This window comes from Coregonus lavaretus (genome assembly GCF_964263955.1).
Source record: "Coregonus lavaretus genome assembly, chromosome: 21".
NCBI lineage: Eukaryota > Metazoa > Chordata > Actinopteri > Salmoniformes > Salmonidae > Coregonus > Coregonus lavaretus.
Genome location: NC_140008.1, coordinates 25,333,143 through 25,405,231, shown reverse-complemented (window position 1 = coordinate 25,405,231; position 72,089 = coordinate 25,333,143). Strand labels below are relative to the sequence as shown.

At 42.9% G+C, this 72,089-nt stretch overlaps 2 protein-coding genes across 2 annotated transcripts in view; one reads left to right on the top strand and one right to left on the bottom strand.

The window, feature by feature from the left end:
• LOC311148448 (zinc finger matrin-type protein 3-like) overlaps window positions 1-11,557 on the top strand; it is a gene marked incomplete at both ends in the record, with an annotated part of 20,770 nt that extends 9,213 nt beyond the window's left edge. The window contains 5 exons of the mRNA XM_084185418.1: window positions 1,790-2,193; window positions 3,029-3,169; window positions 3,465-3,634; window positions 3,962-4,062; window positions 11,349-11,557. Of these exons, the coding sequence (XP_084041544.1) occupies window positions 1,790-2,193; window positions 3,029-3,169; window positions 3,465-3,634; window positions 3,962-4,062; window positions 11,349-11,557 (1,025 nt within the window). The remainder of the gene's footprint in view (window positions 1-1,789; window positions 2,194-3,028; window positions 3,170-3,464; window positions 3,635-3,961; window positions 4,063-11,348) is intronic.
• A 20,309-nt stretch (window positions 11,558-31,866) lies between these two features.
• LOC311148537 (calcium-activated potassium channel subunit beta-2-like) lies at window positions 31,867-45,079 on the bottom strand (the record flags this gene model as incomplete). Its single annotated transcript, XM_084185518.1, has 4 exons — window positions 44,981-45,079; window positions 43,991-44,161; window positions 37,821-38,016; window positions 31,867-32,151 (listed from the first exon to the last, which is right to left on the bottom strand). The coding sequence occupies exons 1-4, from the start codon at window positions 45,031-45,033 to the stop codon at window positions 31,867-31,869; spliced, it is 705 nt and encodes a 234-aa protein (XP_084041644.1). The 5' UTR covers window positions 45,034-45,079.
• Window positions 45,080-72,089: the final 27,010 nt, after the last annotated feature.

The following is a 72,089-nucleotide window of genomic DNA, read 5'->3' as shown; positions in this document are numbered from 1 at the left end:
TCGGAGAGGTTGAGTAGGAGAAAGTTCAGGAGAAAAAACAAACAAAATATAATTATTGTAAAATTGACTGTGTCCATAAAATGTATATAGTAAGTATAAGCTGAAAGTAGAGGCCTAAGCATTGTTGTTCACTAGTTTACTCCAATTAGGGAAAGGGTGGTGGGGTTGGAAAGTAATAAAGGGGAATATATAAAAAAAAAATATATATATATATGTATATGTAGGTATGTATGTATGTATTTTTGTATGTGTGTGTATGTGTGTATGTGTGTATGTATGTATGTATGTTTATTTACATTTTACATTTTAGTCATTTAGCAGACGCCCTTATCCAGAGCGACTTACAGTTAGTGAGTACATACATATATATATATAAAAAAAACATGGGGGATTGGAAGTGATGCAGACAATTACTTTGATGGAAGTTACAATCTATCTGCAATATTAAGCTGATCTACCCCCCCCCCCCAAAAAAAATAAAAATAAACAGTTCTTATGAGTTCCCTTCAACCTTTCTCCATTCAAAGACTAGTCATCCACATGATTCCAGTGCATGAGGCATACACTCTTCCCTCCATAGTTGATGAAGGCAGAGGAACACAGTATAAAAGGCATGAAATAACTATACGTATGTGACAAACGCCTTTCACTGTGAAGGGCTATTCAACTTTTGAAGGTTCTTGGTTCTTTTTTTCTTCTGCACAGATACCAAATGCCAAATGATAGAATTAGAACCCTCTCCTTTAAAACCCTTGAAGACCTTTCCTTAAGCTACTTTTCTCCAACTCACAGACCCAAGGCCATCCCTCTTGATACATGGCCAATGACTACTATACTCATTAATATCCTAGGACTTGCATTTTACTTGAGATCCCAGTGTTAAGTCTCAGGAGGAGTGTTTTGTACCCAAGATTAGAAAAATATGACTTTTACTTTGACCTTGGTCTATGACAATGTAGGTTCCTGACTATTTTTGGGATTAGGCTATATTCTCCAATGAACATGTGATTCAGGTTTGTCTCCTTGTTATTCTGCAAGGGGAAAGAAAAGCAGTTATACAGTATACTGCACTACAAGGCTAAACAGATTAGCATTTTTTTTTCCTACTTCATTGCAAAACACAGAAAACATGTATATAAAGTAAGCTATTTTCTTGGATTATTTTATTCACACTCATATTGGAGAATTTTCAGGTGTTTAGGCTACATTATGTCATTTATCAGAATAACATTGATGTACACATTGTGAGCCTAGTATTGCCAGAAAATCCTTTTGTTTGTTGTTATCGGAAAGTTCAATTTCAAGCATGCCATTTACTTGGTGTCACTGCATGGCTGCTGTAATCAAAAACATCCCACACTGTTATTGGGTCTCCAATCTGAGTTTATATAGCAGAAACATCAGACATGAGCACAGCCACTGACCCATCCCCCACATCATCCCTTATGTAAAAAGAATGTGGCCACACATGATTGCCTGAAATGTATCCAGTCAAGCAGGCAATGGTCTGTTTGAATCAGTGCCAGATCAAGAGAGGATTGAGGAATTTATTGTTGCGAGGAGCAGCGCCCATGCTTTACTGCAGGGGAAGCGTAATTTTCACAATGACCGCTGTACTGTGAAACCCACCATCGTTCTATTTGTTAGTGTCTGTTTCACCAGGGAGAAATGAACACAGTTGATGACTGTAATTCTTACTTCCTCCCAATGTTATACAGCCATTACATGGCTATCATAAGTGTAGACTTCATTCTAATACATACTTTGCAATCATTGCATTGGCCCTCAGGACCAGAGTCTGTGCTGAAGCCTTCAATGAGCCTATTTGGCCAGCAACAACCGCTGTTCCAGCCAATGCCTTCTACACATACCCTTGGACCCCCTCCACAGACCCTCAGACCGTCTACACCAGTGGTAGTGGCCCCGGACCCCCTCCTTTTCCCCCTCTACAGCCCTCTGTCTGCCAAACCTCCCACTCACCTCCAGCTGATGCAGGGCCCCCCCTGCCCTGTCCCCTGCCCTGTCCCACCTCCCACTGCCCAGGTGGCCCTCAGCACCATGCCCCAGGAGGAAGAGGCTCAGATCGGGGCCACAGACCAGAACACTACCTTGGATGAGCTGTGTAAGCCTCTGTACTGCAAACTGTGCAACGTCACCCTCAACTCTGCTCAGCAGGCACAGGCCCACTACCAGGTGAGCTGGTTTACTGTACATGTATGTAGCTTGTACCCTAATCTCGTCCACTAGCAGGCTCTCTCTCTGTCTATATGTGGTAGTAATTGAGCCTGGGGACAATTTTACTTTTAGGCCTACCCCAACACATATATTTTGATTGCAGCAAATGTTTCTCATGCATGTCAACTACACTGAGTGTACAAAGCATTAGGAACACCTGCTCTTTCCATGACATTGACTGACCAGGTGAATCCAGGTGAAAGCTATGATCCCTTATTGGTGTCACTTGTTAATCCACTTCAATCAGTGTAGATGAGACAATTGAGACATGGATTGTGTATGTATGCCATTCAGAGGGTGAATGGACAAGACAAAAGATTTAAGTGCCTTTTAACGGGGTATGGTAGTAGGTTTCAGGCGCACCGGTTTGAGTGTGTTAAGAACTGCAACACTGCTGGGTTTTTCTCGCTCAACAGTTTCCCGTGTGTATCAAGAATGGTCCACCACCCAAAGGACATCCAGCCAACTTGACACAACTGTGGGAAGCATTGGAGTCAACATGGGCCAGCATCCCTGTGGAACGCTTTCGACACCTTGTCGAGTCCATGCCCCAACAAATTGAGGGCAAAGGGGGGTGCAACTTAATATTAGGAAGTTGTTCCTAATGTTTTGTTTATTAGGCATGTCAGTCATCACTGTTATCCCTTCATAAATGTAAGTGGAAAACGGAATGCTTAACACTTGCGCTCACTGATGATGCAATGATTTGCAATAGGACACTATGACAATAACAGTGCGATGAGTGGACTGAACTGTGGCTGTGGGATTGAATCATGCATTGTCTCTTCTCCAGGGTAAAAACCACAGTAAGAAGCTGAGAAATTTCTATGCAGTGAGCCAGCAGCTGCCTGCCATCAGGATTCCGGAGGTAATAGAGACAGTTTCCCAGCAACCCCTCACAACTCCAACGACTGACAGTGCAACTCCCAAACAGGTAACGCTTGGCGTTGGCACACAAGGAATGTGTTATTGTTCAGCAAAGTATAATACTGTATGAGCAAGTACAAGGCCTGTGAATTTTCGGCACATTCACTGTTTGGATCTCTGTTTTTGATCTAGAGAACTGCAATCAAATAGGATCTCCTCATTAGAAACATCCATGATGGTTTGTAGAAAACTGTCAGCACTGAAGTTAACTCTTTTGATATGTAGTGTTGGAACTGGCAGGAGTGTCATATAGGCTGGTGAAAGAGCCCTTAGTATAAACTCACTCTTTGTTTTTTGTTCAGCCGGTGTCATTTAAGGGTGCCAGCAGTGTGATCTTAGCCACAGAGAGCGACTACTGCAAGCTGTGTGACGCCTCGTTCAGCTCCCCTGCCGTGGCACAGGCGCACTACCAGGGCAAGAACCATACCAAGAGACTGCGGCTGGCTGAGGCTCAGCAGAGCAGTAGCATCCTGTGAGTCTGGGTGTTACTACTGCCTCCCCACACACAACCAGGAAGACAAACAACATATGCAATGGCTATTAAACCAACCACACTCAAACACAGAAATCCTTCCTCTTCAGCCATGCCCTGTTATATGAAATTCAATCCAGATATGTTTCAATGCTTCCATTTAAAGAAAAATGCCATAGCTTTTGAAAGATGCATTCCATTATTTTGTCCATCATAGTGACTATTATTGTTAGATTGTTAGCTATTTATGGATTGTTAGATTTATAAACTGCCATATGGGTGACTTTAAAGACTTGCTCTCAGTAATGTGATCCATCCAATTTTCAGAGAGTCGACTGAGTGTGTCCAGAGGCGTCCAAGGAAAGATGGGAGCGAGTACAAGTTGATCAAGAACCGCAGGACCTCACAGGTGCCTCCTGCCATGCCAGGTACAACACACTGAACTAAAGACATAGCGGTAATAAAGTAAGACCAAACAGCAAATAACTTTAAACAATATGTAAGGAAAAATGTGTTGTTATTCCACAATTTTGCTGTAAAGATCAGATGTAAGTAAAGTAAGTAAGCCTTGTCTGAGCCAGAACGGCCCATAAATATCAGATGAATTCAGGGATATTCATAGTCTTGAGGAGATACAGTATATGTTTGAGGATAGATGTGGTTGCCCATTTCCTTTTCATTGATACCAATGAAGCCTTTGACGGCTGGTGAATGAGACTGAAATGCATGTAAATATGTATGAAATTTAAATATCACATGTCCAGGCAGCCAGCAGGTGGAGGCAATTGTTTTTGCTCCATGGTCGAAGCAGCAGTGAAAACCCCTCTCTCATCACCACCTTTGCCAGGGAAATGTCGTAGGAAGGTTGAGGGGGTGGCCGAGGCTGAGGCTGGTCATTCACTGTGAACTCACTAAGCACAATACAGCAACCCACGCCCGCTCTGCTGCCCCACAGACACAGCCTGCTCAGGTGGCAGGTGTCCATCAGACAGAGCCCTCACAGTCCACTGTCCATCCTTGTACCACTCTCCGAGGTGTCTCAGGAGATGCGTATTAATACACATTTGTACATGTGTGAAATAGGACAAATACAGTAGCTTGTGAAGGTTAGGGGTGGGCGATATGAGCTAAAATTCATATCACGATATTTTCCACTGTCCAGACGATATCGATATGATATCACGATATATGACGTAAAAAAATATGAATCACATTTTAATATCCCTTCTTGGTTAAATTATATTAGTTAAGGAAAAATATGTATTTGAACCTTATATAACCAGAAAGAGTGAGGCATTGGACCGTATGGACCTGAAAAGTTTTTATTTGTATTGTGCAAACATGCATTCCGTAAACATGAGGTAGGTAGGCCTATATATATATATATATATATAAATTAGATATTAAGTAAAATTAAATAAAAAATAACAGGAGATAAAGAAAATAAGGTAATTACAAATTCAAATACGTGTGTTTGTTTTGGCTACGGTCCGTAGATATGTAAAAAACTAACCGTTTGAAACTAAACCTTTCAAGCCTCAACCATCAATTATCAACAATATCAACAAATCTTCACTAGAACTTTCTTCACAAGTTCCGTGCCAGGAATACCAGCATGTTGACTGTTTCTGGCTTTAGTGCTGCCCTGTGACATGTCACCACATTGCCCCCAGTGCTGAATGCCCTCTCAGAGGGGGCACTTGTGGCAGGGATGCATAAGTATTTCTTTGCCAGACAACTCACACGTGGAAAATTAGATCCGTGAAATCGCCACCACTCCAAAGGATCAGACTCGCTGTCTGCTGCCGTTGCCAGAATGTAGCTATTCAGCTCTTGCTCAATGATCTGCCTCTCTGAACATGAGGCAGGTGCACTGCTGGTCTGCTTAAAGAAGCTCCCAAGGCTCTTCTTGGGCTTCTTGCCTGATTGATGAGCAGTGGAAGCTTCTTTCTCCCTGTCAGTGTGATCCTCTGCAAGAGACGATTTTCCCAGGGCTGTGTTCTCCACCAGGAGGGCTTCGGTCTCTGAGGCAGCTCTCACCTTAAAAAATGAAAATAATTAAACTTTATTTGTATAGCACCTTTCATACATAAAATGCAGCCCAAAGTGCTTTACATTTGAAGCAATAAAACAAGAACAAATGAATAAATACCTTAATGTCCTCCAGTTTCTCAGCGGACATGTACCTGGTCTTGAACCTTGGATCTAGAAAGGTAGCCATGGAGAGCAGCTCATCTGTTGCAGGGTCAGTGTACTTGTTATTCAAGTAATCAAGAACCTTGATCTTGATCTCTTTGGTCAGTTCTGTATCGTCCTTGCTCAGATTTAGAACCTCTGCATTTAACAGATTGATGACAGGCTTCAAATAGGACACGCTCACATACGCTTCTCCTGACAGGGCATCTGTAAAGTCCTGGAGTGGCTTCAGTGCTGCTGTGACTGATTCCAAGACCTGGATGTCTTGCCAGGTAGGTACAAGGTGCCGTGTCTTTTTGTCCCCTGCCAGGACCTGTGTAATGGCCTTTTCCTGCTCCAGGACTCTTTCCATCATTTTCAGACGAGATCCCCACCTTGTCGGAGATTCTGTGATGAGCTTGTGCAGGGGCAGGCTTAGTTCATTCTGTGCTGTCATCAGGGCCTTCTGCTTTTTCCAGCTGTATGAGAACGTGCTAACCACCTTTTTGCAAACCCCTGTGGCCCGGGAAATCGCACACCCCTGTGGCCCGGGAGCGTTTTGGACACTCCTCTCTGGAAATTGGGAATAAGAAATCAAAATAATAGGGTGAAAAATAATCGAATCACAATACAATAATAATTAATAATAATGCATTTTTATATAGAAATCACAATACAATATAACTTTTAATCTTTGTTTGAGGATTTACGGCATTTACATTCAACTGTTACACATTTTACAAATCTGATGTGCTTAGATTTAGCCTACGGTACATGGCTGATGTGAGCTGTATTTTTTCTTAATAATAAGCATCATACAGGGTAGGCCTAGGCTACAGTCCTGAAACTTACCAATAGCATTGTGCAGCCTGTGTCCGAAACATCCAAGGTTTGCCCACTTGTTCAGCTGCAATGCCTTGATCATGTTCGATCCGCTGTCGGTCGTCATACAAACTTGACGCGACTCTTTTAATCCCCAGGACGACAGTATGTCCCTCAGCCCACCTGCAATTATTTCCCCGGTGTGGTCGTCTGGGAAATAAGACGTCTGTAGGCACTTACTTTTCAGTTTCCAGTCACCGTCTATGTAATGGATTGTGAGGCTTATATAAGGTTCTGTGGTACGACTTGACCATAGATCGGCAGTAGTGGAGAAGAATGGAATGTTATTTATCTCACTGTAAACTCTGTCCCAGCATTCTGTGTAAAGCTGTGGCAGGCATTTTTGGCTAAAATATTTGCGGCTCGGGATCTCATATCTTGGGTCCAGAGTTTGAATCAACTTTCTGAACCCCTCTTTCTCCACAGTTTGAATCGGTACCATGTCCTTCGCTATGTGATTTGTAATCGCAGCTGTGATGTCTATCCATTTTTTGCTCGTCTTCTCATAGCAAGTACCGGCAGCAAATGATGATATAATTGATTGTTGAGTGCGAGTCTGGCTTGTCTTCGGGCGAGCTCCTGGGCTTACTGTCTCACGCATTCTGGTGCATTGTTCATACTCACGGACATGTATGTTTTTTAAGTGATTGAACAGGTTGGTCGTGTTTCCACCTTTTGCTAAGACAACACGACGACACAACTTGCATAGGGTAGTGTTTTGGTCGGGGTCGGAGATTTTAAAGCCAAACCAGTTCCAAACAACAGAGGTGCCCCCTTTCTTCTTAACCAATTTATCCTCCTGCTCTTGAGCAACATCAATTTCTGTGTTTTCGCTCATCCTGGATTGTAAAGTTTTCCCCCAATAGTTAACCTGCCTCCTAACTGCAGCTGCCTGCACACTTCTTTGTTGCTAGCACTACATGCGTGCAACAAGTGCATGCGACGTGCGCTCATAAAAATAGGTCAACATATTAACATACATTCTTTTATTCGTAAGAACCAAGAAAGGTTGGATAAAAAAAAAAAAAAAAAGATGTAGCTACTTAGTACTATCACTCAGTTGAAATTTGGAACAAAAAAATATTGATGCAAAATTCGAATTTATGAATTCTGAATAAATCGCGGTATCCATGATATTGCTAAATCCATATCATGGCGCGGCACAATACCGGTTTTTACTATCAAACCGGTATATCGCCCACTCCTAGTGAAGGTATTCACCCCCATTGGCATTTTTCCTATTTTGCTCCCTTACAACCTGGAATTAAAAATGGATTTTTGGGGGGTTTGTATCATTTGATTTACACAACATGCCTACCACTTTGAAGATGCAAAATATTTTTTGTGTGTGAAACAAACAAGAAATAAGACAAAAAAACTGAACTTGAGCGTGCATAACTATTCACCCCCCTCAAAGTCAATACTTTGTAGAGCCACCTTTTGCAGCAATTACAGCTGCAAGTCTCTTGGGGTATGTCTCTTGGCACATCTAGCCACTGGGATTTTTGCCCATTCTTCAAGGCAAAACTGCTCCAGCTTCTTCAAGATGGATGGGTTCCGTTGGTGTACAGCAATCTTTAAGTCATACCACAGATTCTCAATTGGATTGAGGTCTGGGCTTTGACTAGGCCATTCCAAGACATTTAAATGTTTCCCCTTAAACCACTCGAGTGTTGCTTTAGCAGTATGCTTAGGGTCATTGTCCTGCTGGAAGGTGAACCTCCGTCCCAGTCTCAAATCTCTGGAAGACTGAAACAGGTTTCCCTCAAGAATTTCCCTGTATTAAGCGCCATCCATCATTCCTTCAATTCTGACCAGTTTCCCAGTCCCTGCCGATGAAAAACATCCCCACAGCATGATGCTGCCACCACCATGCTTCACTGTGCCCAACCCAACCCTGATCTGTGCTTCTCCACAACTTTGTCCCTGACCTGTTTGGAGAGCTCCTTGGTCTTCATGGTGCCGCTTGCTTGGTGGTGCCCCTTGCTTAGTGGTGTTGCAGACTCTGGGGCCTTTCAGAACAGGTGTATATATACTGAGATCATGTGACAGATCATGTGACACTTATATTCCACACAGGTGGACTTTATTTAACTAATTATGTGACTTCTGAAGGTAATTGGTTGCACCAGATCTTATTTAGGGGCTTCATAGCAAAGGGGGTGAATACATATGCACGCCCCACCTTACCGTTATTTTTTTTAAATAATTTTTTGAAAAATGTATTTTTTTTCATTCCACTTCACCAATTTTGACTATTTTGTGTATGTCCATTACATGAAATCCAAACACATATCCATTTAAATTACAGGTTGTAATGCAACAAAATAGGAAAAACGCCAAGGGGGATGAATACTTTTGCAAGGCACTGTTTAAGCTCCATCCAAATGATTATTATTATTATCCCCCGCCCACCACCCCACTCCACATAGCCTACACCATGGCCTAATCCCCCTGGATTAATCATAGGACACCCCCTCCGTTCTCTTCCCCTCCCTCAGGGCTCAGAGACTTTGCTGATTTAATTCCAGAAATAGAGTTGTGTGACACTCTCTCTCAGAGAAATGTTTACTCTACAAGGACCCGTGATGTTTGCCTCCAGCCATACACGCAGATACAGCAGAGCATCTATTCTCTGACCAACATACAGTACATCTCCCTTTTTCTAATGAGTGACACATTTGTGTTTCTTCTTGTAACATTCATATGGCCATAGCAGTGGAAAGCTCCTCCTGTTTATGCACAGCCAGTCTTCCATTCCCAGCAGTGCCTGGCATCTACAGTGAGGGAAAAAACTATTTGATCCCCTGCTGATTTTGTACGTTTGCCCACTGACAAAGAAATGATCAGTCTATAATTTTAATGGTAGGTTTATTTGAACAGTGAGAGACAGAATAACAACAAAAAAATCCTGAAGAACGCATGTCAAAAATGTTATAAATTGATTTGCATTTTAATGAGGGAGATAAGTATTTGACCCCCTCTCAATCAGACAGATTTCTAGCTCCCAGGTGTCTTTTATACAGGTAACGAGCTGAGATTAGGAACACACTCTTAAAGGGAGTGCTCCTAATCTCAGTTTGTTAACTGTATAAAAGACACCTGTCCACAGAAGCAATCAATCAATCAGATTCCAAACTCTCCACCATGGCCAAGACCAAAGAGCTCTCCAAGGATGTCAGGGACAAGATTGTAGACCTACACAAGGCTGGAATGGGCTACAAGACCATCGCCAAGCAGCTTGGTGAGAAGGTGACAACAGTTGGTGCGATTATTCGCAAATGGAAGAAACACAAAAGAACTGTCAATCTCCCTCGGCCTGGGGCTCCATGCAAGATCTCACCTCATGGAGTTGCAATGATCATGAGAATGGTGAGGAATCAGCCCAGAACTACATGGGAGGATCTTGTCAATGATCTCAAGGCAGCTGGGACCATAGTCACCAAGAAAACACACTACGCCATGAAGGACTGAAATCCTGCAGTGCCCGCAAGGTCCCCCAGCTCAAGAAAGCACATATACTGGGCCGTCTGAAGTTTGCCAATGAACATCTGAATGATTCAGAGGAGAACTGGGTGAAAGTGTTGTGGTCAGATGAGACCAAAATCGAGCTCTTTGGCATCAACTCAACTCGCCGTGTTTGGAGGAGGAGGAATGCTGCCTATGACCCCAAGAACACCATCCCCACCGCAAACATGGAGGTGGAAACATTATGCTTTGGGGGTGTTTTTCTGCTAAGGGGACAGGACAACTTCACCACATCAAAGGGACGATGGATGGAGCCATGTACCGTCAAATCTTGGGTGAGAATCTCCTTCCCTCAGCCAGGGCATTGAAAATGGGTCGTGGATGGGTATTCCAGCATGACAATGACCCAAAACACACGGCCAAGGCAACAAAGGAGTGGCTCAAGAAGAGGCACATTAAGGTCCTGGAGTGGCCTAGCCAGTCTCCAGACCTTAATCCCATAGAAAATCTGTGGAGGGAGCTGAAGGTTTGAGTTGCCAAACGTCAGCCTCGAAACCTTAATGACTTGGAGAAGATCTGCAAAGAGGAGGGGGACAAATCCCTCCTGAGATGTGTGCAAACCTGGTGGCCAACTACAATAATAATAATAATAATAATATGCCATTTAGCAGACGCTTTTATCCAAAGCGACTTACAGTCATGCGTGCATACATTTTTTGTGTGTATGGGTGGTCCCGGGGATCGAACCCACTACCTTGGCGTTACAAGCGCCGTGCTCTACCAAGAAACGTCTGACCTCTGTGATTGCCAACAAGGGTTTTGCCACCAAGTACTAAGTCATGTTTTGCAGAGGGGTCAAATACTTATTTCCCTCATTAAAATGCAAATCAATTTATAACATTTTTGACATGCGTTTTTCTGGATTTTGTTGTTGTTATTCTGTCTCTCACTGTTCAAATAAACCTACCATTAAAAGTATAGACTGATCATGTCTTTGTCAGTGGGCAAACGTACAAAATCAGCAGGGGATCAAATACTTTTTTCCCTCACTGTATCTGCCACTCCCATCTTTTCACACTGTGTTCACTGGTGAGCAGCAGCTCAACACTCACTCCCTCACTCACTCTCCATCATTTTAATGAGGTTATCCTCTCCTCTTATGGTGTGTACGTCTTGATGTGTGTTCCAGCCCCCTACTACAACCCCCGGCCCAGGCAGAGGATCCCCAGGGACCTGGCCATGTGTGTGACGCCCAGCGGCCAGTTCTACTGCTCCATGTGCAATTCTGGGGCCAGCGAGGAAGCCAACTTCCGCCTTCACCTGGAGAGTAAGCAGCACAAGAGCAAGGTGTCGGAGCAGCGCTACCGCAGCGAGATGGAGAATCTGGGCTACACTTAGGAGGGCAGCGCCGCAGCACAGGGGAGGAGAGTGGAATGGGGTGGGGGTTGTTCACACTGAATTTTGCCAATAGTATAGAAAAAGAAACACCAGGCTGTGGGGTATTTGGGAAGTTTATCTGATAATCGGTTTCCTTCCCCCGGTTTAAACCTTGTTATTACTTGAGTTTGAGTAGCTGAACATTGCTATGTTTAGTAGAGGAAAGCAAAGTTATATTACATGCTTCTACCAGACCAGGTGAATGTACTGTGAATGCGATGACAATTATTTGCACAAACAAGCGATAGGTATTTTTTCAAGTGTAAAAATTTGACAGACTGTTCTCTTTCCTCATTTGTGTTTACATGGGTTTCGTACGACTCCAAGCATCTTGGACATGCCAGTAAACTCAACCTCTTGTCCTGGGATGCTATAAAAGCCAGCTGCTGTAAGCCCTTGACTTCCCTATGGGAGGTCTGCTTTTCGAAGAGCAGAGTACCTCAGGAGAATATAGAGCTGGACAGAGCAGGACTAGCTTTAATTGGGGGATTTAGGGTAATTTCCACATGGCCTCTACTCTGTTTCATTTAGTGAAAAGGGAGTTTAGGCAGTTCAAAACCCAATTTGTTCAGAGGAGGAACACTTGAGTTCATATTCCTATATATCTGCCCCTTAATCCAATGCATGTGTACAAGTAAATCTAGGCATTCATTGTCTGGTTCTTTTTTTTTCAGTCATAGAAAAATGATCGCTTGTTAACATTGTATTCACTCTGGCTCTCAGATAATGTGCTTTTTTGTGTCATAAATGCTCTTGTAACCTATTTTAATATGGCATTTTTTGTTGCTCTAGACCATAGTTTCTTTGTTTTAATTTAACATTGCCTTTTAATTTATAAGATTGACTGTATTTCGTTTTCTATTTATGTTTTTATAGACAAATACAGTGGGGAAAAAAAGTATTTAGTCAGCCACCAATTGTGCAAGTTCTCCCACTTAAAAATATGAGAGAGGCCTGTAATTTTCATCATAGGTACACGTCAACTATGACAGACAAATTGAGATTTTTTTTCTCCAGAAAATCACATTGTAGGATTTTTTATGAATTTATTTGCAAATTATGGTGGAAAATAAGTATTTGGTTACCTACAAACAAGCAAGATTTCTGGCTCTCACAGACCTTTAACTTCTTCTTTAAGAGGCTCCTCTGTCCTCCACTGTATTAATGGCACCTGTTTGAACTTGTTATCAGTATAAAAGACACCTGTCCACAACCTCAAACAGTCACACTCCAAACTCCACTATGGCAAAGAGCTGTCAAAGGACACCAGAAACAAAATGGTAGACCTGCACCAGGCTAGGAAGACTGAATCTGCAATAGGTAAGCAGCTTGGTTTGAAGAAATCAACTGTGGGTGCAATTATTTGGAAATGGAAGACATACAAGACCACTGATAATCTCCCTCGATCTGGGGCTCCACGCAAGATCTCACCCCGTGGGGTCAAAATGATCACAAGAACGGTGAGCAAAAATCCCAGAACCACACGGGGGGACCTAGTGAATGACCTGCAGAGAGCTGGGACCAAAGTAACAAAGCCTACCATCAGTAACACACTACGCCGCCAGGGACTCAAATCCTGCAGTGCCAGACGTTTCCCCCTGCTTAAGCCAGTACATGTCCAGGCCCGTCTGAAGTTTGCTAGAGTGCATTTGGATGATCCAGAAGAGGATTGGGAGAATGTCATATGGTCAGATGAAACCAAAATATAACTTTTTGGTAAAAACTCAACTCGTTGTGTTTGGAGGACAAAGAATGCTGAGTTGCATCCAAAGAACACCATACCTACTGTGAAGCATGGGGGTGGAAACGTCATGCTTTTGGGGCTGTTTTTCTGCAAAGGGACCAGGACGACTGATCTGTGTAAAGGAAAGAATGAATGGGGCCATGTATCGTGAGATTTTGAGTGAAAACCTCCTTCCATCAGCAAGGGCATTGAAGATGAAACGTGGCTGGGTCTTTCAGCATGACAATGATCCCAAACACACCGCCCGGGCAACGAAGGAGTGGCTTCGTAAGAAGCATTTCAAGGTCCTGGAGTGGCCTAGCCAGTCTCCAGATCTCAACCCCATAGAAAATCTTTGGAGGGAGTTGAAAGTCTGTGTTGCCCAGCGACAGCCCCAAAACATCACTGCTCTAGAGGAGATATGCATGGAGGAATGGGCCAAAATACCAGCAACAGTGTGTGAAAACCTTGTGAAGACTTACAGAAAACGTTTGACCTGTGTCATTGCCAACAAAGGGTATATAACAAAGTATTGAGAAACTTTTGTTATTGACCAAATACTTATTTTCCACCATAATTTGCAAATAAATTCATAAAAAATCCTACAATGTGATTTTCTGGATTTTCTTTTCTCATTTTGTCTGTCATAGTTGACGTGTACCTATGATGAAAATTACAGGCCTCTCTCATCTTTTTAAGTGGGAGAACTTGCACAATTGGTGGCTGACTAAATACATTTTTCCCCCACTGTAGTTGGAGAAAAATCTTATCTAATGTAGGGGGGAGCTTCATGTGCAACATCTCTTTATTTGTATACACTTGATTATGTTTTAATATTTCACTGTATAAATTATGTTTGTGCAATGTACATATGTGCATGATATTATGAGAATATAAATAAAAAAAGTAGCAGGCTGCTCCAGCCGTAGACAACATTGCACGATTACATAAATTGCTTTAATTATTGTTATTTGTTAAAGTTCTATTGATGTGTCTCAATCTGATTTGTATCAAATGTTTACAGAGAGTGGTCTAAAGGGAAGTTGATCACATTTCATGTTGGATCCATCCACATGTTGCCCGTTCCTTAAACCTCATTTGTCTTGTATTGCGATGGCCTACTGGAGCTCTCCCAGTAATCTCATCTCCACTTTTTTCAAGCTGTTTTAATACATATTCATGGGAGTTAAAACCACTCATTAAATGGGCTATATTGATTATGTTACACATTAAGTGATCTATATCGTTCAGCTTAACCACCCAGAGCAAATAAGCTTTTTCTATCTGGAACTAGCACAACAGGGGAATTAACCACTTTCATCATGCTATGTAACATACCTCTTAAAATGGGAGTGTGTATCTCACAGAGAAAACTTCAAGGAAGTTCCTCAGAGTATACAGCATGGGTGTGAGTGCAATTCATGAGTCCAATGTGAGTAGTCATCTCATTCGATGCCCTATTTCTGTTTTAGTAAGTGGAGCTGTGTTTGACTGCTGCTACACATCCATCAATGCTAGTTTTATGGCTGTGGCTCTGTCCTCTGAGGCATTAGGCAGGAACCATTCCTTGCTGGGCGTAGTGTAGTGCTGAAGCAGCACTTCTGTTTGCCGCTCTATCAGGGAGTGTGACCCGGCATGGGAACAGGCCACACCCCAGGGAGATCCACACAGGCGCAACAAACCAAATGGACCTCTCTGTGTACTCAGACCATTGTTGATTTCCCACTCTCCTCTCCTCCACCAATATATTATTGTCAGCTATGCATGGTTGGCTCTGAGTTTGGCTCCCTTTATCTGTTGTTCAGAAATATAATTTCTCTAAAATAGATGGATTTATAAATGTCAAAAGAAGTTAACTGTATCTAGGGATAAGGGATGAAAATAAGGGATAGCAGCAGTGCCTTTCTAATGCCACACAATCATCTAATCTCATGGCTGCCTTCGGCACAAACATGATTCTCAAGAACAATCAACTTTATTTCTGGTGCAATAATGCAAATGTGGGATCCCAAGGTCCCAATTAAATTGGGTTGACTTCCCTTTAGAGAACGTAATTGTGTAATGTCTTCAATGTACTTATATTTGAAGAATAATAGAATGACAACAGTTGTTTTAGAAACAATTGGAACACTTATTTTGGTCATGGTACAATATTGACTAACTATTTAATAAAAAAATGTCATACTTGTTATTTGTCCGGATGTATTGAGTTGAGAAACTGGGTTGGGGATTGGGTGTTGCATGGGGGGAGTGCCAGTGCATGTGTGAGAGAATGTGTGTATGGACACATTGTATGACAGGGTCAGCTGACAAACTTGTGTTCCCCCGTTAATATGGTGGTCTACAGAGTATACCCCCAGGCATAAATATTGCTCTAATACTCACTTTTATTGTAATTAAGAATATAATATCTTTCTGAACACTTCTACATTAATGTTGATGCTACCATGATTACGGATAATCATGAATGAATTGTGACTAATGATGAGTGAGAAAGGTACAGATGCACAAAGATTATGTCCCGTAAACCTGCTAACCTCTCACCATTACCAATTACAGGGGAGGTTAGCATTTGTTGGGGTGGTATGATATTTATGCCTCTGTAACTTTCTCATTCATCATTATTTATGATTCAGTCATGATTATCCGTAATCATGGTAGCATCCACATTAATGTAGAAGTGTTCAGAAATAAAAAGGTGCTGTTTTATAGCTAATCTCATGCTATTTTACACATTTTACCAAGAGGCTGAGAGACAGTGTTGCTTTTTTAGCACTCAGGGATTCTTGAAAGACGGGACAAAACATTTAAAGGAAAAACCAAATGTTTTAAAAATAAATAAACATAAAAATAAATAACTGGATTTATGTCAACTCCGTCAGACACCATAAAAGCCATTTAATTTGTACAATGATTGTCCAACAAATGTTTAAAGGCCTTGATTGTTTAATTCTAACATTAGATTATTCAAATATTTAATACAACTCTCCAAACTTTTTTTTGTTTTGTTTTATAGCATTAATGCTCCAGGGCCAATTTTGTTAGCATTTTGGCATGTTTTTCTAGATTTAGAACATAAAACAACATTTATAAACCAAACATTAGCTTATCCCTAAGGGCTAGCACAGCAAATATTTCAATCATTTAAGCATATGTCGCAGAACAGTGAATAAAATATAATTTCAGAATATTATCTATTTTAAGTGGGTTAGCCATCAGTGACGGAGTTGACAAGCCACTGAGGGAGTTGACAACAGATTCTCAAAACAGGCATATTTTTGTAAAATTCTATCTTAATCTATCAGGCAGATGGAGTTGACAGTTTTGGTTGTGACCATTGTGATTCCAATATTGTTTGTTTAAATTTATAGATCATGAGTGGTCTTGTTGCACTACATGTAATGAGGACATGAATAAGGGGTCCTTATGGTATAGCTGACCCTGCTCATTCCTGATTAATTTAGGAGTTGACCAAATCTCCAGACAAATATTTTAGGAATCACAGTTTTGAGATAAATATTATTGAAAGAAACTATACTGAACAAAAATATGAACACAACATATAAAGTGTTGGTCCCATGTTTCATGAGTTGCAATAAAAAGGTCCCAGAAATGTTCCATACACACAAAAAAAAGCTTGTTTCTCTCACATTTTGTGCACAAATTTGTTTACATCCCTGTTAGTGAGCATATCTCCTTTGCCAATATAATTCATCCACCTGACAGGTGTGGCATATCAAGAAGCTGATTAAACAGAATGATCATTACACAGGTGCACCTTGTGCTGGGGACAATAAAAGGCCACTCTAAAAATGTGTAGTTTTGTCACACAACACAATGCCACTGATGTCTTAAGTTTTGAGGGAGTGTGCAATTGGCATGTTGACTGCAGGAATGTCCACCAGAGCTGTTGCCAAAATAATGTAATGTTCATTTCTCTACCATAAGCCGCCTCCAACGTCGTTTTAGAGAATTTGGCAGTAAGTCCAACCGGCCTCACAACCACAGACCACGTGTAACCATGCCAGCCCAGGACCTCCACCTCCAGGTTCTTCAACTGCGGGATCATCTGAGACCAGCCACCCGGACAGCTGATGATACTGTGGGTTTGCACAACCAAAGAATTTAAGCACAAACTGTCAGAAACCGTCTCGGGGAAGCTCAGCTGCGTGCTCGTAGTCCTCACCAGGGTCTTGACCTGACTGCAGTTCGGCGTCATAACCGCCACAAATGCTCACCTTCGATGGCATGCTGGAGAAGTGTGAATCCCAGATTCAACTGTACCAGGCAGATGGCAGACAGCGTGCATGGCGTCGTGTGGGCGAGCGGTTTGCTGATGTCAATGTTGTGAACAGAGTGCCCCATGGTGACGGTGGGGTTATGGTATGGGCATGTACAGTTTAAGTCGGAAGTTTACATACACTTAGGTTGGAGTCATTAAAACTCGTTTTTCAACCACTCTACAAAGTTCTTGTTAACAAACTATAGTTTTGGCAAGTCGGTTAGGACATCTACTTTGTGCATGACACAAGTCATTTTTCCAACAATTGTTTACAGACAGATTATTTCACTTCTAATTCAATGTATCACAATTCCAGTGGGTCTGAAGTTTACATACACTAAGTTGACTATGCCTTTAAACAGCTTGGAAAATTCCAGAAAATGATGTCATGGCTTTAGAAGCTTCTGATAGGCTAATTGACATCATTTGAGTCAATTGGAGGTGTACCTATGGCTGTATTTCAAGGCCTACCTTCAAACTCAGTGCCTCTTTGTTTGACATCATGGGAAAATCAAAAGAAATCAACCAAGATCTCAGAAAAAAAGTTGTAGACCTCCACAAGTCTGGTTCTTCCTTGGGAGTAATTTCCAAATGCCTGAAGGTACCACGTTCATCTGTACAAACAAAAGTACGCAAGTATAAATACCATGGGACCACGCAGCCATCATACAGCTCAGGAAGGAGACGCTTTCTGTCTCCTAGAGATGAACGTACTTTGGTGCGAAAAGTGCAAATCAATCCCAGAACAACAGCAAAGGACGTTGTGAAGATGCTGGAGGAAACAGGTACAAACGTATCTATATCCACAAGAAAATGAGCCCTATATCGACATACCCTGAAAGGCCGCTCAGCCACTGCTCGAAAACCGCCATAAAAAAGCCAGACTACGGTTTGCAACTGCACATGGGGACAAAGATCGTACTTTTTGGAGAAATGTCCTCTGGTTTGATGAAACAAAAATAGAACTGTTTGGCCTTAATGACCATGGTTATGTTTGGAGGAAAAAGGGTTCTGCTTGCAAGCTGAAGAATACCATCCCAACCGTGAAGCACGGGGGTGGCAGCATCATGCTGTGGGGGTGCTTTGCTGCAGGAGGGACTGGTGCACTTCACAAAATAGATGGCATCATGAGGAAGGAAAATGTTGTGGATATATTGAAGCAACATCTCAAGACATCAGTCAGGAAGTTAAAGCTTGGTCGCAAATGGGTCTTCCAAATGGACAATGACTCCAAGCATACTTCCAAAGTTGTGGCAAAATGGCTTAAGGACAACAAAGTCAAGGTATTGGAGTGGCCACCACAAAGCCCTGACCTCAATCCTATAGAAAATTTGTGGGCAGAACTGAAAAAGTGTGTGCGAGCAAGGAGGCCTACAAACCTGACTCAGTTACACCAGCTCTGTCAGGAGGAATGGGCCAAAATTCACCCAACTTATTGTGGGAAGCTTGTGGAAGGTTACCTGAAACGCAGCCATTGCTAGCTAGCCAACACTACCAGCTACCAGCTAGCAGTACTGTAGCAACTAAATACAATATCCTTTTAGCCAGCTACATTCGTTCGCAGCGACGCCGTTTTTCAAACAAAGTCAACACAGCAGCCATTGCTAGCTAGCCAACACTACCAGCACTGTAGCAGCTAAATACAATATCTTTGTGCTAGCTAGCCAACGTTTAATTATTGCTGCGTTATGAAAGGAACTAGACACGGACACGAATTATCTGTTTAGTGTGTTAACACACTATTGGTAGTTTGTTGTAACCAGGTATTGGTGCTAAACCGTGTGTTATTGGATGCTAGCATGCTAGTTAGCTATGGCGTCATAGTTAGCTAGCTGAATAAAGTAAGTTGAGTCTATTCCTTGAAACATTGAACCGCTGTAGTTTACAACAATTCTAATTTCTAAAGTGGAAGTTGGGAGAGTTTTATTCGGGTGTTTCAGTGAAACAATTATAGTTTCTGAGGTGGAAGTTGGGAGAGTTATATTTGGGAGTTGTGGTGAGGGAGGCCCCGCTCTCTCCTTTCCCAGATGTTTATCTCATTTCATTCCGATCTCCTCTGCATTATTGTAGCCATTTGCTACAGCCTGTCAACTATGCCTCTGCCTATCCCTGTTCTCTCCTCTCCGCACAGGCTACACAAACGCCTCACACCGCGTGGCTGCTGCCTCTCTAACCTGGTGGGACCTGCACGCACCACACACCTGGAGTTCCAGGTCTCAGGCAGCCTCTGGAACTGCCGTTCTGCTGCCAACAAGGCTGACTTCATCCCAGCCTATGCTACCCTCCAGTCCCTCGACTTCCTGGCGCTGACGGAAACATGGATTACCACTGAAAACACTGCTACTCCTACTGCTCTCTCCTCGTCTGACCATGTGTTCTCGCATACCCCGAGAGCATCTGGTCAGAGGGGTGGTGGCACAGGAATCCTCATCTCTCCCAAGTGGACATTCTCAATTTTCCCCCTAACCCATCTGTCTATCTCCTCATTTGAATTCCATGCTGTCACAGTCACTAGCCCATTTAAGCTTAATATCCTTGTCATCTATCGCCCTCCAGGTTCCCTTGGAGAGTTCATCAATGAGCTTGACGCCTTGATAAGTTCCTTTCCTGAGGATGGCTCACCCCTCACAGTTTTGGGGGATTTCAACCTCCCTACGTCTACATTTGACTCATTTCTCTCTGCCTCCTTCTTTCCACTCCTCTCCTCTTTTGACCTCACCCTCTCACCGTCCCCCCCTACTCACAAGGCAGGCAATACGCTTGACCTCATCTTTACTAGATGCTGCTCTTCTACTAATCTCACTGCAACTCCCCTCCATGTCTCCGACCACTACTTTGTATCCTTTTCTCTCTCGCTCTCCTCCAACACTACTCACTCTGCCCCTACACAGATGGTAATGCGCCGCCGCAACCTTCGCTCTCTCTCTCCCACTACTCTCTCCTCTTCCATCCTATCATCTCTTCCCTCTGCTCAATCCTTCTCCCTCCAATCTCCTGATTCTGCCTCCTCAACCCTCCTCTCCTCCCTTTCTGCATCCTTTGACTCTCTGTGTCCCCTATCCTCCCGGCCGGCTCGGTCCTCCCCTCCAGCTCCGTGGCTTGATGACTCATTGCGAGCTCACAGAACAGAGCTCCGGGCAGCTGAGCGGAAATGGAAGAAAACTAGACTCCCTGCGGACCTGGCATCTTTTCACTCCCTCCTCTCTACATGTTCTTCATCTGTTTCTGCTGCTAAGGCCACTTTCTACCACTCTAAATTCCAAGCATCTGCCTCTAACCCTAGGAAGCTCTTTGCCACATTCTCCTCCCTGCTGAATCCCCCCCCCCCCCCTCCTCCCTCTCTGTGGATGACTTCGTCAACCACTTTGAAAAGAAGGTTGACGACATCCGATCCTCGTTTGTTAAGTCTAATGACACTGCTGGTCCTGCTCACACTGCCCTACCCTATGCTTTGACTTCTTTCTCCCCTCTCTCTCCAGATAAAATCTCGCGACTTGTGACAGCCGGCCGCCCAACAACCTGCCCGCTTGACCCCATCCCCTCCTCTCTTCTCCAGACCATCTCCGGTGACCTTCTCCCCTACCTCACCTCGCTGATCAACTCATCCTTGACCGCTGGCTATGTCCCTTCCGTCTTCAAGAGAGCGAGAGTTGCACCCCTTCTCAAAAAACCAACACTCGATCCCTCTGATGTCAACAACTACAGACCAGTATCCCTTCTTTCTTTTCTTTCCAAAACTATTGAGCGTGCCGTCTTTAGCCAACTCTCTTGCTATCTCTCTCAGAATTACCTTCTTGATCCAAACCAGTCAGGTTTCAGGACTGGTCATTCAACTGAGACTGCTCTTCTCTGTGTCACGGAGGCTCTCCGCACTGCTAAAGCTAACTCTCTCTCCTCTGCTCTTGTCCTTCTAGACCTGTCTGCTGCCTTTGATACTGTGAACCATCAGATCCTCCTCTCCACCCTCTCCGAGCTGGGCATCTCCGGCGCGGCTCACTCTTGGATTGCGTCCTACCTGACCGGTCGCTCCTACCAAGTGGCGTGGCGAGAAGCTGTCTCCGCACCACGTGCTCTCACCACTGGTGTCCCCCAGGGCTCAGTTCTAGGCCCTCTCCTATTCTCGCTATACACCAAGTCACTTGGCTCTGTCATATCCTCACATGGCCTCTCCTATCATTGCTACGCTGACGATACACAACTAATCTTCTCCTTTCCCCCTTCTGATAACCAGGTGGTGAATCGCATCTCTGCATGTCTGGCAGACATATCAGTATGGATGACGGATCACCACCTCAAGCTGAACCTTGGCAAGACGGAGCTGCTCTTCCTCCCTGGGAAGGACTGCCCGTTCCATGATCTCGCCATCACGGTTGACAACTCCGTTGTGTCCTCCTCCCAGAGTGCGAAGAGCCTTGGCGTGACCCTGGACAACACCCTGTCGTTCTCCGCTAACATCAAGGCGGTGACCCGATCCTGCAGGTTCATGCTCTACAACATTCGGAGAGTACGACCCTGCCTTACACAGGAAGCGGCACAGGTCCTAATCCAGGCACTTGTCATCTCCCGTCTGGATTACTGCAACTCGCTGTTGGCTGGGCTCCCTGCCTGTGCCATTAAACCCCTACAACTCATCCAGAATGCCGCAGCCCGTCTGGTGTTCAACCTTCCCAAGTTCTCTCACGTCACCCCGCTCCTCCGCACACTCCACTGGCTTCCAGTTGAAGCTCGCATCTGTTACAAGACCATGGTGCTTGCCTATGGAGCTGTGAGGGGAACGGCACCTCCGTACCTTCAGGCTCTGATCAGTCCCTACACCCAAACGAGGGCATTGCGTTCATCCACCTCTGGCCTGCTGGCTCCCCTTCCTCTGCGGAAGCATAGTTCCCGCTCAGCCCAGTCAAAACTGTTCGCTGCTTTGGCACCCTAATGGTGGAACAAGCTCCCTCACGACGCCAGGACAGCGGAGTCACTCACCACTTTCCGGAGACATTTGAAACCCCACCTCTTTAAGGAATACATGGGATAGGATAAAGTAATCCTTCTACCCCCCCCCCCAAAAAAATAAATAAATAAATAAATAAATAAATTGTAAAGTGGTTATCCCACTGGCTATAGGGTGAATGCACCAATTTGTAAGTCGCTCTGGATAAGAGCGTCTGCTAAATGACGTAAATGTAATGTAAATGTTTGACCCAAGTTAAACTATTTAAAGGCAATGCTACCAAATATTAAACTTCTGACCCACTGGGAATGTGATGAAAGAAATAAAAGCTGAAAGAAATAATTCTCTCTACTATTATTCTGACATTTCACATTCTTAAAATAAAGTGGTGATCCTAACTGACCTAAGACGGAATTTTTACTAGGATTAAATGTCAGGAATTGTGAAAAACGGAGTTTAAATGTATTTGGCTAAGGTGTATGTAAACTTCAGACTTCAACTGTATAAGCTACGGACAACAGACACAAATGCATTTTATCGATGGCAATTTGAATGCACAGAGATACCGTGAAGAGATCCTGAGGCCCATTGTCGTGCCATCCATCCACTGCCTTCACCTCATGTTTCAGCATGATAATGCACAGCCCCATGTCCAAGGATCTGTACACAATTCCTGGAAGTTGAAAATGTCCCAGTTCTTCCATGACCTGCGTACTCACCAGACATGTCACCCATTGAGTATGTTTGGGATGCTCTGGATCGACTTGTACGACAGCGTGTTCTAGTTCCCACCAATGTCCAGCAACTTCGCACAGCCATTGAAGAGGAGTAGGACAACATTCCACATGCCACAATCAACAGCCTGATCAACTCTATGCGAAGGAGATGTGTCGGGCTGCATGAGGCAAATGGAGGTCACACCAGATACTGACTGGTTTTCTGATCCACGCTGCTACCTTTGATATCTGTGACCAACAGATGCATATCTGTATTCCTAGTCATGTGAAATCCATAGATTATGGCCTAATGAATTTATTTCAATTGACTGATTTCCTTATATGAACCGTAACTCAGTAAAATCTTTGAAATTGTTGCATGTTGCATTTATATTTTTGTTCAGTGTAGAAGAACGCTGGCTTTAACAGATCAAAATTGCATTTGAGCATGTGTTTGACAATTGAGCAGGCTTGACGCCAGCGAAAATAGTACCCCCAGTGTTTGTCTACATAGTCATCCATCCACCATCTAAAGAACCCTCAAACTAAAAGGCCTGCAGTCCCAGGAAATCAGGTTTCACCATCTGCTGGTGTATTTGTATTGGCTAATAGCATACTCATAATGGGAAACCACTGATGAATGACTCCTTAAAGGCAACAGTAACTGACAGGATCTAAATAACTAGATGGATAACCTCAGTTTCAGATACCTGGAGTTTCCAGGCAACATCCTAGTAATGTAAGATTCTCTCTTGTTCTCTCTTGTTGAAAAATGGCGGATTAGTTTTTTAACATTGCTTTTGAAGTCTCCAGAGAGTTGAAATGTTTCCAAAAGGGAGACTAAATGACGTAGCATGAGAGTACTGGGCCTGCTGCCAGGTGGACAGATTGAAGCCCTGATAGATGTTAGGGTATTTTCCTACTGAAACCAAGAGTGACCTCAGGAACCTGACAGAGACAAAAAATGGTCCGCAGATGTTTAATATCTAATGTCTGGGGAAAATATTTATGATTTTACCCAAACTTAAAAAGGTGCCATTTGGGGGAGAGCAACCCTTTTGTGATATTGTCAGTGCAACATAAAAAGGAAATACATAAATGTAATGTATTTTTCAGACATTAGGACTACTGTCCTAAATGCATGGGCAGGATTCACAACCAAACCATCTACAGGATTATTTTAGATTCAAGGAATCTAGCTTTGGGAACTGTGATGGCTCAGAAGTATAGCTGACTCCTGTCTGGACAGCAGAGGGTGCAAGATGGTCACATTTAGTCTACACTGGTCACTGGACAACACAAGAGTAATCCCAATCAGAGACCTGCAAACAGCTAATGGTGATAGGTGTGACCTCTGGACTAGTTGTCCCCCATGATGAAATCGGGCGGTGACTGTGGCTCTGTCTTCGTCTGTACGTTCGTTCGTACGTTAGTTAGTCACACGCGATATCTCAGACAGCACTGGCCCAAAACTTGGGTGAATTATGTGTCTTGCCATAGAGATCCGGCATTTACAAAATTACACTGATTGGCCCAAGGGGGGCGCTGCATCTTTCGTGGGAAACTACATACATGTTTACTGTTGCCTTTTTTGATCATGGTTAGAGATACACCTAGCTGTCATCCGAGACAGCACTCACTTACCAAGCTGTCACCAAGCTCTCGCTCTTGCAAGACTGATTGGATAGGTCGTGTGGAGGGCTCTGTCCTTTTTCTTTCGCTTATTTCTTTCTTATTTCTATTTTCACGTGGAGAGCTAAAACAATGTTATTGTCCCCCACAATGAAATCGGAGGGGGGCTATGGATCTGTCTCCGTCCGTTCGTCCGTTAGTCATGCCATAGAGATCCTGCATTTAGCTGTGGACTTGGCAGGTAGCCTAGCGGTTAAGAGTGTAGGGCCGGAAACCGAAAGGTCGCTGGTTTGAATCCCAGAGCAAACTAGGTGAAAAATCTGCTGATGTGCCCTTGAGCAAGGCACTTGAATTGCTCCTGTAAGTATCTCTGGATATAAGCGTGTCTGCTAAAATGTAGAATGACTCTCTGTTGGTCACCAAGGTGAAGGGAAAGGGGCAAAGTGGGTCCTGTAAAACAATACCCCCTCATTAAGAGCCAGAACCAACAGGCTCCATCCAAGTGCTCTGTTTCCAAGCAAGCTTGGAGAGTGCCATATATTTGAGAGATGAGGAGACTTGTTTTCATGATAATTCTGTTCTCTAGGGTGAAGTACCTTAAGAAATATGAAATACTATCCACCCTCTGTCAAATTCCCCCCTGGCCTCTTAGGGCATAGCACTCTGGATTTTAAACAGGTTCCTCTAGATAAGGAAAAAAACTAAAGTAAACTCAATGGTCCCATGGTAATACAGAGGAAGTGGACATTTTTAAGCAAGTCTCGCACCGGCTTATGTTCTTCTTCCGCTGCTGGGGAGGAAGGAGAGGATGCGCTGAGTTTCCTCAAGCCTCCCAGAGCTATGTTGTTTACATGAAATACCCTCCCTTGGCCCCATGTCCCTTCGGTGTCCTCGTTCCACCACTGTTTTCAGATACAGTATGATGGTGAAGTATTCATTACTCACTCATTCTATTTGAATACTAAAATTGTGCCAAAAGGCCAATTTGGGGCTTCTTCTTGGAGACTTTTACATTACTCCATATTCATAGTGACATATAAGAAATGTTAAATATAGTGCCAAATCTATCAAAAGCATCCTCTGACACTCACTCTCTTCTGAGCTACTACTGTATGTAATTGACAGAGCCATGTCACAAACATTTTAATATAAATATATTTATTTTGTACAGTAGATATCTTCCTGTCATTTACTTTTTGATCAATAGTGTCAAACGTGGTCTATGTGACTGCATTGGTTTGAATAGTGTCTCATTTCACACTATAATCCCCACAGCAGTCTGGATGTCAGCAGCACTGGCTGCCTTGTGACTAATAGTGCCCCGTTTCTAACGGAATGGGGAAAAATGAAATGACATGGCCATAGTACCATTCTCTCTCTCGCACAGGAAGTGAAAACGTATCACCGTCTGCATCAGCTAGGGCATTTATCCCCTGTCAATGGCAAACACCCACACTTTCTCTCAAACCATCAAGCACTCCGACTGCACTTCCCTTTTTTAATCATTCCTATTAAAATCACTACACTGGAAATTGTCCCTCTGACCAGTGTAGCTAGGTAGGTTTAAATGAAAGGAAGATTTTCAAGGGTTTATTTGTGAGGGATTGCTGTCACCAGAGCTGGGTCCAGCCCCCTGTGGAAAGCACATACAGGCCCAGTGACTGATTACTCCCCAACTACAGATTCATCACAGCCAGTCAGCTGACTGCACTTTAAATAAGGTGCCCTTTGAAGACACTATTCAGGTACCATTCCTAGCAAATCCATCTCTCAGGGATGGTCAAATCAACTGGTCTGTCTGGAAATACTGCTGAGCTGATAAGAGAGTAAATTAAGAGTTTATTTTCAAAATGCTACAGTACACTGCTTGACTTGGGCAGAAGCTTACCAGAGCTGAGTACCAGCACCTCAAATTTCCTTCTGCTTGAGTTCCTGTTTCTCTTATAGAATATTAGCACAAAAGTATTGTTGAGCTTCAAAATGAATACCGAAACCCATTTCAGTCCAAGTCAAGCACTGCTATAGTACAGTGCCTTGCAAATGTATTCATCCCCCTTGGCATTTTTCCTATTTTGTTGCCTTACAACCTGTAATTTAAATGGATTTTTATTTGGATTTCATGTAATGGACATACACTAAATACTCCAATTTGGTGAAGTGAAATGAAAAAAATAACTTGTTTCAAATAATTCGACAAAATAAATAACAGAAAAGTGGTGCGTGCATATGTATTCACCCCCTTTGCTATGAAGCCCCTAAATGAGATTTGGCGCAACCATTTACCTCCAGAAGTCACATAATTAGTTAAATAAAGTCCACCTGTGTGCAATCTAAGTGTCACATGATCTGTCACATGATCTCAGTATACCTGTTTTGAAATGCCCCAGAGTCTGCAACACCACTAAGCAAGGGGCACCACCAAGAAAGCGGCACCATGAAGACCAAGGAGCTCTCCAAACAGGTCAGGGACAAAGTTGTGGAGGAGTACAGATCAGGGTTGGGTTATAAAAAATATCTGAAACTTTGAACATCCCACAGAGCACCATTAAAATCCATTATTAAAAAATGGAAAGAATATGGCACCACAACAAACCTGCCGCCCACCAAAACTCACGGACCAGGCAAGGAGGGCATTAATCAGAGGCAACAAAGAGACCAAAGATAACCCTGAAGGAGCTGCAAAGCTCCACAGCGGAGATTGGAGTATCTGTCCACAGGACCACTTTAAGCCGTACACTCCACAGAGCTGGGCTTTACGGAAGAGTGGCCAGAAAAAAGTTGCTTAAAGAAAGAAATAAGCAAACACATTTGGTGTTCGCCAAAAGCCATGTGGGAGACTCTCCAAACATATGGAAGAAGGTACTCTGGTCAGATGAGAATAAAATGGAGCATTTTGGCCATCAAGGAAAACACTATTTCTGGCGCAAACCCAACACCTATCATCACCCCGAGAACCAATTTGTAAGTCTCTCTGGATAAGAGTGTCTGCTAAATGATGAAATGTAATGAAAATAACACCATCCCCACAGTGAAGCATGGTGGTGGCAGCATCATGCTGTGGGGATGTTTTGAATCGGCAGGGACAGAGAAACTGGTCAGAATTGAAGGAATGATGGATGGCGCTAAATACAGGGAAATTCTTGAGGGAAACCTGTTTCAGTCTTCCAGAGATTTGAGACTGGGACGGAGGTTCACCTTCCAGCAGGACAACGACCCTAAGCATACTGCTAAAGCAACACTTGAGTGGTTTAAGGCGAAACATTTAAATGTCTTGGAATGGCCTAGTCAAAGCCCAGACCTCAATCCAATTGAGAATCTGTGGTATGACTTAAAGATTGCTGTACACCAGCGGAACCCATCCAACTTGAAGGAGCTAGAGCAGTTTTGCCTTGATGAATGGACAGAAATCCCAGTGTCTAGATGTGCCAAGCTTATAGAGACATACCCCAAGAGACTTGCAGCTGTAATTGCTGCAAAAGGTGGCTCTACAAAGTATTGAAAAAATATTTTGCATCTTCAAAGTGGTGGGCATGTTGTGTAAATCAAATGATACAAACCCCTGAAAAATAATTTTCAATTTCAGGTTGTAAAATGTAAAAATGCCAAGGGGGGTGAATACTTTCGCAAGCCACTGTATATGCAAAACATTTTCACATTTGTGTTTTTTTCATCATAAATGATTGCTTATGGATACTTTCATGAGTGTGTAAAATATTACTGTTATCAGATTTTAGAGGTGTATGAAAATGTGTTCTTTAGCAAAACGCTATATATCCATTGTTTAGCTGGAATGGAATGCTCGTATCATGTATATTTGACTGTGATACAGTATGTGGTTGTCTAACCTAGCTATCTTAAGATGAATGCACTTACTGTAAGTAACGCTGGATAATAGCATCTGCTAAATGTGCAAATTTTACATCCAGATCTCTTATTACTGTGTTGAATTATGATTATAATTTTTTATATATTGATGTCACAAATGTGTACAGTTCTTTATAGAAAATGTAATTATTTGTTACATTTCACTGTGTAAATCCTAGCAGTACAACTTATTTCTCTGAGTGAGGCGGATATATAGCATTTTGCAAAAAAAACAGGATTATTTGTCTCTCTGAAATGAGACCATCAAGTTATATATTTTAAATAACTACGTCTGTCATTGATCAACCCTATACCATGATTAGATAGTTTAAAAAAACACCCCGATCACTTTTATAATTTCTTTAAACAGTAAAAGCTAATGGAAATGGATATATATCATTTTGGAATGAAACTCTTCAAATCCCAAGGACCGACCTGTGCTTTAAAACAGCATCACCTCACTTATATGATTAAGTAGACTGTAGGATTAATGGAAGACAGACATGAGTTGTTCACCCAGACACTCTATCAATCATAAAATAAGGCAGTATATCAGTACATTTTGGTTGGTTTATCAGTTAATGAACATTGCTCTTATACTAAGGCTCAGTTTATTGTGCATTTCTTGAACCTTTTAATTACTTTTACCAACCCAACAATCACTAAATACAAACCAGGGAAGTACTTTAATTGCTGAGTTTGTCTTTAAATATATGAATGCAAGACAAAATTTCATGTACAATTGGTTTGTATCAATTGATAAGAAAGCAAGTCAAACAGACAATAATGTAACAATTATAGGCAAGGATAAACTTCTGATGACAACATGAGATGACAGTGACAGCAAAATAATATTAACAAACAGTAATAATAGTGATCATGGAACCAATAATGAAATACTGTCAATATTTACCCAGTTTGGTCTGAATGTGTGCAATCATCATTCTGTGAATATTTATGGTAAAATGCGCCACGACTCATTTCCATTATGGATTTGTTCTTCTTGTCAATTAAATTTGTGCTCCAGGGTCTGATTGCATAAAACATCTTAAGTGTTTCCCTTAAGGCTTTCCCTTAAGTATTAATTTCCACTTACTTATGGGAATTGTTTAAGAGCCCCTCAATCGTTTCCCTTAGGTAAGGGGTTTTACGGTAGTCTCTGGTTACCATGGAGATGACCTGATTCACTGTCTGAATGTGATCTCTTGTCAAATAAATCACATTTATTTTGGGAGTTCACATAATAGAACTTCTACATTCAAGACAGGAGAAACAAATTGATTCAGAAAATAATAAAACACGTTTCTTGTAGTTACTTTTTTCTCAACTTGTTTCCATTACTTTCTAGCACATTAAGTTAACTCACATAGTAGGTAGCTAGCAAGCTAGCCAGGTAGCTTTGTAGCCATGGATTGTGCACCTTCCATTGTTTAGCTAAGTAGCTAGCTAGCTAGCTATACACCTAGCTTGCTGGTTGATGTTTTCCTTTTGCAACCAGGGCAACTGACTTAAAGGTAAGGAAACTTTAAGGGAAAAGATAACTGGAAAATTAACTTAAGGTGTTTTATATAAAACATCTTAAGTGTTTACCTTAAGGATTAATTTTCCCTTACCTAAGGGAATTGTTTAAGGACGTTGCATAGCGCCCCTCAAATATTTCCTTAGGTAAGGGCATACTTAAGGGGTTTTATGGTAGTTTGAAGGCATGTATGGCAGAAAGAGTATCTTGTTACCATGGAGACAGCCTGATTCACTGACTAAACTTCTCCTCAAAGAGATCGCTTTCATTTTGTAAGATAGCTAAATATAACCTCTACAATCAAGACAGGATAACCAAATTGCTTCAGAAGATAATAAACCACATTTCTACAGTAGCTTACAGAGTAGCTATAGCAACAAGCCAGCTAGCTTTGTAGCCATGGATTGTGCACCTTCCATTGTTTAGCTAAGTAGCTAGCTGGTTGATGTTTTCCTTTTGTCACCAGTGCAGATGAAAGCAACATTCACCTCCACAAATGCTGTTTACATTGATATCCATACTGAATGAAGCAGTTAAAGGACCTCCTTGGCACCCTTAACTTTTTCACTTAATTTAAGGGGGAAATTTACCTTAAAATGTTTTGTGCAACTGACTTAAAGTTAAGGAAACTTTAAAGGAAAAGATGAGGGGGAAATTAACTTAAGGTGTTTTATGCAACCAGGCCCAGGCCCTGAAAACGCAGTTGGCCTCAGTATATCTACCCATTTCAGAGAAAGTCTACCACAGTGTTAGGGCCAGAAATTAAGGCATTTTGTATTGAACAGTTGTCCTGGGAAGTTGCATTGTATGTTGATCTAAGCATCCTAGTGACTAAGACCTATTGTGATGTGTAATTACTGCTACACCATACTGCAAGTAAGTGTTTATCCCAAACTATTAGCTTGGAATGGAGTCTCTACAGACCCAGGGTTACAGCATAGATAGTCAACACCTTGTTCAGGGGTGTCGGCCCAGCCGCCTGTAGTTGTGTAACCCTCCACCCAACACCAGTAACACGAGGAGCCAAGTTTGGATCAGTATTTTGGACAATGCTTTGACATGGTTGTCTCGGGCAAACTCTCTTGGCGTCACTGCCTTGTCGCCACAGTGTGAATGAATCATTGAAGCTGCCTAGGGGTTCAAGGGCAGCTCAGGTCCAGTGTTGGCCACTTCTTTAAAGCCATCACTTTGTATGATTGTGCCACTTAAGGAGATGCCGAAAAGAGATCCCAGGAAAAATCAGTGTGCCCCAAAGTAATTGACTTTCACCTGCCATGACAGCTGCCGGGAGCCCATATCAGTCCTATTGCTTTCCTCAGAGGAACCAGAGAAGTCATATGGGGAATGTAAGCCCCCAGATCCCCTGTCACTCTGTCTGTCACTCAGCTCTCATACACAAGTCTTTAGCTCAAATGGAACATAAAGAGCTTCCATAAGGTTCCTATGCTGCGTATGAAGACCAGGGGCTTGTGCTGCTACTGTAGCCTATCCCTTGGCCCCTGTAGCTTGGCCCCTGTCCCCTGGCCTTGTAGCCTGGCCCCTCTCCCCTGGCCTTGTAGCCTGGCCCCTGTCCCCTGTCGCTGGCCTTTCTCTCACCTTTTGATCCTGCCCACCTGTTCACACATGATGGACAGGTACTGGGTGAGCTTCACCATGGCGATGATGATGGTTCCACCAATGAGGGTGCAGGTGGGCCAAAAGAGTGAGTGGAACACTGCCAATCGTCCATAGATGCGTGTCAGTAGAGCATTGTCCTGCTGTTCACCTGGGTCCATGTAACACAGCACCTGCTGCTGTGTTTTCAGACGCTCCGAGATGTTCATGACTACAGTATGGATCGCATTGTAGTCCTTCCGACATTTGGGCACATAGAAGCACTAAGAGAACAAAGACAGCTTTATTATGAATACGGTGGGTTAAGTGTGTGTCTTGGATGAGTTGAATTGGAATTTAACCTCTAGAATTTGTTTTCAGCTGCAAGTTTTTTCCATCCCCTCAAGTAATGTAGTGAGGTGGAGTCGTCTGAAGTTAATTAGAACTCTTGGGGTCCTTTCGTTTCCATGGTTTTTATTGTGATGAACTATTTATTTCTTTGTAGTGAATTAGGGTGGATTAAACCATATTGTTTTCTCATTGTTACAGGGCAATTCCACGTGACAGAGTGACGCTGAGAATCAGATAACAGTTAATAAAATGTTGCTTTATTATATTTTTCACTTAAAAATGTATGTCAAAGAAAAACCAATGATTGCAAAGTTAAACAAACAATACAACTCTATGCACAAGGACTACTTTTAACAATTTCTACAGACAATTTTACAAAAACTATTACTTGAAGACCAGTGCAGACCAACTGGGCACACCACATAATTTCAATGTGGAAATTTGGGTAATATTTGGTTGAGATGTTGATCAATGAGATTTCAACCTTTATTCACCCACTCAAAAAGGCAGCCAGAAGTTTGTTGAATTCCCAATGAGTTGTCACTCTGCTTTCAACCATCTAAAAGCATAACCAAATTCCAATGAAAAAACAATGTCTGATTTTTGGTTTAGTTGTCATCTAAATGTGTTTTCACTGCGCTTCCAACTATTTAAAAAGCACAAAAAAGTTCAAATGGTAATACAATGTCAGATATTTTGTGTTTATACAACAAGTTCATGTTTTATCACTGTGCTTTATCTAATAGCACAACCAAATGACCTGGATTGTGGTTGAGATTACATTAAAACAGCGGTGTCAAACTCATTCCATGGAGGGGCTAGTGTCTTCTGGTTTTTGGTTTTTCCTTTAGATTAAGACCTAGACAACCAGGTGAGGGGAGTTCCTTACTAACTAGTGACCTTAATTCATCAATCAAGTACAAGGGAGGAGCGAAAACCCGCAGACACTTGGCACTCCGTGGAATGAATTTGACGTGTGCATTAAAAGTACATAGAGCAAGTGATCAATTCTGTTAGAGATTCTGTGAAGACTATTATAGCAATTGTGAAGCTTTGCATGCTATCTTGAACATGCACGCTTTCTATGATTACATAAGAAGACATTTATAGTTACAGTAGGCTAACCTCAATACGTGGCCATGGATGTGTTACTCATTTTAAGGTTGAATAAATATTGTTACATTAGTTTGTAAGATAACCTTAAATTGAGGCTATTTACTTTATTACAAAATAAATATTGAATTGTGTTTGGTTGACAACGCAACCAAATATCATTTGAAGGATATCTAATGCCTGGATAGTTTCAACTGAGCCACTGGCTTAATCCTATAACTTTTATTTTTGGTTTAGTTGGAGACTTGAATCCAACATACAATGCCTTCAGAAAGTATTCACACCCCTTGACTTTTTCCACATTTTGTTGTGCTACAGCCTGAATTTAAAATGGATTACATTGATATTTTGTGTCACTGGCCTACATACAATACCCCATAATGTCAAAGTGGAATTATGTATTTAGAAATGTTTACTAATTCATTAAAAATGAAAGGTTGAAATGTCTTGAGTTCATAAGTATTTAACCCCTTTGTTATGGCAAGCCTAAATAAGTTCAGGAGTAAAAATGTGCTTAACAAATCACATAATAAGTTGTACGGACTCACTTTGTGTGCAACAATAGTGTTTTTGAACACAAAGTGCACACACAGTTATCTTCCATTCACTTTTTCAACTGGTACCGGGGGACCTTTAGATGAGTCTTGTGAAGCCTGTGGGTGTCCTAGAGCAAAACAACCGACATGTACACTACCAGTCATAAGTTTGGACACACCTACTTATTCAAGGGTTTTTCTTTATTTTTTACTATTTTTTACATTGTAGAATAATAGTGAAGACATCAACACTATGAAAGAACACATATGGAATCATGACATGAAGGTCAGTCAATACGGACCATTTCCAGAACTTTGAAAGTTTCTTCAAGTGCAGTCACAAAAACCATCAAGAGCTATGATGAAACTGGCTCTCATGAGGACCGCCACAGGAATGGAAGACCCAGAGTTACCTCTGCTGCAGAGGATAAGTTCATTAGAGTTACCAGCCTCCGAAATTGCTGCCCAAATAAATGCTTCACAGAGTTCAAGTAACAGACACATCTCAACATCAACTGTTCAGAGGAGACTGTGTGAATCAGGCCTTCATGGTCAAATTGTTGCAAAGGAACCACTACTAAAGGACACCAATAAGAAGAAGAGACTTGCTTGGGCATAGAAACACGAACAATGGACATTAGACCGGTGGACATATGTCCTTTGGTCTGGAGTTCAAATTGGAGATTATTGGTTCCAACCGCCGTGTCTTTGTGAGACGCGGTGTGGGTGAACGGATGATCTCTGCATTTGTTTTCCCACCGTAAAGCATGGAGGAGGAGGTGTTATGGTGTGGGGGTGCTTTGCTGGTGACACTGTCAGTGATTTATTTAGAATTGAAGGCACACTTAACCAGCATGGCTACCACAGCATTCTGCAGCGATACGCCATCCCATCTGGTTTGGGCTTAGTGGGACTATAATTTGTTTTTCAACAGGACAATGACCCAACACACCTCCAGGCTGTGTAAGGGCTATTTTACCAAGAAGGAGGGTTTTGGAGTGCTGCAACAGATGACCTGGCCTGCACAATCCCCCGACCTCAACCCTATTGAGATGGTTTGGGATGAGTCGGACCGCAGAGTGAAGGAAAAGCAGCCAACAAGTGCTCAGCATATGTGGGAACTCCTTCAAGACTGTTGGAAAAGCATTCCAGGTGAAGCTGGTTGAGAGAATGCCAAGAGTGTTCAAAGCTGTCATCAAGGCAAAGGGTGGCTATTTGAAGAATCTCAAATATAAAATATATTTTGATTTGTTTAACACTTTTTTGGTTACTACATGATTCCATATGTGTTCTTTCATAGTGTTGATGTCTTCACTATTATTCTACAATGTAGGAAATAGTAAAAATAAAGAAAAACCCTGGAATGAGTAGGTGTGTCCAAACTTTTGACTGGTACTGTATGTCTCATCTTTCCATAGAGGGGTCATAATACTTTGTAGGCCAAACCATTCGGACGCTACAGACGATTTTATGAGAATTTCGGGATTTATCATGGTCTGACAAACACCGCTCTAGCTCTGTCACCATTCACCGCAGATGCGGAAGTGCGACATAGGTGAATGTGGTGGATTGAGACGTATCCAATCCAAAACCAGCTATCTCTATCATTTTCATTTACATTTTATCTCTATCTTAAACTGACAGATTATTATGGGGGCTTTTTTATTATGCTAATTAGATTTCCGCAGGGGAGTGGACATCGACCTTAGGGGGTTTTAACTTTGATTTTTGTTTGAAATGGAGACTTGAATCCAATATATTAATGATTAACTTGAAGATTAAATTTGAAATCAAACAAAGTTGAGAAACCCTAGGCCGATATGTATTGTCTATTTTTAGTTGAACCCTGGGTTGAATTGAAACAATAGCTGTTGATGACTTTGCAAATGCTATACAGTGCATTCGGAAGGTATTCAGACCCCGTGACTTTTTCCACATTTTGTTATGTTACAGCCTTATTCTAAAATGAATTAAATAGTTTTTCCCCCTCATCAATCTACACACAATAACCCATAATGACAAAGTAAAAACAGGTTGTTAGACATTTCTGCTAATTTATTAAAAATAAAAAACTATATTACATTTGCATAAGTATTCAGACCCTTTACTCAGTACTTTGTTGAAGCACCTTTGGCAGCGATTACAGCCTTGAGTCTTCTTGGGTGTGACGCTACAAGCTTGGCACACCCGTATTTGGGGAGTTTCTTCTCTGCAGATCTTCTCAAGCTCAGTCAGGTTGAATGGGGAGCGTCACTGCACAGCTATTTACAGGACTGGCAGGGACAGTCAAGGACATTCAGAGACTTGTCCCGAATCCACTCCTGCGTCGTCTTGGCTGTGTGCTTAGGGTCGTTGTCCTGTTGGAAGGTGAACCTTTGCCCCAGTCTGAGGTACTAAGCGCTTTGGAGCAGGTTTTCATCAAGGATCTCTCTGTACTTTGCTCCATTAATCTTTCCCTCAATCCTGACTAGTCTCCCAGTCCCTGCCGCTGAAAAATATACCCACAGCAAGATGCTGCCACCACCATGCTTCACCGTAGGGATGGTGCCAGGTTTCCTCCAGATGTGATACTTGGCAACAGAGAATCTTGTTTCTCATGGTCTGAGAGTCCTTTAGGTGCCTTTTGGCAAACTCCAAGTGGGCTGTCATGTGCCTTTTTACTGAGGAGTGGCTTCCATCTGGCCACTCTACCATAAAGGCCTGATTGGTGGAGTGCTGCAGAGATGGTTGTCCTTCTGGAAGGTTCTCCTATCTACACAGAGGAACTCTGGAGCTCTGTCAGAGTGACCATCGGAAATCGGAAATACCTTATTTACATAAGTATTCAGACCCTTTGCTATGAGACTCTACATGTAGAGTCTCATAGCAAAGGGTCTGAATACTTATGTAAATAAGGTATTTCTGTTTTTTATTTTTAATACATTTGCGAAAATTTCTTAAAACCTGTTTTTGCATTGTCATTATGGGGTATTGTGTGTAGGAAAATGATGAGGGAAAAAAACGATTTAATCCTTTTTAGAATAAGGCTGTAACTTAACAAAATGTGGAAAAAGTCAAGGGGTCTGAATACTTTCCGAATGCACTGTATAGGCCTAAATAGTATCATTGATGATATATGACTTATAAAATATGGTAACATTTTATTTGCTTTGTTAAGCCTACCCTTTGGAATGACTTCGATAGCAACACAGTGAATATATTTAGTTATTAAGAGATCTCTCAATAATCATTCTCATGGTAGCACATTGGTAGTAGTCAGGGACAAATATCAAAGCTAAGAAGGACTGGGCGTGGTTAGAACCCTGGATGGGATACCAAATGAATAGCTGTAGATTGATCAATTCTCCAGTAAGAGGTGCTGCCCAACCTATAACTTTTTTTCGGATTGTTTCAAAGGTACAAATTCAACATATTTTAAAAATAGAATGTATGAGTCTACGTCACAATACGTTGACAAATTACGTTGAAACAACGTTGATTCAACCAATTTGTGTCTTGTGGGGATGCAAAGTTTGGTAACAGAATGACGGTTTGTGCTGTTGGTGCCACCATTCTGTTACCAAATTTGCATCTGCACTGTTCTTCAAGTAAATGTGTTTTTGTACAATTTTCAGTGGAAATTGTTAAAAGTAGTACTTGTGCATAGAGTTGTATGGTTTGTTTAACTTTACAATCATTGGTTTTTGTTTGACATTTTAAAGTGAAAAATCTGAGTTTCAGCATCACTCTTATCGTGGAATTGCCCTACATTAAATTAATTATATGGTAAATACATATTTCATAGCTGTGCTAATGTACTGTTTTGTATTGAATCATTTGATTGCACATTGCTACCACATCATTTCTTAGTAAAGATGAGTAAAACCAGGTGTATATTACTGTAGCTGAAGCAGGACAATGAAATAAAGGGTTACTATTAGACATGTTACGTTTAGGCATGTCCTCTGTCTCACCTCTGGGTTGGTGTCCTGTGCCTCCTCATTGTGGGAGAGTCGGACGACCTTCCCGGATGTGTTGAGACTGACAAACACCTGTAGGCATGGGTACTTGGAGCTTTTCCAGCACTCGGAGCCACAGCTGTAGGTACAGTTAATCTCTGCCACGATGGTGGAGTTGAGCACAGTGCAGCTGGATTCCTCCGTCCACACACTACATGGCATTGCATGGGGGTGGACAGGGTTGGGAGCAGAATTAAAGAGTTACTGACCTGTGTATAGCTCTACCCAGGTGCCCTCCGAAATATTGCTGTCTGGATGCCACACAAGTTAGTTCAACATCAAGAACAACTGTATTCAACAACACAACACCCATGACTAACATTGAATTAAATGAAAAAGGAGAGGTTGTAGGAATTTGCGAGAGACTGCATGATATGAAGCAGACTGAATCAGTTGAATAGTAGAAATGGGAGAAAAGATCGACAACACTAGCAAATAGCAGATTGTAGTGATTATCTCTAGCTAAATTCCAAAGTCTGTCCACTTTACCGGTGTCTCTTAACCTCTTGAATATCCCAGCATGCTTTACGTACTGATATTTGGAAATTGATCTTAGATCTAGGGAAAAGTAATCCAGCAATGTCTGTCCCTTTTGAATATCTCTGTCATCTATTTTGAATAACTTGCTTTTCACTTTCTCCTATAGGATAAATGTTGCACTGCCTTTGAAAATGAAAGCCTTTTTCACTGAATCCAAATAGAAAAGGAAAGACTTGAGGTGGAATTAAATAAAAAATAGCAGCACACTGTGGTTTAGAATGACATTGGCGTCTTGCAGTGTAATTGATGCTGTATTGTGATAGGCTATTGTGTGCTGAAGTTTGTCCCCTGTGTCCCCTGCATGCGTGCTGTAACAGTTCCATTGAGCTCATAGTGCAAATGCTACTCATAAGCCTCAGCTGCAGCTGGCATCTTAATTGCCTCTGACTGCAATTTATGTCCACAACTAAAGTATAGAGGGACCACACCATTTTGGAATGCACAGTTTTAGCTACCGAGTTGTAGCTCCCGGGAGGGGCTAATATAGAGGGATTATGTGGTTGTACTTTACAGACAGTTTGGCTAACTGGTGTGTTTCAGTGACAGTTCAGACAGCATTTGAGACATTATCCTAGACGTTAATCCAAGATGGCGTAGCAGTGCGGTCGTGTATTCTGTAGTGTGCTCGTGTAAATAGCCAGTTTTTTGTTTTTTTCGTATATATTTCTCAATCTCACTTTTCATCCTTCAACTAAATATACTTTCCTGCAACCCGCCTCACCCAATGTGGAACAGATTCTATTATTATTTCTTATACCTTTTTATCTAGAACCTCCGGCTGAAACTAGCCAGCTAACTAGCTACTTGCTATTAGCCACCGTTAGTGGTTTTCACCATAGTCCGTGGCCAGCACTACCTACCAGCCAGCTCTAGCCTGGACAATTATCGGCCAGTCTGCACAGTCTGCACAGCGCGCTATATCGACCCAGAACATATCGGATTTTCTGCCGGAATCACTGAATCACTGGACCTTAACACCGGATCATCGCAACTAGCTAGCTGCAACCGAATGGATGTTGTTGTTGGCTAATCACTACTGTACCGAAGCAAGCACCAGTTAGCCTTGAGCTAGCCTCGAGCCAGGCCCATCTCCCGGCTATCTACCTCTCTGTCAACCGGACGGGACCTCTTAGTGTCGACACGGAGCCCCGATGATCCATCACGACTGGTCTGCCGACGTAATCGTCTGATGTGGTTTCAACAGGCTTCCAGTTGCGACGACCACAAAGATCCATCTGCTTGCCCCTGCCCGCTAGCACATGCAATCAACAGCCGTGCCTCCTGCTCGCCTGTGCTGTAGCAGCCATCGAACTGCTCCCACTCACTTATTGCTGTTCACTGGACCTTATGATCCCTCAGCTACACAGCTGATGCCTGCTGGACCATTCCTTTCCATGGTACCCCATCCTTTTTATCTGTCCTGTTTATCTGTTTAGCCTCAGCCCAAACTTTCGTCGCCATTACCAGTTGTTGTCTTAGCTCTCTCGAATAACACCTGTGATTGCTTTATGCCTCTCCCATGTCAATATGCCTTGCCTATTGCTGTTTCGGTTAGTTCTTTTTATTCAATTTCACTGAATAAAAAGAATCTATTCTACAACGCCCAGAAATCTGCCCCTTTTATTCTCTGTACCCAACGCACTAGAAGACCAGTTCTTAAAGCCTTTAGCCGTATCCTTATTCTACTCTTCCTCTGTTCCTCTGGTGATGTAGAGGTCAACCCAGGCCCTGTAGCACCCAGTATCACTCCTACTCCCCAGGCGCTATCATTTGTTGACTTCTGTAACCGTAAAAGCTTGGTATCTTGCATGTTAACATCAGAAGCCTCCTCCCTAAGTTTGAGTTATTCACTGTGTTAGCACACCCCATCAACCCGGATGTTCTAGCAGTGTCTGACTCCTGGCTTGGGAAGGCCACAAAAAACTCTGACATTTCCATCCCCAACTACAAAATGTTCCGTCTAGATAGAACTGCCAAAAGGGGCGGAGTTGCAATCTACTGTAGAGATAGCCTGCAGAGCTCTATCATACTATCCAGGTCTGTGCCCAAACAGTTTTAGCTTCTACTTCTAAAAATCCACCTTTCCAGAAATAAGTCTCTCACTGTTGCCGCTTTCTACAGACCCCCCTCAGACCCCAGCTGTGCCCTGGACACCATATGTGAATTGATTGCACCCCATCTATCCTCAGAGTTCGTACTGCTTGGTGACCTAAACTGGGATATGCTTAACACCCCGGCCGTCCTACAATCTAAACTACACTGCTCAAAAAAATAAAGGGAACACTTAAACAACACAATGTAACTCCAAGTCAATCACACTTCTGTGAAATCAAACTGTCCACTTAGGAAGCAACACTGATTGACAATACATTTCACATGCTGTTGTGCAAATGGAATAGACAACAGGTGGAAATTATAGGCAATTAGCAAGACACCCCCAATAAAGAAGTGGTTCTGCAGGTGGTGAGCACAGACCACTTCTCAGTTCCTATGCTTCCTGGCTGATGTTTTGGTCACTTTTGAATGCTGGCGGTGCTTTCACTCTAGTGGTAGCATGAGACAGAGTCTACAACCCACACAAGTGGCTCAGGTAGTGCAGCTCATCCAGGATGGCACATCAATGCGAGCTGTGGCAAGAAGGTTTGCTGTGTCTGTCAGCGTAGTGTCCAGAGCATGGAGGCGCTACCAGGAGCCAGGCCAGTACATCAGGAGACGTGGAGGAGGCCGTAGGAGGGCAACAACCCAGCAGCAGGACCGCTACCTCCGTCTTTGTGCAAGGAGGAGCAGGGGGAGCACTGCCAGAGCCCTGCAAAATGACCTCCAGCAGGCCACAAATGTGCATGTGTCTGCTCAAACGGTCAGAAACAGACTCCATGAGGGTGGTATGAGGGCCCGACGTCCACAGGTGGGTGTTGTGCTTACAGCCCAACACCGTGCAGGACGTTTGGCATTTGCCAGAGAACACCAAGATTGGCAAATTCGCCACTGGCGCCCTGTGCTCTTCACAGATGAAAGCAGGTTCACACTGAGCACATGTGACAGACGTGACAGAGTCTGGAGACGCCGTGGAGAACGTTCTGCTGCCTGCAACATCCTCCAGCATGACCGGTTTGGCGGTGGGTCAGTCATGGTGTGGGGTGGCATTTCTTTGGGGGGCCGCACAGCCCTCCATGTGCTCGCCAGAGGTAGCCTGACTGCCATTAGGTACCGAGATGAGATCCTCAGACCCCTTGTGAGACCATATGCTGGTGCGGTTGGCCCTGGGTTCCTCCTAATGCAAGACAATGCTAGACCTCATGTGGCTGGAGTGTGTCAGCAGTTCCTGCAAGAGGAAGGCATTGATGCTATGGACTGGCCCGTCCGTTCCCCAGACCTGAATCCAATTGAGCACATCTGGGACATCATGTCTCGCTCCATCCACCAACGCCACGTTGCACCACAGACTGTCCAGGAGTTGGCGGATGCTTTAGTCCAGGTCTGGGAGGAGATACCTCAGGAGACCATCCGCCACCTCATCAGGAGCATGCCCAGGCGTTATAGGGAGGTCATACAGGCACGTGGAGGCCACACACACTACTGAGCCTCATTTTGACTTGTTTTAAGGACATTACATCAAAGTTGGATCAGCCTGTAGTGTGGTTTTCCACTTTAATTTTGAGGGTGACTCCAAATCCAGACCTCCATGGGTTGATACATTTGATTTCCAGTGATAATTTTTGTGTGATTTTGTTGTCAGCACATTCAACTATGTAAAGAAAAAAGTATTTAATAAGATTATTTCATTCATTCAGATCTAGGATGTGTTGTTTAAGTGTTCCCTTTATTTTTTTGAGCAGTGTAGATACCCTCAATCTCACACAAATTATCAAGGAACCTACCAGGTACAACCCTAAATCCGTAAAAATGGGCACCCTCATAGATATCATCCTGACTAATTTACCCTCTAAATACACCTCTGCTGTCTTCAACCAGGATCTCAGCGATCACTGACTCATTGCCTGCATCCGTAATGGGTCCGCGGTCAAAAGACCACTACTCATCACTGTCAAACGCTTCCTAAAACACTTCAGAGAGCAGGCCTTTCTAATTGACCTGGCCCGGGTATCCTGGAGGATATTGACCTCATTCCGTCAGTAGAGGATGCCTGGTTGTTCTTTAAAAGTGCTTTCCTCTCCATCTTAAATAAGCATGCCCCATTCAAAAAATGCAGAACTAAGAACAGACATAGCCCCTGGTTCACCACAGACTTGACTGCCCTTGACCAGCACAAAAACATCCTGTGGCGTACTGCATTAGCATCAAACTGCCCTCGCGATATGCAACTTTTCAGGGAAATCAGGAACCAATATAAACAATCAGTTAGGAAAGCAAAGGCTAGCTTTTTCAAACAGAAATTTGCATCCTGTAACACTAACTCCAAAAGGTTTTGGGACACTGTAAAGTCCATGGAGAATAAGAGCACCTCCTCCCAGCTGCCCACTGCACTGAGGCTAGGAAACACTGTCACCACCGATAAATCTACGATAATCGAGAATTTGAATAAGCATTTTGCTACGGCTGGCCATGCTTTCCACCTGGCAACCCCTACCCCGACCACCAGCTCTGCACCCTCCGCTGCAACATGGCCATGCCCCCCCCCCTCCTACCGATCCATGACTTCGGCGATGTCATTTACAAAATAGCCTCCAACTACTCAGCAAATTGGATGTAGTCTATCACAGTGCCATCCGTTTTGTCACCAAAGCCCCATATACTACCCACCATTGTGACCTGTACGCTCTCGTTGGCTGGCCCTCACTACATATTCGTCGCCAAACCTGCTAGGCAAATCCTCGCCTTATCTTAGCTCATTGGTCACCATAGCAACACCCACCCGTAGTATGCGCTCCAGCAGGTATATCTCACTGGTCATTCCCAAAGCCAACACCTCCTTTGGCCGCCACTCCTTCCAGTTCTCTGCTGCTAATGACTGGAACGAACTGCAAAAATCTTTGAAGCTGGAGACTCTTATCTCCCTCACTAACTTTAAGCATCAGTTGTCAGAGCAGCTTACCGATCACTACACCTGTACACAGCCCATTTGTAATTAGCCCACCCAACTACCTTATCCCCATATTGTTATTTATTTTGCTCATTTGCACCCCAGTATCTCTATTTGCACATCATCTTCTGCACATCTATCACTCCAGTGCACTATGGCCTATTTATTGCCTTATCCCCATAACTTACTACATTTGCATACACTGTATATAGATTTTCTATTGTGTTATTGATTGTATGTTTGTGTTTATCCCATGTGTAACTCTGTGTTGTTGTTGTTTTTATCACACTGCTTTGCTTTATCTTGGCCAGGTCGCAGTTGTAAATGAGATCTTGTTCTCAACTGGCTTACCTGGTTAAAAAAATTGTAATAATAATAATAATAGCCAAAGTAAAATACACATGGTGACACATGATGAAGATCTAACAGCCGCTTTTTCTTTGACATGCAAGAAAATGAGGCTTGCATGTGGCTACATTTGTAAGTACCAAAGAAAACAAACACCAGGACATTGTGATTGACTTGGTGAGTGAGAGCACATTACCTGTCTGAGTAGGAGCGCACAATGGTAATGCCCAGCACAAAGTACATCATCACAGAGAAGAGGATCATGCTGAGTCCAAGGAGAATAGCTCTGTCCTCCCCAGCCTTCAGTGCTGTCACTGTCTTCCTCTTGTCTAGCACGTCATATTCCCGGACCTTCTGATAAATAGTCCTGATACATACATTACAACACACGCAGCCACCCCCCCCACACACACACACATACACACAGAGTGACAAGTAATTTCACCCCTAAAAGCTCTTTTAGCATTTACTAAGCATGCATCATGAGGCCATCTGGCTTGATCAAATGGCATTAGTCAAATCAATAAATAATCAATAGCTTTTTAAGGGTCAATATGAATTCTCTCTCCTCTTAGGCATGGACATGTAACGTTTTAAATAAATTATTTTGAACATTTTGCACACTGATCATGTGATTTACTTTCCCTCATGAATAATGTGAAAATGTCATAGCTAATATAACTGTTGACTGGTAGACCAGTAGATAATGAGATATCTGGAGGCTAAAATTATTAGTTTTTATTTTCCCTTAGGCCTTTTGAAGAAAAAAGTACTTTCATGGGTGGATTAGTTGTTTCCAAATACAACAGATTTTCACTTTTATTCAAAATTATTGTAGCTTAAAGCTGGGTGCACAAATTTGATTCTCATCGATGTAAAAAAGCTGAAAAGCTTTTACAAATCAACAAGAAATAGTCAGACACTGTAGAATTAAGCACAACCCACGTTTAGTAAAGCTTGTTACAGATGTAAGTATAATGACATTAACTAGAATTCTGATAATAAAAGACAATAAAAGATAAAACTCAGAGTCAGATTTACGAAGCATTTGTTACGGTGACAAATTTCATGTCTTAAGTTTTGTCTGTTATTCCCTTTCAAAAACAAAATTACAAACTTTTCAGAAGTGCATCATACATCTGTCCCTTGATGCTTTCTGTTGTGTAAAGTATAAAGGGTACCGTACCTTCTCTCACCTCCTGATCCCTGAGCTCCTTTACTTCCTGCCCATAGGAACATCCTCCCGAGGACTCTCTGTGACAGAAGGCGTCACACAGGGCTGCTGAGACCACCTGCCAGGGACAGACACACACACTCAGTGACCCATGTGCCCCTTAGTCTCCACACACCTGTCCTGGAAGTGTGACCCCCAAAGAACCTGGTCAGGATACCCCACAGCCAGGTGAAAATAGTTCTCTCACTGAAGGACTAAATCAATCCTATTCAACTTCTGCAGAAAGAAAAAGCCACGTGTTCCACAGAGTTTAGAGCCACTCGCCATCCACTAGGATAATCACCAAAGTGAATAATCCTTGGACTGTTTGAAGAGCTGGAGTTCTCAGAGGCGGAGAGGTGGAGAGGCGGAGAGCAGCAGCACACATCCACCTGAGGCACACGCACAGCACTCATGGCACACATGCCTTCCTGTGTGCGTCAAGCCCACTCGTCTGGCACTTTATTTCCCGCCTGTTCATTTGTTATTGACTATTCATAGTCCGAGCGACGGCGACGGGCTGGTGGAGAAATGATGAGGTTCCAGGCGCAGAGGACTTGTGAAAGCATTGATCCCTTCCGACTATTCAGCAGTAAGAGGCGAGAGGCATTCAAAGCCTCCCACTTCCCCTGCACCTCCTCCCCAACCTCCCTCTGTTGATTGGTCTTGATAGAGAGCCCCCTAGCACTGAAGTTGCATTAGAGCTTTCAGGGAAAATGACTAACTGCTCGGCATAGTAAAGAAAGTAGTGGGATTGCCCAGCCCCTTTTGGTCATATTAAGAGATTTAAACACAAACATCCACTCTCATTATGTAGATAAGGTTCATAAACAAGGTTTTGATTGGCTATTCAATGAGCGATGATACATTCGTTGGTCGCTCTCAATCAAATATTTTTTTCTGGCAACCCTTCCAAAGAGCCTATTGGCATGGAGGTGGCGTCTAATTGCATTTGGAGACTTGGTGACCCAAAGTTGCGACCAAGTTCTGTAATTCACCAACTTTTCTTTGCCTCCCAATCCATCTCCTCACTGTGCGTGGGGGCAAGATAAACTTGCGTCCAATACCAGGTAAGTTTACCACTGTTCCAGTGGTTTTAAACGTCTTAATTGTTGCCCTAATAATGGTAAGTGACCACTGGACACAAACTGGTTAAATCAATGTTGTTTCAAAGTAATTTGTCAACGTATTGTGATGTAGAATCTACGTGGAAAATACATTGGATTTGAAAAAAGTAATTAACTGTTGTTTGTGAAATTTCAACCACAGGATTACAGTACATTCGGAAAGTATTCAGACCCCTTGACTTTTTCCACATTTTTTATACTTTACGGCCTTATTCTAAAAATGATTAAATTGTTTTTTCCCCTCTTCAATCTACACACAATACCCCATAATGAGAAAGCAAAACAGGTTTATATAAATTTTTGCAAATTTATAAAAAATAAAAAACGGAAATAGAACATTTACATAAGTAATCAGACCCCTTACTCAGTACATTGTTGAAGCACCTTTGGCAGTGATTACAGCCTCAAGTCTTATTGGGTATGACGCTACAAGCTTGGCACACCTGTACAAGCTTGACCCGTATAGCTCAGTTGGTAGAGCATGGCGCTTGTAACGCCAGGGTTGTGGGTTCGATTCCCACGGAGGAACAGTATGAAAAAAACAAATGTATGCACTCACTAACTGTAAGTCGCTCTGGATAAGAGTGTCTGCTAAATTACTAAAATGTATTTGGAGTTTCTCCCATTCTTCTCTGCAGATCCTCTCAAGCTCTGTCAGGTTGGATGGGGAGTGTCGCTGCACAGCTATTTTCAGGTCTCTCCAAAGATGTTAGATCGGGTTCAAGTCTGGGCTCTGGCTGGGCCACTCAAGGACATTCAGAGACTTGTCCCGACGCCACTCCTGCATTGTCTTGGCTGTGTGCTTAGGATAATTTTCCTGTTGGAAGATGAACCTTCACCCCAGTCTGAGGATCTCTCTGTAATTTGCTCCGTTCATCTTTGCCTCGATCCTGACTAGTCTCCCAGTCCCTGCTTCTAAAAAACATCAACACAGCATGATGCTGCCACCACCATGCTTCACCGTAGGGATGGTGCCAGGTTTCCTCCAGATATGACGATTGGCATTCAGGCCAAAGAGTTCAATTTTGGTTTCATCAGACCAGAGAATCTTGTTTCTCATGGTCTGAGAGTCTTTAGGTGCCTTTTGGCAAACTCCAAGCGGGCTATCGTGTCTTTTACTGAGGAGTGGCATCCATCTGGCCACTCTACCATAAAGGCCTGATTGGTGGAGTACTGCAGAGATGGTTGTCCTTCTGGAAGGTTCTCCCATCTCCACAGAGGAACTCTAGAGCTCTGTCAGAGTGACTATCGGGTTCTTGGTCACCTCCCTGACCAAGGCCCTTCTCCCCCGATTGCTCAGTTTGGCCGGGCGGCCAGCTCTAAGAAGAGTCTTGGTGGTTCCAAACTTCTTCCATTTAAGAATGATGGAGGCCACTGTGTTTTTGGGGACCTTCACTGCTGCAGGAAGTTTTTGGTACCCTTCTCCAGATCTGTGTCTCAACCCAATCCTGTCTTGCAGCTCTACGGCCAATTATTTCAACCTCATGGCTTAGTTTTAGCTCTGACATGCACTGTCAACTGTGGGACCTTATATAGACAAGTGTGTGCCTTTCCAAATCATGTCCAATCAATTGAATTTACCAATCAAGTTGTAGAAACATCTCAAGAATGATCAATGGAATCAGGATGCACCTGAGCTAAATTTAGAGTCTCATAGCAAAGGATCTGAATACTTATGTAAATGATGTATTTCTGTTTTCTATTTTTAATAATTTGGCAAACATTTCAAAGACCTATTTTCGCTTTGTCATTATGGGTTATTGTGTGTAGATTGCTGAGGAAAAAATGTATTTAGTCAATTTTAGAATAAGGCTGTAACGTAACAAAATGTGGTTAAAGTCAAGGGGTCTGAATAATTTCCGAAGGCACTGTATATCATTATGGTAACCCATTTTCAACATAGACCTTGTATAAAAGATGTTGAATTTGTACCTTTGAAACAAAGTCAGATCTTCAACGTAATATCCATTATAAGAAAAAATATATAGGCTGGGCAGCACCTCTCTGGAGAGTTCATATCTATCTAGAGCTATCCTTTTGGTCACCCATCCAGGGGTTTAACCAAGCCTTGCTTAGCTTTGATATTTGTCACTGACTATTACCAATGTGCTATCGTGAGAATGATTGTTGAATAATCTCGATTTAATAGATTCCCTGTTGCTATCAAAGTCATTCCAAAGGGTAGGTTTAACAGAGCAAAATGAAACGTAACCATACAGTACCTTTTCAATCATATATCATAGTGATGTGGTGGGTGGGGGGGGGGGGGGGGGGGGGGTCCGATACAGTTACATATCGGGATATTATTGAAATTATTTCAAGTTAATATTAAATATGTTGGATTCATGTCTCCATCGCAATCAAAAATCTAAGTTAAAGAATAGGACTAAATCAAACTGTATTTAAAGTTTTATTTTATTTGATTCAGTCCCATTCTTGAACTTAGATGTTTGGTTGAAATGGAGACGTGAATCCAACATTTCAGTTATTAATTTGTAGACAAAGCCAGAGTCAGTGGCATAGATGGAACTATCCAAGCAGAAGATAGATCTCCTTCAAATGTTGATATTTGTATTGCATTGACAAACAATATTCAATATCACTTTTGCAATACAATAAATAGCCTATTAACCTATTGACAAGTTAACAAATGATATGTTGGATTCACTTCTCCATCTCAATCAAAAATAAAAGTGGATAGGATTAAGCAAGTGGCTCAAATGGAACTATCCAAGCAGTAAATACAGCTCCTTTAAATGTTGATATTTGGTTGCTTTGTCAACCAAATACAACCAAACTCAATATTACCTTTGTAATACACTAAATAGCCTACAGTTAAGGATATCGTAGAAACGAATGTAACAGTATTTATTCATCCTTAAAATGAATAACACATCATGGCCATGTTTTGAGTTTACTGTAACAATAAATGTATTCTTATGTAATCATAGAAAGCTTGCAAGTTCAAGGTCGCAGGTCTATGGAAATCTTCACAAATGCTATAATATTCTGCATGGCATTGATTACTTGCACCATTTGCTTTAATGTAATCTCAACTGCAATCCAGGACATTTGGTTGTGCTATTAGATGAAGCACAGTGATAACACATTAAGTTGTTGTATAAATAAACAAAATATCAGACATTGAATTCCCATCTTTCAAACCAAGCAGTACATGTAACCGTACTCTCTCTACATTCAATAGGGTTTTCTCTAAATAAACACAGTTATTTGATGGCTCCACACACTAGTCAGGGGATGCCTGGAAGCAGATTGAGGGGGCGTACCTTTGTGTCACTGAGTCTTTAGCCAAGCGACGTGCTAATGCTGCCTTTTGGAGCCCTGACACATTGAAACGAGAACAGATTATTGGACTATTCTCACCTAACTACCTGCTGAATGTCACCCAGGTCCACAGATGTGGCACATAGGAGAATCTATTTCGCAGTGTGTTTATTAGGGACAGTCCTGCACATGAGCTCTGTCTTTATGAAAGGACGATTGTTGACAAGTTCATCAAGAGGGGTAGTTATACTGTACATGAGAACAACACAATGTGTACAGTACACTACACACTGTAACTAGAATGCACCTTATATGCCTGCTGTTGAGTCAGAGCAAATCTAGAAAACAATGCATCCAGTTTAAACCTGTTGCCTCCTAGTATAGTAGCAGCATGATTAGCTATGTTGCATCGCTAGGGTCTCCCTAGTGGCTGTGCCACTACAGATCCTGGTTTGAATCCAGGCTCTGTCGTAGCCGGCCGTGACCGGGAGACCCATGGGGTGGCGCACAGTTCGTCCAGTGTAGGGGAGGGAATGGCCAGCAGGGATGTAGCTTAGTTGGTAGAGCATGGCGTTTGCAACGCCAGGGTTGTGGGTTTGATTCTCACGGGGGGCCAGTATGAGAAATTAAAATAATGTATGCTAAGTGACTAAAATGTAAATGTAAAATCACTACATTACAGTGTCCCATTTGCAGAGATGGCATCATTAGCCCTGTGATTTGCTCACCTCACATAATTACACGCCTAATCTTGCATGAAATTATTGCATTAATGACATTACTGAAAGTAAACTCCAAAGGACAACATTGTTGATGAGATTAAAACAGAGATAAAGTGATATTGTATCCTATTATTTACTTTGTGCCTTCACTTAGATGCTAACAATATTTCTGGCTACTGTGAAATCGCTGCATCTCTGTTCACAGCAGACCAATAAGATGAATCAGAGAGATCATAGACTGATGCCTTATCTTGAGTCTGTGCCTCGTGTCATGAAGTATTGACAGAAAAGTCAGGAGTCTGGGGTAATACGACAGATAAATGACATGAGGGGATTCACTGGAATGTGCTTTCTCATTGTGTTGTCTGTCTCGCTATAGTCTGTCTGTACACATATAAAATGTGTTTAGCCGTCTATTGAAGACTGTCTACAGAGATGTATTAATTCAAAGAACCTGTGCCACCAGTACTACATTTAATTTAGATGCTTTTTGTCTGTCACGCTCTCTTTGCAAGTTTTACACAATAATAAAACAAACCTTGTCCTATCTGCATGTATTCATTTACTGTCATCATCAGGCAATTATAATAATATTTTAATGGGAGCATTCTTTCAGGTCTATTGCGTTAATTAGAATTTCATTATGGAAACTTTATCCACTGTTGGAGGCTAATGGCTGCAAAGTAAACAGGAGCATCCAACAGCTCTGCTGTCTGGGACACATAGGCAGACAGAGGTGTCACCACACACATCCTGACTGGTTGCATCACTGCCTGGTATGGCAACTGCTCGGCCTCCGACCGCAAGGCACTACAGAGGGTAATGCGTACGGCCCAGTACGTCACTGGGGCTAAGCTTCCTGTCATCCAGGACCTCTATACCAGGCGGTGTCAGAGGAAGGCCCTAAAAATTGTCTACACCTGTTGTATTCGGCAAATGTGACAAATAAGATTTGACATAGTGTGCTCTCATGTTTTACAACCCTGATTTAAGAGAACTACCAGGAGGCATCTGCCAGACCCCACCATCAATGACTCATGGGGGTGTCACAGTAAAACAGGACAGTGCTCCAAGACAGCGTATGGTGCTGACATGCAGGCAGCAGCATATGCCAGTCATACCACTGTGTTAAGCCTGAAGGCCGTGTGGAAAAACCATGTTGTTCATTTAGAAAACATGACAAGGTCAGCTGGGTGAAACTCCTCCAGAGCTTTCTGAGCAACACTTCCTGGACACCAGCGTGCCACACACAGTGACTTTCACGTTTGTCCTTAAATTAACATCTTTAAAAACTCCCCCAGACACAACTTCTGTACAACACCTATGTATTTCCCTTTGTGCTTTCCTTTCCTTTAGGTAAATGGACACAAACATATCTTCCACAGTGTCCTCAGCAGAACTAAAACAGTGCCTCCAAAGTGCATGAGTAATGCAGTAAATGTAAAGTGTAGGCTACCAGCAGGCAGACTTGTACTATTTAATCAAAATAACCAAAACATGGGGAACCCTTAGAATGTTTTATGGCTTTCAATAAAGCTGTTCTCTGGGATATGTAGGGAGTTTTCTCCATGCCCCCTCCCTCTCGCTCATCTTTATGCATTGCCAGCCAGTTGCTTACATCTAAAAGCCCAGCTTGGCCATGGCCAGTGTATCTGCAAAATTACAGCTAAAGCAGTTTGCCTTTAATTAAGCATTAGCTGCCCCAAAGAGGGACTTTAATGAGCTCATAAAAACACATCCACAATGCTTAAATATTAATAAGCATTAACCTGGGTCCACCTGAGCACTAAACTACAGGAGCTCTGCTTGCCTGAGTGGCCAGTTTGGACTAATAGGCTTCTGTCTCAATGTTCAAAATGTTCTTACAGTAATGGCTTGAATTCAGTATGAGATTTTTCCTCTCAAATAGCCAGTTTATTTCAAGTTCATCAAGTTCAAAGTATTGTAAGAAATGGGAGAGAGTACCCTACTGGACTTCCTGAGGGTGCATAGCGCCAGAAGATCTTTGACACCTCCTGTATAGGGAGAGAGGGCTGGCTTCGGCAACATAGCGTCAATAAGACATTCATAGGATTTCAAAAACACATAATTTTACGACCGGATGCCACCATGACCCTATGTGATAGTGACAGAGTCAGTGAGGAGGGGGGAGGGGGTGGAATTCTACATCGATGGATGGGGAGCAGGGGGTGTGTTTAAAAGGCAGGTGCTGTACTATTTGTGGTCTGTAAATAGAGGCTAAGGACTTGGTGCCGGGCCGCTACAGCAATCCATTGGTCCAGGCTTCTCTCCAGAGCTGCTGGGAAGCCTAATAACAGGGACCCAGGCAGGGCGGGCAGAGCCTGTCCACGGAGGGGATGATTAGGGAATGATAACTGGGCACAGGGGTAACATTTAGCGCCCAAGTTAAGCTTTCAAACTGAGGACATTTATGTCATTGAATCAGTGGCACTTGGAACATGGTGTGTGTAGCAGGCTGTGGCGGTGTCATTATGATTGTAATTGTGTTTTGACCTTCCTCTGAGGCATCTTGAAAATATCCTTCTATTCTTTCTGTGATTTTGATATCAATCATTCTCCATTAACGACAAATCTGTGAGGGACAAAGTGGTTCTCTTGGACTGACTATTCAATGTCATGTCTTCTCCTAGTAGTGAGACAGTAAACACAACTTAATAACAGTGTGACATGAGGACTACAGTATGCGACAAACAGTTACAGTTCATGCTCCCATGACTTATCAGAGGGAAAATACATAATCGTAAGAAATTCATAGTTGTTTTGGGAATTAAGTTTACTCACTCTACTTTTTGTAATAAGGCACACAGTGAGTAAATATCACATTGCAACTGTTTATATCCAGAACGGATACATTGTTAATTTAAGACAAATTAGGACTCTGATTTTTATCATGGAACAATAACAAAAGCTAAAATTAGACTCCATATATATACAGTGGGGAAAAAAAGTATTTAGTCAGCCACCAATTGTGCAAGTTCTCCCACTTAAAAAGATGAGAGAGGCCTGTAATTTTCATCATAGGTACACATCAACTATGACAGACAAAATGAGAAAAGAAATTCCAGAAAATCACATTGTAGGATTTTTAATGCATTTATTTGCAAATTATGGTGGAAAATAAGTATTTGGTCAATAACAAAAAAGTTTCTCAATACTTTGTTATATACCCTTTGTTGGCAATGACACAGGTCAAACGTTTTCTGTAAGTCTTCACAAGGTTTTCACACACTGTTGCTGGTATTTTGGCCCATTCCTCCATGCAGATCTCCTCTAGAGCAGTGATGTTTTGGGGCTGTCGCTGGGAAACACAGATTTTCAACTCCCTCCAAAGATTTTCTATGGGGTTGAGATCTGGAGACTGGCTAGGCCACTCCAGGACCTTGAAATGCTTCTTACGAAGCCACTCCTTCGTTGCCCGGGCGGTGTGTTTGGGATCATTGTCATGCTGAAAGACCCAGCCACGTTTCATCTTCAATGCCCTTGCTGATGGAAGGAGGTTTTCACTCAAAATCTCACGATACATGGCCCCATTCATTCTTTCCTTTACACGGATCAGTCGTCCTGGTCCCTTTGCAGAAAAACAGCCCCAAAGCATGATGTTTCCACCCCCATGCTTCACAGTAGGTATGGTGTTCTTTGGATGCAACTCAGCATTCTTTGAACTCCAAACACGACGAGTTGAGTTTTTACCAAAAAGTTATATTTTGGTTTCATCTGACCATATGACATTCTCCCAATCCTCTTCTGGATCATCCAAATGCACTCTAGCAAACTTCAGACGGGCCTGGACATGTACTGGCTTAAGCAGGGGGACACAGCAGGATTTGAGTCCCTGGCGGCGTAGTGTGTTACTGATGGTAGGCTTTGTTACTTTGGTCCCAGCTCTCTGCAGGTCATTCACTAGGTCCCCCCGTGTGGTTCTGGGATTTTTGCTCACCGTTCTTGTGATCATTTTGACCCCACGGGGTGAGATCTTGCGTGGAGCCCCAGATCGAGGGAGATTATCAGTGGTGTTGTATGTCTTCCATTTCCTAATAATTGCTCCCACAGTTGATTTCTTCAAACCAAGCTGCTTACCTATTGCAGATTCAGTCTTCCCAGCCTGGTGCAGGTCTACAATTTTGTTTCTGGTGTCCTTTGACAGCTCTTTGGTCTTGGCCATAGTGGAGTTTGGAGTGTGACTGTTTGAGGTTGTGGGCAGGTGTATTTTATACTGATAACAAGTTCAAACAGGTGCCATTAATACAGGAAACGAGGGGAGGACAGAGGAGCCTCTTAAAGAAGAAGTTGCAGGTCTGTGAGAGCCAGAAATCTTGCTTGTTTGTAGGTGACCAAATACTTATTTTCCACCATAATTTGCAAATAAATTCATTAAAAATCCTACAATGTGATTTTCTGGAATTTTTTTTCTCAATTTGTCTGTCATAGTTGACGTGTACCTATGATGAAAATTACAGGCATCTCTCATCTTTTTAAGTGGGAGAACTTGCACAATTGGTGGCTGACTAAATACTTTTTTTCCCCACTGTATATATATTTTCAGTTTTGGGGCATCATATAGTGTAGGATGTAATAGCCCAGAAAGCACATGTTCAACACATTTTCTTAAAATATATATGTCAAGCAGGACACTATAAAAGTAGAAGGCAACAAACACATTCAGCTTATATACCCAGGACCATCAATGCACAAGGCTTGTTGATTCTACAAAGATATTCTACAGTATTGTAGAATGTTAACTTCAAAAAGAGAAAGGTAGTGGATACACTAGCTTACCTTGTTTGTTTCAATATTGATTCAAACATTCCTCATCCATACACAATCACTCCCAATTTACAATCATGTGACATCATGGTTGGTCTTTTGGGACCATTTGTAAGCACCTGGCTGAAACTGGAATGGGAGTTAGCACGTTGAACTAAATATTGAACAAATAAACATTTTCACAGTCCAACAGCATGTTCACTTTATTCATGAATGTGTCATGAAAGACATACTGTACCTGCTGAAAAAATGAGAGTGATCAATGTAAGCGAGGGTGAGCATGAACAGGTGATTCAGGCTCCTCGTGGTCAAGCCCTCTCTGTTTCACTGAGCTTTCAGCCTTTTCTAACCATGCAGCAGAGGAGTAGCCAGAATGAGAGTAGCCCTAACCCTAACCTTGAGTATCAAAACAGCCTGAATCTCACCTTTGTTCCAAAGAGGTTGGACATGCAGCAGAGGTCAGTGTTTCTGGTGAGTCGTCCAACATGGCTGCTCGCTACACTACCACTGGGACTTCCCATGCACTTTCTGCCAGGAGATTATTTGATTGTGACAGGCAACAAGATTTACACACCACTCTTGTCAATGCAGTCTGAGCATTTGTCAATATTTTTGTGAGTGGAGATAGGAGGCTTCCGGCAGCAGCCATCAATTGGTTCATGTAAAACCTGTGGTGTTCCTCAGGCACCGCCTCCAGACAGGAATCCACCCAGCAGGCTGTTAATCACACTCATTCAGACCCATTCACAGAGGCTCTGCTGCAGCAACAATGGCCATGTATCACGACTGGGCCAATGATACGCATCCTGAAAGCCTCATATCCCTCACTATTTCAGCTACATCGCCTTGCAAAAGTATTCAGCCCCCTTGGCGTTTTTCCTATTTTGTTGCATTACAACCTGTAATTTAAATGGATTTTTATTTGGATTTCATGTAATGGACAGACACAAAATTGGTGAAGTGAAATGAAAGAAATAACTTGTTTCAAGAAATTCTAAAAAATAAATAACGGAAAAGTGGTACGTTCATATGTATTCACCCCCTTTGCTATGAAGTCCCTAAATAAGATCTGGTGCAACCAATTATCTTCAGAAGTCACATAATTAGTTAAATAAAGTCCACCTGTGTGCAATCTAAGTGTCACATGATCTGTCACATGATCTCAGTATATATACACCTGTTCTGAAAGGCCCCTGAGTCTGCAACACCACTAAGCAAGGGGCACCACCAAGCAAGCGGCACCATGAAGACCAAGGAGCTCTCCAAACAGGTCAGGGACAAAGTTGTAGAGAAGTACAGACCAGGGTTGGGTTATAAAAACATATCGGAAACTTTGAACATCCCACGGAGCACCATTAAATCATTAATAAAAAATGGAAAGAATATGGCATCACAACAGACCTGCCAAGAGAGGGCCACCCACCAAAACACACAGACCAGGCAAGGAGGGCATTAATCAGTAGTGTAGTCCCCTGTAGCTCAGTTGTTAGAGCATGGCGTTTGCAACGCCAGGGTTGTGGGTTCGTTTCCCACGGGGGGCCAGTATGAAAATGTATGCACTCACTAAACTGTAAGTCGCTCTGGATAAGAGCGTCTGCTAAATGACTAAAATGTCAATGTAATCAGAGAGGCAACAAAGAGACCAAAGATGACCCTGATGGCGCTGCAAAGCTCCACAGCAAAAATTGGAGTATCTGTCCATAGGACCACTTTAAGCCGTACACTTCATAGAGCTGGGCTTTACGGAAGAGTGACCAGAAAAAAGCCATTGCTTAAAGAAAAAAATAAGCAAACACGTTTGGTGTTCGCCAAAAGGCATGTGGGAGACCCCAAACATATGGAAGAAGGTACTCTGGTCAGATGAGACTAAAATTGAGCTTTGTGGCCATCAAGGAAAACACTATGTCTGGCGCAAACCCAACACCTCTCATCACCCCGAGAACACCATCCCCACAGTGAAGCATGGTGGTGGCAGCATCATGCTGTGGGGATGTTTTTCATTGGCAGGGACTGGGAAACTGGTCAGAATTGAAGGAATGATGGATGGCGCTAAATAGAGGGAAATTCTTGAGGGAAACCTGTTTCAGTCTTCCAGAGATTTGAGACTGGGACGGAGGTTCACCTTCCATCAGGACAATGACCCTAAGCATACTGCTAAAGCAACACTTGAGTGGTTTAAGGGGAAACATTTAAATGTCTTGGAATGGCCTAGTCAAAGCCCAGACCTCAATCCAATTGAGAATCTGTGGTATGACTTAAAGATTGCTGTACACCAGTGGAACCAATCCAACTTGAAGGAGCTGGAGCAGTTTTGCCTTGAAGAATGGGCAAAAATCCCAGTGGCTAGATGTGCCAAGCTTATAGAGACATACCCCAAGAGACTTGCAGCTGTAATTGCTTCAAAAGGTGGCTCTACAAAGTGTTGACTTTGGGGGGGTGAATAGTTATGCACGCTCAAGTTTTCAATTATTTTGTCTTATTTCTTGTTTGTTTCACCCCAAAAAATATTTTGCATCTTCAAAGTGGTAGGCATGTTGTGTAAAACAAATGATACAAACCCCCCAATTTTAATTCCAGGTTGTAAGGAAAAATGCCAAGGGGGGTGAATACTTTCGCAAGCCACTTTACATTCTCAAGCACAACTGCCTCTGTCTCAACTGTTGGCAGTTTTTGCTACTGAGGCAATGGTTGAATTAAAGATTTTATGTGACAGTGTCATTTTTTATATCACCCTAAAGCAAATTAGCAACTTGAATAATACATCACTTGGATAGGTTTGGTTGCTTGAGTTCTGTAAATATCTTATTTTTGTATTGCTTGTCAGAAGTTCGGAATGACTGATTCAGAGTCTGATTCAGTCATTTACAGAATCTCTCTCAGGAATGAGCCAATTAGTCATACAGTACTTAGGAAAGACTAAACACTGGTAGAACACAAAGAAAACATCCCATCACCTTCTGTGCACAATAAATTATTAAGCTAAACACAGAACTAATTATGTCAACAATCTCTTATTTTATGACCATAGAAACCTTTTGAGCACCTCGTCCTGTCCCATCTCAAAATCACCACCGACACCCTCCTTGACCCCATGCGTTTGCCTAATGAGCCAATAGGTCTGCGGACTATGCCGTCAACATGGACCTTCACTAAATCCTCCAACACCTCGACAATCCAAGGACATACATAAGGATATTGTTCATGGACTTTAGCTCAGCCTTCAACACAATCATTCCGGACATGCTACAGCACAAACTCACCCAGCTGAATGTATTTGCCGGTGGTTCACCGACTTCCTGACCAACAGGACACACAGCACGTTAAGCTGAGAAAACATATTTCAGACTCCCTACCTCTCAGCATGGGGGCTGCTCTCCCCCCTCCTGTGCTCACTCTACACCAATGACTATAAGTTTGCTGATGACACCACCATGGTCGGTCTCATCTCCAATGACGACGAGTCCAAGTACCGTGGAGAGGACAATTCTGGTTTGGTTCTACATGTCCATCATTGAGTCCATCCTCTCCTCTTCTATCCCCGTCTGGTTTAGGTCTGCGTATGCCTGCTGCAATGGCAAACTGCAGCGCATCGTCCAGTCTGCGGAGAAGGTCATCCACCGGCCTACATAAAGGACTTGCACACCTCCAGGACAAGGAAGTGTGCAGGTAATATCATCTCCGACCCTGCCCACCCCCGGACACCCCATATTTCAAAGATTCCCCTCTGGCAGATGGTTTAGGTCAATCATGACCAAAACTGCCAGCCACCTGAACAGTTTCTTCCTTTTGTTAACATCCCTGTCAGTCAGAGTTTATCCTCTTGCCAAGATAATCCATTTACCTGACAGGTGTGGCATATCAAGAAGCTGATTAAACAGCATGATCATTACATAGGTGCACTTTGGGCTGGGGACAATAAAAGGCCACTCTAAAATGTGCACTTTTGTCACACAACACAATGCCACAGATGTCTCAAGTTTAGAGGGAGCGTGCAATTGGCATGCTGACTGCAGAAATGTCCACCAGAGCTGGTGCCATAGAATTGAATGTTCATTTCACTACCATAAGCCGCCTCCAATGTCGTTTTAGAGAATTTGGCAATACGTCCATCCGGCCTCACAACCACAGACCATGTGTAACTACGCCAGCCCAGGACCTCCACATCTAGCTTCTTCACCTGCGGGATTGTCTGAGACCAGCCACCCGGACAGTTGATGAAAATATGGGTTCACACAACCGAAGAATTTCTGCACAAACTTTCAGAAACCGTCACAGGGAAGCTCATCTGTGTGCTCGTTGTCCTCACCAGGGTCTTGACCTGACTGCAGTTTGGCATCGTAACCGACTTCAGTGGGCAAATGTTCACCTTCGATGGCCACTGGCATGCTGGAGAAGTGTGGTCTTCATGGATGAATCCCGGTTTGCTGATGTCAACGTTGTGAACAGAGAGCCCCATGGTGGTGGTGGGGTTATGGTATGGGCAGGTATAAGCTACGGACAACGAACACAATTGCATTTTATCGATGGCAATTTGAATGCACAGAGACACCGTGATGAGATCCTGAAGCCCATTGTCGTGCCATTCAACCGACACCATCACCTCATGTTTCAGCATGATAATGCACGGCCCCATGTTGAAAGGATCTGTACACAATTACTGGAAGCTGAAAATGTCCCAGTTCTTCCATCGCCTGCATACTCATCAGACATGTCACCCATTGAGCATGTTTGGGATGCTCTGGATCGACGTATACGACAGCGTCTTCCAGTTCCCGCCAATATCCAGCAACTTCAAACAGCCATTGAAGAGGAGTTGGACAACATTCCACAGGCCACAATCAACAGCCTGATCAACTCTATGCGAAGGAGATGTGTTGCGCAGCTTGAAGCAAATGGTGGTCACGCTAGATACTGACTTGTTTTCTGATTCACGCCCCTACTTTTTTTCAAATGTATCTGTGACCAACATATGCATATCTTTATTCCCAGTCATGTGTAATCCATAGATTAGGGGCTAATGAATTTATTTCAATTGACATGTTTTCTTATATGAACTGTAACTCAGAAAAATCTTTGAAATTGTTGCATGTTTCGTTTACATTTTTGATCAGTATAGTTGCTGCCATAGATCTACATAATGTAGGTACATTTACATTTTAGTCATTTAGCAGACGCTCTTATCCATATATATTTTTTTTCATACTGGTCCCCCGTAGGAAACGAACCCACAACCCTGGCGTTGCAAACGCCATGCTCTACCAACTGAGCTACACGGGACCTGTTACAATACGTTTACTAACAATATTGCATAAGTAGCCTATTGGATGGGAAATATTGACCATCATATATATGGCAATTAGTGTAGAATAAGTAAGCCTCAAGTTCCTTTTCAGAGCCCTTCTATAAACAAATTACATTTGAAATGTGAAGGGTCAAAGGTATCAGGTCATCCAACCAACCCTGTTTTCATATACATACCATAGTCATAGTTAGTGTAGTGGTAAATCAGTAACTCAGTAACATCTTTGAAATTGTTGCATGCTGAGTTTATGTTTTTGTTCAGTAAATATATCCCATCTGTAAATTGGATATTCCCACTGCAATCAGCCTATACTCCAGAGTTTTATGTTTTATGTTTACTGTTCCGATATTGTATATTCTGTATGTCTACAGTGCCTTCAGAAAGTATTCATACAGTGAGGGAAAAAAGTATTTGATCCCCTGCTGATTTTGTACGTTTGCCCACTGACAAAGAAATAATCATTCTATAATTTTAATGGTAGGTTTATTTGAACAGTGAGAGACAGAACAACAACAAAGAAATCCAGAAAAACGCATGTAAAAAAGGTTATAAATTGATTTGCATTTTAATGAGGGAAATAAGTAATTGACCCCCTCTCAATCAGAAAGATTTCTGGCTCCCAGGTGTCTTTTATACAGGTAACGAGCTGAGATTAGGAGCACACTCTTAAAGGGAGTGCTCCTAATCTCAGCTTGTTACCTGTATAAAAGACACCTGTCCAAAGAAGCAATCAATCAATCAGATTCCAAACTCTCCACCATGGCCAAGACCAAAGAGCTCTCCAAGGATGTCAGGGACAAGATTGTAGACCTACACAAGGCTGGAATGGGCTACAAGCCATCGCCAAGCAGCTTGGTGAGAAGGTGACAACAGTTGGTGCAATTATTCGCAAATGGAAGAAACACAAAAGAACTGTCAATCTCCCTTGGCCTGGGACTCCATGCAAGATCTCACCTCGTGGAGTTGCAATGATCATGAGAACGGTGAGGAATCAGCCCAGAACTACACGGGAGGATCTTGTCAATGATCTCAAGGCAGCTGGGACCATAGTCACCAAGAAAACAATTGGTAACACACTACGCCGTGAAGGACTGAAATCCTGCAGCGCCCGCAAGGTCCCCCTGCTCAAGAAAGCACATATACATGCCCGTCTGAAGTTTGCCAATGAACATCTGAATGATTCAGAGGAAAACTGGGTGAAAGTGTTGTGTTCAGATGAGACCAAAATGGAGTTCTTTGGCATCAACTCAACTCACCGTGTTTGGAGGAGGAGGAATGCCGCCTATGACCCCAAGAACACCATCCCCACCGTCAAACATGGAGGTGGAAACATTATGCTTTTGGGGTGTTTTTCTGCTAAGGGGACAGGACAACTTCACCGCATCAAAGGGACGATGGACAGGGCCATGTACCGTCAAATCTTGGGTGAGAACCTCCTTCCCTCAGCCAGGGCATTGAAAATGGGTCGTGGATGGGGATTCCAGCATGACAATGACCCAAAACACACGGCCAAGGCAACAAAGGAGTGGCTCAAGAAGAAGCACATTAAGGTCCTGGAGTGGCCTAGCCAGTCTCCAGACCTTAATCCCATAGAAAATCTGTAGAGGGAGCTGAAGGTTCGAGTTGCCAAACGTCAACCTCGAAACCTTAATGACTTGGAGAAGATCTGCAAAAAGGAGTGGGACAAAAACCTCCTGAGATGTGTGCAAACCTGGTGGCCAACTACAAGAAACGTCTGACCTCTGTGATTGCCAACAAGGGTTTTGCCACCAAGTACTAAGTCATGTTTTACAGAGGGGTCAAATACTTATTTCCCTCATTAAAATGCAAATCAATTTATAACATTTTTGACATGCGTTTTTCTGATTTTTAAATTTTTATTCTGTCTCTCACTGTTCAAATAAACCTATCATTAAAATTATAGACTGATCATTTCTTTGTCAGTGGGCAAACGTACAAAATCAGCAGGGGATCAAATACTTTTTTCCCTCACTGTATATTTTTTGAGATTCTTCAAATAGCCACCCTTTGCCTTGATGACAGCTTTGAACACTCTTGGCATTCTCTCAACCAACCTCACATTTGTATGTGTGGGGTACAGAGATGAGGTAGTCATTCAAAAATCATGTTAAACACTATTGTTACACACAGTGAGTCCATGCAACTTATTATGTGACTTGTTAAGCAAATTTTTACTCCCAAACGTATTTATGCTTGCCATAACAAAGGGGTTGAATACTTACTGACTCAAGACATTTTAGCTTTTAATTTTTTATTAATTTCTGAAAATGTCTAAAAACAATTTGTGCCAGTGACACAAAATTTCAATTTAATCCATTTTAAATTCAGGCTGTAAAACAACAAAATGTGGGGAAAGTCAAGGGGTGTGAATACTTTCTGAAGGCATTACAGCTAAAGATGTCTCCAGTATCCTGGTCTCGAGCTGAGCACAACAACAACAATAATCTCCCGTAGACCAATAGCAGTCTTCACACCTGTAGTCGCCATTCAGTGACCTCAGACCCAGCCATGATACCTGTGCTGTGGGCATGGAGAGCAGAGTAAGAGGAGAGAATTTGTTTGTACATTGTCTACTGCTGGCAGCAGCTTCTCACTAAGGCAAATTCTGGGTATGTTCCTTGATATTTCTCCTCCCACTATCAGAATCGCTGTCATTAAAGCACTTATGAAGTTCCATTCAGCATTCATTTCACCTTAATAAACTCTCTGAGCTCCACAGCAGTGATCTACTCCACTGTGTCTTTTGTCACGAAATCAATTTGACACAGTATTGACACAAAGGTGTTTCTCTCCTGCATTACCCAAGAAAAGTTCCACTCAAATCATTACACCAATGCATCAAACAGTGGCAATCAGAATTACGGAAAGATGCGTAGATTCCACGAAACATGCAGTATGAGTGGATTGTTGTATGATTGTGTGAACGAATGCATAAATAAATGATTGTAACTAATAATACTGTAGGTGTACAATTTCACAAAGGCCGTATCAGATAGTGGGATATTATAGGGTTTCATTGGTGACTGTTGTTATTTTAAATAGCCTTCATATTCACCTCTCTTAAAAAGATCACTGGCAGCGTGTGCCTTTCTCTAGTGTCACAGGGGCACGGCGGGCATGGCTCTGTAGTCAAACGCTCAAATGGTCTGCATGTTGGACAGGCATTCCCCTCATAGCAGCGCCAACACACAGCAGGGCGGGCGGCAGCTGACTCTTAACAGTGCTAGGTGTATACTGTGGAGAACACACATATTTTTGCCAAAAGATTTGTCAAAAGATATCCCTCATCCCCACTGCGTCTCACAAGAACAACAAATAACCCACAAGGACTTGTTTTCTCTGATAAAAAATAAAATTAGAGTTTCCGACAAGACATTGAGCATCAGGTGGCACACAGAGTGCACGCTGAAGAGACAGGTGTTGTCATGTGCTAAAACTGTGTGGCTATCATAGTGGAAATATTCATAATTTAAACACCCCCCACATTATGGCCATAAGAGAAAACCCATGATGTCATTGACTGTTTCTGGAGTGCAATTTCTAGCTGCTGGCTGTGCAGTTGGCACTTGGCACCTGACTGTTGAGGCAGAATGGCCTTGAGAATATATTTTTTCCTTTGTGTTGTAAGTTAAATAGCATACCTCTAGGCTTTCTATTTGATTACGTTAAATGTACCTAATAATAACAGTGAAGACAGTATAGACAGCTGTATTGCATGTCAGGAACAGAAACATACAGTTGAAGTCGGAAGTTTACATACACTTAGGTTGGAGTCATTAAAACTTGTTTTTCAACCACTCCACACATTTCTTGTTAACAAACTATAGTTTTGGCAAGTCAGTTAGGACATCTACTTTGTGCATGACACAAGTAATTTTTCCAACAATTGTTTACAGACAGATTATTTCACTTATAATTCACTGTATCACAATTCCAGTGGGTCAGAAGTTTACATACACTAAGTTGACTGTGCCTTTAAACAGCTTGGAAAATTCCAGAAAATGATGTCATGGCTTTAGAAGCTTCTGATAGGCTAATTGACATCATTTGAGTCAATTGGAGGTGTACCTTTGGATGTATTTCAAGGCCTACCTTCAAACTCAGTGCCCCTTTGCTTGACATCATGGGAAAATCAAAAGAAATCAGCCAAAAACATTGTAGACCTCCACAAGTCTGGTTCATCCTTGGGAGCAATTTCCAAAGGCCTGAAGGTACCACGTTCATCTGTACAAACAATAGTACGCAAGTATAAACACCATGGGACCACACAGCCGTCATACCGCTCAAGAAGGAGACGCGTTCTGTCTCCTAGAGATAAAAGTACTTGGTGCGAAAAGTGCAAATCAATCCCAGAACAACAGCAAAGGACTTTGTGAAGATGCTGGAGGAAACAGGTACAAAAGTATCTATATCCACAGTAAAACAAGTCTTATATCGGCATAACCTGAAAGGCCGCTCAGCAAGGAAGAAGCCCCTGCTCCAAAACCGCCATAAAAAAGCCAGACTATGGTTTGCAACTGCACATGGGGACAAAGATCAGACTTTTTGGAGAAATGTCCTCTGGTCTAATGAAACAAAAACATAAATGTTTGGCCATTATGACCATCATTATGTTTGGAGGAGAAAGGGGGTAGCTTGCAAGACAAAGAACACCATCCAAACCGTGAAGCACGGGGGTGGCAGCATCATGCTGTGGGGGTGCTTTGCTGCAGGAGGGATTGGTGCACTTCACAAAATAGATGGCATCATGAGGAAGGAAACTTATGTGGATATATTGAAGCAACATCTCAAGACATCAGTCAGGAAGTTAAAGCTTGGTCGCAAATGGGTCTTCCGATTGGACAATGACCCCAAGCATACTTCCAAAGTTGTGGCAAAATGGCTTAAGGACAACAAAGTCAAGGTATTGGAGTGGCCATCACAAAGCCCTGACCTCAATCCTATATAAAATGTGTGGGCAGAACTGAAAAAGCGTGTGCGATTAAGGAGGCCTACAAACCTGATTCAGTTACACCAGCTCTGTCAGGAGGAATGGGCCAAAATTCACCCAATTTATTGTGGGAAGCTTGTGGAAGGCTACCTGTAACGTTTGACCCAAGTTAAACAATTTAAAGGCAATGCTACCAAATACTAATTGAGTGTATGTAAACTTCTGACCCACTGGGAATGTGATGAAAGAAATAAAAGCTGAAATAAATCATTCTCTCTACTATTATTCTGACATGTCACATTCTTAAAATAAAGTGGTGATCCTAACTGACGTAAGACAGGGAATTTGTACTAGGATTAAATGTCAGGAATTGTGAAAAACTGAGTTTTAATGTATTTGGCTAAGGTGTATGTAAACTTCCGACTTCAACTGTAGCTAAGTTAATTGGACTGCTGCTGTACTGGCATACACATATTTGGGACTTTGTCCTGGCAGCTCTTGCATGTATTATTGATCTTTATTCATTAAAAGTGATAACATCTCCAGATTTATATCAATAATCCCTAAGACAAGGGGGAAAAGAGGTCATAGTTTGACCATTATTGCATCCATTCACCAGAAGGCTTTTATACCATTTCTATATAATTTAGTCATCACATGACTGGATATAATTGAGCTACAGTACCAACCACAGATGAACAAATCCATTCAGAATCGGGTCTAGTTTAGAGTAAGAGGCAGGCAGGCAGGCATTACCTCCTCTATAGGCTATATTTGTCTGAACCATTCATTTCCCCCGCGTACTAAGTGCTAATGGGCTGGGCTGCTCTGGATGTCTGTACAGACTGTGCAGTAACGCCTCAATCACACCGACAGCATCATTGCATTTTACATTTACATTTACATTTTAGTCATTTAGCAGACGCTCTTAACCAGAGCGACTTACAGGAGCAATTAGGGTTAAGTGCCTTGCTCAAGGGCACATTAACGTCATTTAGCAGACGCTCTTAGCCAGAGCGACTCACAAATTGGTGCGTTCACCCTATAGCCAGTGGGATAACCACTTTACAATTTGGGGGGGGGGGGGGGGGGGGGTTAGAAGGAATACTTTATCCTATCCCAGGTATTCCTTAAAGAGGTGGGGTTTCAAATGTCTCCGGAAGGTGGTGAGTGACTCCGCTGTCCTGGCGTCGTGAGGGAGCTTGTTCCACCATTGGGGTGCCAGAGCAGCGAACAGTTTTGACTGGGCTGAGCGGGAGCTGTGCTTCCGCAGAGGAAGGGGAGCCAGCAGGCCAGAGGTGGATGAACGCAATGTCCTCGTTTGGGTGTAGGGACTGATCAGAGCCTGAAGGTACAGAGGTGCCGTTCCCCTCACTGCTCCATAGGCAAGCACCATGGTCTTGTAGCGGATGCGAGCTTCAACTGGAAGCCAGTGGAGTGTGCGGAGGAGGGGGGTGACGTGAGAGAACTTGGGAAGGTTGAACACCAGACGGGCTGCGGCATTCTGGATGAGTTGTAGGGGTTTAATGGCACAGGCAGGGAGCCCAGCCAACAGCGAGTTGCAGTAGTCCAGACGGGAGATGACAAGTGCCTGGACCAGGACCTGCGCCGCTTCCTGTGTAAGGCAGGGTCGCACTCTCCGAATGTTGTAGAGCATGAACCTGCAGGAGCGGGTCACCGCCTTGATGTTGGCGGAGAACGACAGGGTGTTGTCCAGGGTCACGCCTAGGCTCTTCGCACTCTGGGAGGAGGACACAGCGGAGTTGTCAACCGTGATGGCGAGATCATGGAACGGGCAATCCTTCCCCGGGAGGAAGAGCAGCTCCGTCTTGCCAGGGTTCAGCTTGAGGTGGTGATCCGTCATCCATACTGATATGTCTGCCAGACATGCAGAGATGCGATTCGCCACCTGGTTATCAGAAGGGGGAAAGGAGAAGATTAGTTGTGTATCGTCAGCGTAGCAATGATAGGAGAGACCATGTGAGGATATGACAGAGCCAAGTGACTTGGTGTATAGGGAGAAAAGGAGAGGGCCCAGAACCGATCCCTGGGGGACACCAGTGGTGAGAGCACGTGGTGCGGAGACAGCTTCCCGCCACGCCACTTGGTAGGAGCGACCGGTCAGGTAGGACGCAATCCAGGAGTGAGCCGCGCCGGAGATGCCCATCTCGGAGAGGGTGGAGAGGAGGATCTGATGGTTCACAGTATCAAAGGCAGCAGACAGGTCTAGAAGGACAAGAGCAGAGGAGAGAGAGTTAGCTTTAGCAGTGCGGAGAGTCTCCGTGACACAGAGAAGAGCAGTCTCAGTTGAATGACCAGTCCTGAAACCTGATTGGTTTGGATCAAGAAGGTCATTCTGAGAGAGATAGCAAGAGAGTTGGCTAAAGACGGCACGCTCAATAGTTTTGGAAAGAAAAGAAAGAAGGGATACTGGTCTGTAGTTGTTGACATCAGTGGGGTCGAGTGTTGGTTTTTTGAGGAGGGGAGCAACTCTCGCTCTCTTGAAGACGGAAGGGACATGGCCAGCGGTCAAGGATGAGTTGATCAGCGAGGTGAGGTAGGGGAGAAGGTCACCGGAGATGGTCTGGAGAAGGGAGGAGGGGATGGGGTCAAGCGGGCAGGTTGTTGGGCGGCCTGCAGTCACAAGTCGCAGGATTTTATCTGGAGAGAGAGGGGAGAAAGAAGTCAAAGCATAGGGTAGGGCAGTGTGAGCAGGACCAGCAGTGTTATTAGACTTAACAAACGAGGATCGGATGTCGTCAACCTTCTTTTCAAAGTGGTTGACGAAGTCATCCACAGAGAGAGAGGAGGGGGGAGGGGGGGGAGGAGGATTCAGGAGGGAGGAAAATGTGGCAAAGAGCTTCCTAGGGTTAGAGGCAGATGCTTGGAATTTAGAGTGGTAGAAGGTGGCCTTAGCAGCAGAAACAGATGAAGAAAATGTAGAGAGGAGGGAGTGAAAAGATGCCAGGTCGGTAGGGAGTTTAGTTTTCTTCCATTTCCTCTCCGCTGCCCGGAGCTCTGTTCTGTGAGCTCGCAGTGAGTCATCAAGCCACGGAGCTGGGGGGGAGGACCGAGCCGGCCGGGAGGATAGGGGACACAGAGAGTCAAAGGATGCAGAAAGGGAGGAGAGGAGGGTTGAGGAGGCAGAATCAGGAGATTGGAGGGAGAAGGATTGAGCAGAGGGAAGAGATGATAGGATGGAAGAGGAGAGAGTAGTGGGAGAGAGAGAGCGAAGGTTGCGGCGGCGCATTACCATCTGTGTAGGGGCAGAGTGAGTAGTGTGGGAGGAGAGCGAGAGAGAAAAGGAAACAAAGTAGTGGTCGGAGACTTGGAGGGGAGTTGCAGTGAGATTAGTAGAGGAGCAGCATCTAGTGAAGATGAGGTCAAGCGTATTGCCTGCCTTGTGAGTAGGGGGGGACGGTGAGAGGGTGAGGTCAAAAGAGGAGAGGAGTGGAAAGAAGGAGGCAGAGAGAAATGAGTCAAATGTGGACATAGGGAGGTTGAAATCCCCCAAAACTGTGAGGGGTGAGCCATCCTCAGGAAAGGAACTTATCAAGGCGTCAAGCTCGTTGATGAACTCTCCAAGGGAACCTGGAGGGCGATAGATGACAAGGATATTAAGCTTAAATGGGTTAGTGACTGTGACAGCATGGAATTCAAATGAGGAGATAGACAGATGGGTTAGGGGAAAAATTGAGAATGTCCACTTGGGAGAGATGAGGATTCCTGTACCACCACCCCTCTGACCAGATGCTCTCGGGGTATGCGAGAACACATGGTCAGACGAGGAGAGAGCAGTAGGAGTAGCCGTGTTTTCAGTGGTGATCCATGTTTCCGTCAGCGCCAGGAAGTCGAGGGACTGGAGGTTGGCATAGGCTGGGATGAAGTCAGCTTTGTTGGCAGCAGAACGGCAGTTCCAGAGGCTGCCTGCGACCTGGAACTCCAGGTGAGGGGTGCGAGCAGGGACCACCAGGTTGGAGAGGCAGCAGCCGCGCGGTGTTGTGCGTTGTTTGTGTAGCCTGTGCAGAGACGAGAGAACAGGGATAGGCAGAGGCATAGTTGACAGGCTGTAGCAAATGGCTACAAAAATGCAGAGGAGATCGGAATGAAATGAGCTAAGCATCTGGGAGAGGAGAGAGGGGGGCCTCCCTCACCAAAAACTTCTACCTCAGAAACTAAAATTGTTTCACTGAACAGTTGTTCAATGTTTAAAGGAATAAACTCAAACCCACTTTATTCAGCTAGCCAACTATGACACCATAGCTGACTAGCATGCTAGCATCCAATAACACACAGTTTAACACACATTTTGGTACACCAGAAGTACATTAATTCATTTCCAATGGAACGCTTCGTTTGCCTTGCAGCATTGCGTTGCAGAGGCAGTTACAGTGCATTCTGTGTTGTGCATATGTATCCAGATGATCCTGCGTACCATTTTGCGCAATGACGCTGTAGGTGTGATCGAGGCGTAAGAGGACTGGAAATAGAGCCATGACTACACAAGGGAGATGAGTGGTCATTCTGAAGGTCAGCAAGTGACTTCACTGTGGGTCAGGAGGTCGAGTCAGAGTCAGACCATGGCAGACCAGAGGAGAGGAGGATGTCACTGTCATGCCATGCTGTGTCACTGCACAGAGCGGAAATAGGACTGCCAGTGGCACAACACTGATCATACAGTTCTATTGTTTCACCATGTGTGCAGATGCTGGTGAAAATCAGAATGAAAATACAAATGTAATACAAGGATTTAAAATCATGGAAGAACACATGCAATGTAAGCCAACTTCGGATTGCCCCTTAGATATGGTGCATACTGTATACAGCCATCCCTTAGCAAGAACTTTCAGGAACCTTCAAAGACTTCTCTAAGTCTAATTAAGGATGAAGAGGAATCCTAAATATGAGGGTGAAAGTGGAAAATAGTAGCTCATTCATATATTTAGGCTGTTAACATTTTGTTAGGATGCACATAATGGCATTTAGACTTGCTCTCCCTTTGCCCCATTTCAAGCAATCAAACAAACTCACAAATGACACTGAAAAATGCCATTACGAATTCATGCAAAATTAGCAACAATAATAATACATCATATCCAACACAGGACTGATGGAAGAACAGACCAGTTACATAACTCTCAGTGATTCAATTAAGTCATGAACAATGTATCAAACAATGAGCTAAGATCTTCAATAAATGTACAATTACTGTATGTTTAGTAACAGTTCACAATAGCATTTCCATCTATCTATCTAGCTAAGTCCCCCAAAGCAGTTGGAAACGGCAGTAGAAACAGTGTTTTGTTTTGGTGATGATACTTTGCCAGGTCCTACCTTTAGGCGTCCAGATTTTTTTACTTAAACTTCTCTTATTGATAATCCCATACCAAGATGAGGAGAAGAGAGACTGTTAGCAGTTGTTTGATATTTTCTGCAGATGTCCTATTGGTTAAGCCAGTTTCTGAGGACTATTAGTGACATAGCCCTGCTAACTCCTGTTGTAAGCATGTGTGCTCAAAATGTTTGACATAACTTACAGTGCAATGCGAGTGATTGGCACAATGGACTGTCTACCCCTCACTCATGCTTAAAATTAGTTTGTGTGTGTGTGAGTGTGTGTTTTTGTGTGAGTGTGAGAGCGCGAGAGAGAGATTCTGTCTTGTTTTTTATGTGGATATCTGACGGAAGGAAAGTAGTCTGAATATTGGCTCTTGAAGTCTATATTTTGGACTTCTAGTTTGGATTTTCAGTCAGACATTTGTTTAATGTTAATAAACCATGTTTCACAACAGAAAGTAAGAGATCATACACCCAATGCATTATAAAAAAATGAAAACTATTTAAGCAATCCCAAACGTTCTACCGTCCCGCTGTACCCACTGAATGTGTGTAATGTAAGGTATGACAGCATCCATGCCTAATGAGGACCATTTCTCTACTCACTCCTCTATTACCATCTAGTGGTAGAAGTACACCAATGCAATCCTGAGTTACAAGAGACAGTATAACGCTTCAGAACACTGTTCCAGACATGTAAATGAACATCAACATGAACCCTGACTGAGTGGGTTTATGACAGGTGTATGTGATTGGACATTCACATGTACTTGTTTTGTCTACACTCCTAAAATCAGGCTTATAGATAATAAAAGTCCTGAAATTAAATTGTCATTACATAATGTAAGTCGCTCTGGATAAGAGCATCTGCTAAATGACTAAAATGTAAATGTAAATAATAAAAGTGATAGTGTAATCTCTTCATTCCTCATCATGTTTGTCCTAATTAATCTAATAGTACCCTCTTGTTGAGCACTGATCTAGAATACTAGTATAGGACAGCTAAGCGTAATCAGAGGTCCATCAACAGGAGACACAATGATTATTTTCAATTTACAATCTGTAGAAACAATGAGAATAGAAAGGTTCAGAACTTTTGTAAAACATCACAGTACAGTTGAAAAAGATATGCCAAATAAAAATCCAATATGGATGGTTTTAAGAGATAGATGGGTGGTGTTGAATGAAGTTGAAGGATGGGACTAATAACAACTAACAACAACTAATAATAACAAGAAAACGAATGTAAAGCATACTGTGTCCATAATAAGTATATAGGTTATAGGTTGAGAGCTTTTGTGAAAGAGCACAGTTAGAATGATATTGCATATAGAAGCAAACCGGATGGACATCATGAAAATGATCGGAGAGGTTGAGGGTAGAAGTTCAGGAGTGAAAACAAACAAAATATAATTATTGTAAAATTGACTGTGTCCATAAAATGTATATAGTATGTATAAGCTGGAAGTAGAGGCCTAAGCATTGTTGTTCACTAGTTTACTCCAATTAAGGAAAGGGTGGTGGAAAGTAATAAAGGGAAAGACATTTTTAAAAAGGATATGTATATCTGTAT